The sequence below is a fragment of the Coffea arabica genome, chromosome 5c (genome assembly GCF_036785885.1).
Source record: "Coffea arabica cultivar ET-39 chromosome 5c, Coffea Arabica ET-39 HiFi, whole genome shotgun sequence".
NCBI classification, from domain to species: domain Eukaryota; kingdom Viridiplantae; phylum Streptophyta; class Magnoliopsida; order Gentianales; family Rubiaceae; genus Coffea; species Coffea arabica.
In genome coordinates this window covers 5,861,871-5,933,959 of record NC_092319.1, presented here as the reverse complement: position 1 = coordinate 5,933,959, position 72,089 = coordinate 5,861,871, and the positions used below count along the sequence as shown (strand labels likewise).

The following is a 72,089-nucleotide window of genomic DNA, read 5'->3' as shown; positions in this document are numbered from 1 at the left end:
GAAGAAAACAACGAAAAGGTAAAAATTAAACGCACCTATGCCCCTTACGGGTTATATCAAGTTTAAAAAGAGAAATAAAATTAATTGCAACTTGACTTGGCAAATGAGAAAGCTAATTAATCTAAAAGCTTACTAAAATAGTGCTAAGGACCTAATTGAAAACACAAAAATAAAGTTCCAGGGTCAAATTATAAAGTCCTAATAATCTGGGGAATTAATTACAAGACAACTGAAAATAGAGGGGCTGAAGCTGAAGCTGTAAATTCCTGGGAATTGATCATCTTCTCCACGACACTAGTCCAGGCTGCTGCTGCGTTGCTTCCCTTCAACGGGAATTCGCCAGAAAATGGAAACCATCACCTCCGGCTTGGACTAGCTGGAGTTTCCATTCTCTCTGTTCCACGTACAAACACGCCATACACACCTAAACGCTCACAAAAATGCAGAAAATAGCAGAAATGAAAAAGGAAAAAAATCGCTCAGGCTTCAATTCCCTCGGTCCTCTTGGTTTTCCGGCGTCACTCACAGGCTACGATCAGCGTTGGACTGATAGCAAATCCTCTCCACGTGCACAGATTCAGGAGATTCATGCCTTTAGTTTAAATTTTCATTTGGGGTTCATTTGAGCATTTTGTCAAATATGTGATAGACATGAAAAAAACCACAGATTTCATTTTCAATCAGGATTATAGTCATCCAAATTTCTCAGAAACACAAGGGATTTCAGTCCAATTAACACACAAAGCATGTACATTCACAAAATCGTGCATAATTAACTGAAAAATTTTAAAGGACAAATTCAAGAGAAATGTGCTTTAAGAGTTTCAAGAATCTGAGCTTAAAGAAAAACTGAAATTAAAGGAAAGGAGAGCTTACAGTGCTCTCTCGGTGAAGATTTGCAGGTGGTGGTGGAAAGTTCCGGTGGTGGCGGCGGCAACAGCAACTCCCTGCTGATTCCTTTGTTTCCTTCTGCTCTTTTCTGCCTTTCGTTTTTTCTTTCTTCTTTCTTCTTTTCTGTGTTTCTAATGGGGCTTGGAATCCTAATTAAGGCATTGGAAAGATTCTGACGATAATTTTAGGAGCTCAAAGGCAATAATGATTTGAAGATGATCATTGAGAGGCGGTAGGCTGTGTCTTTTTTGATTCTTGGCTTTTTAGGAGAAGAACGATGATTGTGATTTTAGAAGATTGTAACTTTGGATTAGCTCTTTTTTTTTTAAAAAATATTTTATTGTAATATTCTATATGAAAAATTTTCTAGTTTCTAGTGTAGATGTTTTTCTAGATATTTTTGGAGTTGTTTATTAGATATATTTTGAAATATTTTTTGTAATATTTTTTAAAAATTATCACCATCACTTTCTCCGTCCACCTCTCCTATCTTTTCTAGTCCTCTGCCCTTCTGTCCCTCCTTCTTCCTCCTCCCTCTCTTTCTTTCCCTTTTTTTCCGTCTCCTCTATCTTTTTCCTCTTCCCTTTCTTTCCTCCCCTTCTCCCTTCTCCTTCTCCTCCCTTTGATCGTCGCATCTCACCACTTTCCTTCCCTCCCTCCCTCGATTTGGCCGAGGCTAGATTGAGGTCTCTGGTTATGATATCGTGGCTAGATCATAACCTCTAGTCAAGGCCATATTTGGGAAAGTGGGAGGGGGGGGGGGAAGAGGAGGAAGGGGGAGGGGTGGAGTGTGGCGGGAAAGAGGAAGGAAAGGGAAGGGAAGAGGGAGAGGAAAGAGGAAAAAGGAGGGGATGGTGGTGGTAGTGGGTGGTGGCGATAGATGAAAGAAATAAATGGTGTAGATTTTATTTTTTATTTTTTGCGTATATTTAGAGTTGTTTTTCATATGTTGAATGGAGTTGTTTTTATTTTTTTATTTTTTGATAGATTGAAAAAATAAATTTTATAAATTTTATTTTTTGTATATTTGAAGTTATTTTTGATATATTGTATAAATATAATGTTTTTGGAGTTGTTTTCATTTATATGTTACTGTAGCATTATATTATATATAAAAAATTTGTCTAACAGTCAATGTGGTTAAGGAACTTTGGGACTCACTTTCGTCGTTCTCTTTTGGTTGTTATTTGCACGTGAGTTGTTTGCTTTCGGTTGGGGAAAGAAGGCATCTGGAACGGGCTGGGCTTGGCTACGATGGAAGGTGAACAGTATTGCTCACTGTGGGTAAAACTAATATGAGAAGGCCAATAGTGTTGTGCTATGAACAGGAAAGGCCAGTTGCTTGTGGGAGCAAACAATAAGAAGGCAATTCATGTACTGGGTAAAAAAAAAAAAAAAAAAACTTCTGATATTATGGGGAAGCCCTTTTACATATTTGGTCATCATAAAATGGCCCAATAATTGGAGATATTTTGGAAACTCTCCAGATATATGGACTGTGACGCCCCCACTTCTCCCTAAGACGAATCAAAGGGTATCTGCGGGACGTCTGCCCAACTTTCGCCAGGACTCAAGCAATTTACGTTCAAACTTATAGCGATACTATACGTTACAACCAGTTAATATAAATGCAATTAGTGCGGAAGCGTTCAACCTTAACATCATCCATTTTGCAACCCACACATCGGGTGTCCATAGTACATCTTAAATCCCAAAATATACATCACATATCCAAATATTACATTAAAATTCCAAAAGTACAACCAAAAGGGGTCAAGCCAAAATTTGAAACCCTAATACAAGATACATCCAAAGGAGATTTTTCCAAGTTTACTCCGTATCCAATCCTGTTAAGGAAAACAAATTTACGGGGTGAGCAAAACGCTCGTGAGCCCAAGAACACACATGCAAGCACATAATCCAAGTAACAAACCCAAATAACAGGTCAAATGATAAAGTGCGAGTAGTTAACAATTTCAATGAAATGTAACTAGAAACAATTCAAGAATATGGTAGCTCTTAGGAGCTAAGTTCCACTTACTTTGTCAATGTCATTCGTATATCTTCCCGCGATGACTCTCCATCAACCGGGTCGGTATTTCTAATCCGTAGATCTCTATTTACTTCTCAGGTCCGTCCACTGTACATACCACACCAGGCCCGCACGACATTTATAAGGTGATACTCAACGAGTATGCCAAGCAAAATCTCTCCAATAGATCAAGTTTATCATGTGATTCTCATGGCTCACCGAGATTCCCGACCAAGCCCTTGCCGGGTCGAGTCCCAAGGTTGGCCTATGAGTTTGGGCATCCCCCATGTACATTTGAGTGTCGAGGAGGTTTACTCCAACGACGTATGCAGTCATAGAATACTTATTTCATGTAATTCAAGTATTTGATACATTCAAACATTTGAACTTTTGAGCATTTGGCATATTAAAATATTTCAAGTATGAGTAATTCAATTCAAATTAGAACGAGTGCTATAAGTACACACTCGATTTCATTTTTCCAAAATCTCAAGTCCTCAATAGTAAACAAGCATGTACAAAATTCATAGGAGTTCAAGTAGTCACACACTTGACACTCACCAAGTAAACAAAAGAAGAAGTTTCACTGGAAGTTCAGGTGTCCACTGCGGGGTCCTCTTGAAGGTTCTCGTGCGAGACTGAGTAATTAATAATGAACAATCACTTATAAACCCCAATTATTAAGAAAGATTGCACACTTGTGCGATTTCAGAAAATTTCACGAAAATGACCCTTAATTATTCGTAAATCAAGGCCCAAAAGTTGGGTTTTAAAACATAAGCGAAATCTGATTTCCCTCTTTGAAATCGAGGGTGAAACGATCAAGTGATATCAAAGGAAACGAGAAAATTCGAAGGAAATCCATTTCCTTAAGATTCGGAAATTTCAGTTTTGATATAAGATCTTTGAAAAATCGTATCTCACTCTTTACAAGTCCAAAATTGGAAAACTTGGTACCGTTGGAAACATCTTTCAAAGTACTAAAAGTTTTTAGAAGACATTTTTCTATGATTCTAAATGGAAGGTATTCAAAATTTGGCCCAAAGTCACTGTTTTGGACTATCGAGGCAGTTTCGAGGTTGGTTTTTCGCCAACTTTGGAAATTCGGCAAAATTCACAGAATTGGAGCTAGCCTCTCAAATTTGAAACTCAATTACAGTTACAATCAAAGTTTAAAACACAATAAGCGGAATAAGAATCGGAGTTTTGAGCACTAAGCTATAGTAGCTCAAAGTTGCTGGACATTTGAGGCAGTTATGAAATTTCCAGGTTTAAAGCACCAATTTTGGAATTTTGTTCGAGTATCGAAATGGACTCGGAATGGCACCAAATTTGGTATGAATATACTATCATATAAGAGCCACTCCTTTGCCAAATTTTATAGAAAAATATGTACGGAAATCGGTTAACGAGACCGTTGAAATCACAAGAAATTCTAAGGCTAAGCTGCCTTTGAACTTCCATTTTGCCGTTTCCAAACATTTGGTCAAGGAACATATCAAACATGTTCCATTCCAGTAGGTAGTCTAAGATATGTCCAAGGTACATTCGATAGGTGATTTACACTAAGAAGCTTAGGATAACAAGTCCCAAATCATTGTTAGTTTCAAATCTGTCCAAATACATGGTATTCCTTCACAAGATCAGATTTGAATTTTGATCATAAATCACACAATTCAACTTGGAATTGAGCATGGTTGGTGGCGTTGGAAAATAGACTCATAAGGCTACATTTTCTCAGAAGAAACCGTTTTCCAAATATGTCCATAACTAGCTTGTTCGTGAGCATCAAGTTACAGCTCATGTGCTGCCTTCCAGGAAGCAATGAAACAGGACAGCTAATTTCAAACGAATGGTTTGGCTTGCTCGAGTGGAACCAGGACAAGAATTTTATACCAACGGAAAGATGGGAATGTCTAGTTTCCAGTGCCACAAACGGCACTTAATTATGACATCGGAGCGATGAGTTATAGCCAAAACAAGATGACTGCCTGGGCAGTGACGGGAACCAATTCCAGATTTCTAAGCTTCCGAAATTCCAACATTTGGGTGACCAAATCAAGTTATTTTTCAATGAAACTTTTTACACACTCAATATAACATGTAAACAACATAAAAAAGTCATTAGAATTTCAAATTTTCGCACCAAAGTGCTAGAACAAAGCAGGGGCAAAATGGTCACTTTTGGTTGTTGCACCATCCTTGAGTTTCCATCAACAACCCAACATTAATCCACTAGTTTAGGCACTAAATAAATATTATTACCATCAAAACACCACAAACCAGTTCATATATCCAAGGTGGGAGTTCATAGAGCCCACACAACTATTTTTTCACCATAAACAAGTTACCCATGAACATGCATGAGTATATAAGGGCACTAGAACTTCCATAAACCAAGTTTTGAAGGTTAGATCGTCACCTACTTCACTTGGTGTGCAAGAACCGAATTTTCGGTCCTCTCCTTGGCCAAGAAAACCGTAAAAAGCTTCCCTTTTTTGTAGTTTAATATGATCTTCAAGCAATAAACTAAGTGTAGTTAAATTTTGGTGCAAAATGGTGCAAGTTTGGTGAGGGAAATGGAGAAGAAAATTGAAGGAGCAAGCTTGGTTCTTTTCCTTGGAGTTGCACACTGAAAATGGAGCTAGGAGAGAGGGAATTCTGATCTAAAATGAAGCTTCCAAAGGAAGCTTTAGTGTGTGGTCCAAAGTTGCCCAAAAGTCAACCCTCCTTCGCGCTCGCATGATCGCGTTTTGTGCTCGATTTCTTTCGAGTTTATTTGACTAGTGCACTAGACCTCCAATACACTTATATTCATATAAATATTATTCACTTTTAATTGTCCCAAAATAAGGGTCTAGAGTTTCTCAATTAAATCGCGCGTATGAAAACACGTATTCCAATTTAAGCGCGATAAAGTGAAACCTTCAAGAAATTCTTATAACGTTAGTACTAATAACTATCACTTGAGTATTTAAGCACAAAAATACCTATTTCAAGACCATTGTGCAAGCCTCTAATTTTCCAAGCTTTTTGTATTCTCGAATCGATTATTGACTCTAATCGTGTATTCGTTATTTTCACTTAACGAGCTTCCAAAAATTAAATTTTGAAACAAGTCACTTTAAAAATATAACGAAATTATAAATCCATGTAATTAGGTCTAAAGAAGTTAGAAAATAATATTCGGAATAAATGGGCAATTAAATGGTTAAATAAGCTCAAAATGGAATTTAAAATAATAAACTTTTGTGAGTCCTCACATCGACCCCAACAAAAATGAAAAAAAAATGAATGGCATCAAAGAAACATGAAAGAAAAAGAGGATCGGGAATAAAGCAAATGGTGAACTTTTCCAATATAGTGCTACAAGTACTTGAAACGAAAAAAATGATTCATACGTATTGTAGAAAGATAAGTTAATTAAGTGGAATGTAAAGATAAATGGAAGAATTAGAAATTTAGATGTGATTACATTATATGGTAATTAAAGAGAGTAGTAAATTTTATTATGAACAAAAATGTTATTAGAAATTGGATGAAAATTAAAATTTTGGATATGCACATGTAGGAGTTGAGTCCCCCCATATTGTTTAAACATGAGTAATAATGTTTCATTGTACTAAAAATTAAAACATATTACATTAGTAAATAAATTTTTATCTGAATAAAAAGAAAAAGAAAAGAACCAAAGAAAATTTGTACCGTGATTCAAATGATGATTGTGACAAGTTTCAATTAATGAAATATTGATTATTGTGACAAGTTTCAATTAATGAAATATTACTAGATTTTAAAAAGATTTAGGTACTAACATGAGAATCAGTTAGGCAACCATTCATTGACTTTTCTTTTTCTTTACTTACAATTGATCATGGTTTGGGGATTGCATCACATATTTCATGAATTTTCACAAAATAACTTTATCTACACAAATTGTGCAATTTGTTTCATGTACTTAGAAGGCATTTGGTAAGTTGGTTCCTCAAGGAATGAGTTTCAAATTATTCATAGTGATACTTATCATTTGATTAAGGTTAATACTTAATTGGAATGAGTTGATGGATATCATTGGCTCATTTTGTGATGATCATTATTTTAATAGGGAATCAATATTTACTCACCAATGTAATTGATATTTTTAATTAAAAATAAAAATTTTAAAAATACTAGAAGAAATTAAAAGAGTGAAAAAAATTGAGAGAAAAGAGTAATAAAAAAATATAAACCTATATCTATATTTTTAGTTATAAAACACTCTATAGGTTTCAACAAAAAAAAAATCCATTACTATTAACAGATAAATATTAATGGTAGTGATAATGATCACAAAAGGTTAATTTATGTTGTATGGTTCGACAATTGATGATGATTAATTTATCAATTGAATCTAATTTATATCTACAATTATTGTTGTCCTTTAGAAAGTCACATATTTTTTATTTTTCTACTACATAATTCACTTACTACAGCCAATTGCCTTAACTTAGTTGGACCCGCAAGGCTTGGACAAGGATCCCACATTGAGTTGTTGTGATTGTAGTGGCTCTACCCACGGTGGGAAGTTCATCTCACCTTCCAGTTTCCACCATAGAAGCACCCTATGAGAGTTTATGTCATTCTGCTTTGCAAGGAATTTTTTTATTTATTTATTGGTGATCATGATAAAGCACGTTTTACCTCCGATTTTTATTACCTGCTCCAAAGACAAAGAAAGACAAAGAAATACGTCATATTCTATTTGTTTTCATCACCTCCAATTTTCATAGTATATTTGTTATTTGCATACTTTATTTTATAATATGAACATAGGTTTACACTTAATATATTAGTTAAATTTATTATTTTTATTATTAGTTATTTGCACTTAATATATGTCATGACCTTTGGATTTATATCTAATTCGTCCTTTGGTTTATAAAGGTCCAAATAAATGCTTTTGAGCCTTTTGAAATTACTTTTTTATTGTTTTTTTTCACACTTACATTTTATATTTTAATACTAACTAGCTGTTGAATAGATCTAGATAAATAAACAGAATTACTGTTGTAATAAACACACTACTTACATCTAGATAAACACACTTACATCTTCTTTGTAATATGCACTTTGCACTTACATCGTCCTACGGTTTACAGCCTTTCACACTTATATGTTTCTTTGTGAGAAATACACTTATATAACTAGAAATGGGCACTATTTACAGCCTCCTAGTTTTTTAAAAAAATGAGGAATCCAAACGTAGCCCTCCAGGACTACCAGTCCAAAACGAAGAAAAGAAAAAAAAAACAAACATGATGTCGGTCCTTCTGAAAATTTGGTATGAAAAAATAAAGTGAAAAATCTAATTCTATTAATAAAAATATTAACTTATCCTCAATCTTTTCTCTTTCCCTAGCTTACAAGAAATGGGCTTGGGTTTTGAGCTTTACTTTATCAGCTTATGTCTATTTTTAACTTGGGCTTAATTATTCCTTTGATTTTCTTATTTCTTACTTTTTCCTAAATTTTTATTCTCCTTTTCTTGTTTTTGAAAAGCCTAAAAGAAATAAGAAAAAGAATGTATAAAAATAAACCACTAATAAATAAGTAAAAAGCTCAAGGAAATTTTGGAAATTAGCAAAGATTTGGTGTCTACAAAGGGAAGGGAAGGGAATGGAAGAGAAGATTAGGATTGCAAACAAATCAAATTGCTTAATCTTGACTCGAGCTTGGTCAATATTAAACACGAGTTAAGTATAGAGAAACTTAGTTAATTAGTTTGTGAGATTGCTGGAATATACATACATACATATATACATACATACGCATATACATATACACACAGACACACACACACACACACACATATATATTTAGACACATAAATTTGCATATATATGCGTATTATTTTTATTTTAGTAGTGAAATTATATATATATCTCTAATATTTTTATGATTTATTAATGACTTTTATTCATTTTTTAAAATAAAATAATAATTTAAAAATTTTTTAAGCTCGAGTAGGCTCGAGTTTGAGTTTGATTAGGTGCAAAATTGAGGTCAAACTTGAACTCGAGTTTTACATTAAAAGTTCGTTGAGTTCAAGATTGAGACCGAGTTTGGAAAAATTAAATCAAGGCTCAACTCAGTTAAATCAAAATTCAACTCAACTCGATTTATTTGCAACCCTACCATTTTAAAGGATTTTTCTGCTAGCACATTATGAACTTCTTTTTTCGCATGAAAGAAATGCAGTTATAATGCCCAATGTTTGGCTTATGTGCCAACACACATCCATAATGTTTTGATCAAAATAAATTTAGTCTTCATTTGCAAATTTTGGACATTGATGTAAAATCACAAGAACTTATTGCCAAAATCAAATTAGTATTAGTTAAAAAAATTTTACTTTGCATTTTTTGGTCCATAAAATTTAGAGTTTCAATCAATATGTTGCTTAAGTTATGAGGATTCTAATTAGGAAAAATCAATTATCATAGAGAGCATATTGATCCAATTCAACTTCAATGAGCAAATTGTGGAATTGATATTTTTGAGACCCGGGGAGAGGGGATCGGCTTGGAATCAACCCTTTGCAATATCATAACTTACTTGATTATTTCTTTATAGGAAAAGGAGGGTGATTGTAATGACTAGCTAGCTCAGCCATTAGAAAATGAAATGCAATCCATGCAATCCATTGAGCTAGATATAGGGAATATTCTTGTAGTTAGTCAGTTATTGCTGAGTCAGCATGCAGCCAAGGCATTATTTGCATGCAACTAGATATTATTTGAGTTGTATATAAGCATGAGGATCCAGAGGAGAAGGAGACTTTTGGCATTTGGAATAAAATCTCAATTTCTTCTTTCTCAAGTCTTCTTCTCTCTCTCTCTTTTTCCTTTCCAGCTCTTATTACAGTGGCATCAAAGCTTCCGATCCTTGGAATCATGAGCTTGATTCACAGCCATGGCCGAAGGTACACGCCTCAAAACAATTGAGGAACAGGTCTGAAAGCAGGAAGCTAAGTTATAGACATTCATGGAGTCGACTAGCGAGACTCTGAAATCCATGGAGGAGAAGATGCTGGCCAACTCCACGGAGTTAAGGGCTCTCATAGCCAGCATTGCTACGCAAATTGGAAGGAGTAGCAGGAATCCACAGCAAGAGAGGGGACTCCTAGCCACCCCTACAAGTTCCCTGCAAGGCAACTCCAAGCAAGGGCAGGTGCATCAGGAAAGAGGAGAACGAAATGCCTTCATCCCAAGGGTACCCAAGCTAGAGTTCCTCAGGTTCGCAGGTGTTGACCTTGGTCCATAACTTTTGATATTTACAAAACAATGGATAATACTAATATCTCTTCAAGAAATATTTTCAGTTGTAAAGCAAATCAGATTCAAAGATCAAGTGCAATTGAAAGGGACAAAGGTTGCTGAAAGCTGTCAGACGCTTGGATCGGGCGTCCGATAATCATTGCGTAACTTCGAACGCATGAAGAACTCCACCACCGGACGTCCGAAGGAAATAAGACTTTCCCCCTAGATCACTGACCTCGATCGGACGCTAGCATCAGACGTCCAATAGGATCCTTCAAAATCGACCAAACCATTGGACGCTTAATATGTCTCCACCGGACGTCCGATAGAAACAAGATGATTTCTCAAATCTCTTTGTTTGCTGTCGGACGCACAAAGAGCTTGCACCGGACGTCCGAAAGAATTGAAGAAAATCTCTTAAATTCACTGCCTGCCGTCGGAAGCAAAAAACAGGACTATCGGACGTCCGACACTCAAACGGCTAGTTAACTCTTCATCTACTTTCTATCCGTTGAAAATATTAATGAGACACTTTCTTGATCCTATATATATAGTGGTTGGTCAGTTATTTTAAACAACTTTTGCACACTGAAAATACAAAAGATCTAGAGTGATTTTAGTGAGAAAATACTCTTCAAAGAAGATTTGTAGTTTTAGTGGTGTGAGGTTCAATATAAGTTTTTCATTTGTGAGTGAATATTTCATGAGTGTAACTCTGTGAGGGTTGTCCTGAGGGATAGTAAAACTTCCTGACTTGACCGAGTGGTGTTCGGGGTAAGGAGGAGGTGAACCTTCCTTTGTACGCAAGAGTGATTATAATTCATCAATTTGAAGAAACTTATTTGAATTAATCTGTAAGCTCAAGAGGAGTTGGGTAGTTAATTGGTTTGTAATTTTTTTTATTTATTTATTGTTACGTTTGTGATTTTTACACTGCTTATCTCTTTCACTTGGTTGTCTTTGATCCTTACAATTGGTATCAGAGCTTGGTCTCCCTGAGATTAAGCTCAATCGGGTTAGGAGTAAAAATGACAACCAATAATGCCATATATTTTGAAGGACATTCTGTCATTAGACCACCTATGCTTAATGGTTCAAATTATGTGAGTTGGAAAGAAAGAATGATTATTTTTTTGCAATCAATTGATATTGAATTGTGGTTTATTATTAGTGAATGTCCATATGATGTCTCTCTTATAGATAAAAATACTCATAGATCTAAACCAAAAACTAGAAATGAACTGACTGCTGTGAATAGAACCTATCCACCTTAAATGCAAAAGCCATGAATGCGTTATATTGTGTTTTAGATTCAAATGAATCCATTAGGGTCAAAGGGTGTAAGTCTGCTAAAGAAATTTGGGACAAATTTAGAGAAATTCATGAAGAAAGTGAGAATGTAAGAGAACAAAAGAAATCTATTCTGATTACCAAGTATGAATCGTTCAAGATGGAACCTCATGAAAATATTGATGAGATGTACTGTAGATTCAACAACCTCATTAAGGATTTAGAGGTGTTGGAAAAGGAATACTCTCTAGGTGAGAAAAATAGAAAAATTTTGAATGTCTTATCGAAGGATTGTGAGAGTAAAGTGACTGTCATTGAGGAAGCCAAAGATTTAAATACATTATCTATCGAATCTCTTATTAATTCACTGATTTCTTATGAGTTAAAACTCAAGTCCAAGGTATAGGAAGAAGAAAACACAAAGATGAGAAAGAGTATTACTCTGAAAGCCTCACAAGATGAAGATGATGCAGCCTCCCTGGATGGAGATGACATGGAAGGTGATGACAGTGATATTGTATTCATCACACGAGATTTCAAAAGAATACTCAATAAGAGAAGATTCAGAAAAGGTGGACCTACCAACTCCTTTTCAAATCAGTTCAACAACTTAAGAAACAAAGGAAAGTCAGAGTTCAATATAAAACAAATTGATAAGTGCTTTGAATGCGTCCAATCTGGACACTATGCAAGTGAGTGTCCAATGAAGAAGAGAAAATGTGAAAGAAAATCAAGATTCAACAATTTTCAGTTCACATGGAATGAATGCAACTCCGATGGTGAAATTGAAGAGGAAGAAAAATCTGCTCAATTGGTTTTCATGGCCATTGGAGATGATGAGATAACATCTTCTAACTCTCAATTTGAAAGTGATGATGAAACTGATGATGATTTTGAATCTTTCGTTATAAAATTGCATGATAGTTTGAAAGAATCTTATGCTAGAAACAAGGAATTAAAACATAAAATTAGTTTTCTTTTTCAAGACAACACAAATCTTTTTCAACAAAATAAAAAGTTGAAAGCTGAAAATGATTACTTCAAAAAGAGTGAGACTGCTTTACACTTGGAGCTTGATAGAAAAACAAAGATTTGTGAATTGTTCAAAAAGGAACAAGGTGATTTGAAAAAAAGAATGAATGGTTTAAATGAGTTGCTTAAACACAAGAAACAAGTTTGTTTTCAAAAGAATAGATTGAATTCTAATTCCAACGAATTTTCTATTTATAAGAGAAGATAAGTAAGATTTATTAAACCTGTTCATATAAATAACTCTTTGATTATATGTAATTTCTGTTGTCAAAAAGATCACATGAAAAGTGATTGCTATGTGAGAAAGAATATGAAAAAAGGCATGAAATGCATGTGGATAGTTAGACATGATACTAATTCTAACAAGTAGCAGATATTGGTAAGATTGATGAGATTCTTGTTCATAATATTTTTTTTGTAATTCTCTTTTGATGTTTTGATGCTTTGATATGAGTTTTTCTTGATTTTTGACTGAATTTGTATGTTAACAAAAAGGGAGAAAAAAAGAATAATGCTGATCTCATGATGATTTGCTGTGGTATGTTGGTAATTGCTATTATTTCTTTATTTTTATTTGGAATATTGGATTCTCTGTTATTGTTGCTGGATTTTGATGGATGATTTTTACTCTCATCTTATGATGACAAAAAGGGGGAGAAATGGATGGTATGTGTTAGGAGAAGTTATTCTGAAATTATAAATTTGGATGCAATGAGTGAGGGGGAGCTTATGCTCATATGCTCAATCTTTTTCCTTCTTCCATCTATTATTTTGTCATCATCACAAAGGGGAGAATGTTGACCTTGGTCCCTAACTTTTGATATTTACAAAACAATGGATAATACTAATATCTCTTCAAAAAATATTTTCAGTTGTAAAGCAAATCAGATTCAAAGATCAAGTGCAATTGAAAGGGACAAAGGTTGCTGAAAGCTGTTGAACGCTTGGATCGGACGTCCGATAATCATTGCGTAATTTCGGACGCATGAAGAACTCCACCCCGAAGGAAATAAGACTTTTCCCCTGGATCACTGACCTCGATCGGACGCTAGTATCGGACGTCCGATAGGATCCTTCAAAATCGACGAAACCATCGGACGCTGAATATGTCTCCACTGGACGTCCGATAGAAACAATATGATTTCTCAAATCTCTTTGTTTGCTGTCGGACGCACAAAGAGCTTGCACCGGACGTCCGAAAGAATTGAAGAAAATCTCTTAAATTCACTGCCTGCCGTCGGAAGCAAAAAACAGGACTATCGGACGTCCGACACTCAAACGGCTAGTTGACTCTTCATCTACTTTCTATCCGTTGAAAATATTAATGAGACACTTTCTTGATCCTATATATATAGTAGTTGGTCAGTTATTTTAAACAACTTTTGCACACTGAAAATACAAAAGATCTAGAGTGATTTTAGTGAGAAAATACTCTTCAAAGAAGATTTGTAGTTTTAGTGGTGTGAGGTTCAATATAAGTTTTTCATTTGTGAGTGAATATTTCATGAGTGTAACTCTGTGAGGGTTGTCCTGAGGGATAGTAAAACTTCCTGACTTGACCGAGTGGTGTTCGGGGTAAGGAGGAGGTGAACCTTCCTTTGTACGCAAGAGTGATTGTAATTCATCAATTTGAAGAAACTTATTTGAATTAATCTGTAAGCTCAAGAGGAGTTGGGTAGTTAATTGGTTTGTAATTTTTTTATTTATTTATTGTTACGTTTGTGATTTTTACACTGCTTATCTCTTTCACTTGGTTGTCTTTGATCCTTACAATTGGTATCAGAGCTTGGTCTCCCTGAGATTAAGCTCAATCGGGTTAGGAGTAAAAATGACAACCAACAATGCCATGTTTTTTGAAGAACATTCTGTCATTAGACCACCTATGTTTAATGGTTCAAATTATGTGAGTTGGAAGGAAAGAATGATTATTTTTTTGCAATCAATTGATATTGAATTGTGGTTTATTATTAGTGAATGTCCATATGATATCTCTCTTATAGATGAAAATACTCATAGATCTAAACCAAAAACTAGAAATGAACTGACTGCTGTGAATAGAATCCATCCACCTTAAATGCAAAAGCCATGAATGCGTTATATTGTGTTTTAGATTCAAATGAATCCATTAGGGTCAAAGGGTGTAAGTCTGCTAAAGAAATTTGGGACAAATTTAGAGAAATCCATGAAAAAAGTGAGAATGTAAGAGAATAAAAGAAATCTATTATGATTACCAAGTATGAATCGTTCAAGATGGAACCTCATGAAAATATTGATGAGATGTACTGTAAATTCAACGACCTCATTAAGGATTTAGAGGTGTTGGAAAAGGAATACTCTCTAGGTGAGAAAAATAGAAAAATTTTGAATGCCTTATCGAAGGATTGTGAGAGTAAAGTGACTGTCATTGAGGAAGCCAAAAATCTAAATACATTATCCATCGAATCTCTTATTAATTGACTGATTTCTTATGAGCTAAAATTCAAGTCCAAGGTACGGGAAGAAGAAGACACAAAGATGAGAAAGAGTATTACTCTGAAGGCCTCACAAGATGAAGATGATGCAGCCTCCCTGGATGGAGATGACATGGAAGGTGATGACAGTGATATTGTATTCATCACACGAGATTTTAAAAGAATACTCAATAAGAGAAGATTCAGAAAAGGTGGACCTACCAACTCCTTTTCAAATCAGTTCAACAACTTAAGAAACAAAGAAAAGTCAGAGTTCAATATAAAGCAAATTGATAAGTGCTTTGAATGCGCCCAATCTGGATACTATGCAAGTGAGTGTCCAATGAAAAAGAGAAAAGGTGAAAGAAAATCACGATTCAACAATTTTCAGTTCACATGGAATGAATGCAACTCCGATGGTGAAATTGAAGTGGAAGAAGAATCTGCTCAATTGGTTTTCATGGCCATTGGAGATGATGAGATAACATCTTCTAACTCTCAATTTGAAAGTGATGATGAAACTGATGATGATTTTGAATCTTTCATTATAAAATTGCATGATAGTTTGAAAGAATATTATGCTAGAAACAAGGAATTAAAACATAAAATTAGTTTTCTTTTTCAAGACAACACAAATCTTTTTCAACAAAATAAAAAGTTGAAAGCTGAAAATGATTACTTCAAAAAGAGTGAGACTGCTTTACACATGGAACTTGATAGAAAAACAAAGATTTGTGAATTGTTCAAAAAGGAACAAGGTGATTTGAAAAGAAAAATGAATGGTTTAAATGAGTTGCTTAAACACAAGAAACAAGTTTGTTTTCAAAAGAATAGATTGAATTCTAATTCCAACGAATTTTCTATTTATAAGAGAAGATAAGTAAGATTTATTAAACCTATTCATATAAATAACTCTTTGATTATATGTAATTTCTGTTGTCAAAAAGGTCACATGAAAAGTGATTGCTATGTGAGAAAAAATATGAAAAAAGGCATGAAATGCATGTGGATAGTTAGACATGATACTAATTCTAACAAGTAGCAGATATTGGTAAGATTGATGAGATTCTTGTTCATAATATTTTTTTTGTAATTCTCTTTTGATGTTTTGATGCTTTGATATGAGTTTTTCTTGATTTTTGACTGAATTTGTATGTTAACAAAAAGGGAGAAAAAAAGAATAATGCTGATCTCATGATGATTTGCTATGGTATGTTGGTAATTGCTATTATTTCTTTGTTTTTATTTGGAATATTGGATTCTCTGTTATTGTTGCTGAATTTTGATAGATGATTTTTACTCTCATCTTATGATGACAAAAAGGGGGAGAAATGGATGCTATGTGTTAGGAGAAGTTATTCTGAAATTATAAATTTGGATGCAATGAGTAAGGGGGAGCTTATACTCATATGCTCAATCTTTTTTCTTCTTCCATCTATTATTTTGTCATTATCAAAAAGGGGGAGAATGTTGACCTTGGTCCCTAACTTTTGATATTTACAAAACAATGGATAATACTAATATCTCTTCAAAAAATATTTTCAGTTGTAAAGTAAATCAGATTCAAAGATCAAGTGCAATTGAAAGGGACAAAGATTGCTGAAAGCTGTCGAATGCTTGGATCGAACGTCCGATAATCATTGCGTAATTTCGGACGCATGAAGAACTCCACCCCGAAGGAAATAAGACTTTTCCCCTGGATCACTGACCTCGATCGGACGCTAGTATCGGACGTCCGATAGGATCCTTCAAAATCGACGAAACCATCGGACGCTGAATATGTCTCCACTGGACGTCCGATAGAAACAAGATGATTTCTCAAATCTCTTTGTTTGCTGTTTGACGCACAAAGAGCTTGCATTGGACATTCGAAAGAATTGAAGAAAATCTCTTAAACTCACTGCCTACTGTCGGACGCAAAAAACAGGACTATCGGACGTCCGACACTCCAACGGCTAGTTAACTCTTCATCTACTTTCTATCCGTTGAAAACATTAATGAGGCACTTTCTTGATCCTATATATATAGTGGGTGGTCAGATATTTTAAACAACTTTTGCACACTGAAAATACAAAAGATCTAGAGTGATTTTAGTGAGAAAATACTCTTCAAAGAAGATTTGTAGTCTTAGTGGTGTGAGATTCATTGTAAATTTTTAATTTGGGAGTGAATATTTCATGAGTGTAGCTCTGTGAGGGTTGTATTGAGGGATAGTAAAACTTCCTGATTTGACCGAGTGGTGTTCGGGGCAAGGAGGAAGTGAACCTTCCTTTGTACGCATGAGTGATTGTAATTCATCAATTTGAAGAAACTTATTTGAATTAATCTACAAGCTCAAGAGGAGTTGGATAGTTAATTGGTTTGCAATTCTTTTCTTTTTATTTATTTATTGTTACGTTTGTGATATTTACACTGCTTATCTCTTTCACTTGGTTGTCTTTGATCCTTACAGCAGGAGAGCAAGTGAGGCGTTAGATTCAGAAATGCAAGACTTTCTTCCATCTGTATGGCATATTGGATTCGCAGAAGATGCTGATTGCAGAAATGCACTTGGAAGGGAGGGCAAATGTCTGGTTCCAAAGTTTCAAACAAGATAAGAAGACATTTGGATGGGAAGAGTTCAAGGGGGGAGTGAGTCGCAGATTTGGGGACCTAAGGGATAAGGATGGAGTCGAGGAATTCAACAAACTACAGCAATCTTCCACAGTAATGGCGTATCAGGAGAAGTTTGAGGAGTTGAGAGCCATAGTACTGCTCAAGAATCCGGGGTTGAGTGTGAGTTATTTTGTTTCCAGCTATTTGAGTGGATTGCAGGAGGAGCTCAAGGCACTAGTCAAAATGCACAAACCTCAGACCCTACAAGAAGCCTTTGAGGTTGCAAGATGGCAGGAAAAGGCACTGGAGATGATTTTCAAGAAGAGCAAGACATCTAGCAGGCTCTTCCCTCCTACACAAATGAGTTCCAGTGGAGGAATGTCTACACACAGACCACCTATGGTCAAGGCAGCAACAGTCAGTGAGGGAGATTCTGGGAAGCAAGGTAATAGGACTCAACCATACAAGAGAATCACCCCTGCTGAGTTTCAATATAGGAAGGACAACAATTTGTACTTTAAATGTGGAGCAAAGTTTGGGTCAGGTCATATGTGTAAGGACAGGGAGGTACACATGATTATTGCTACTGATCTAAAGGACAGGGTAGATGAGGAAGAGGTGATAGAATACATAGGCAGTGGGAACAAACATGAGGTAGAATTATCCTTACACTCACTCACAGGGAATCTGCTCTCTAGCACCATTAAGTTGTTAGGGAAGGTTAGAGACTCTGAAATTTCTATCCTATTAGATGGAGGCAGTTCTAATTGTTTCCTTAAGAAGTCAGTTGCACAGAGGTGGCAGGAGCTTATTAGGCAACACAAACTTTCAAAGTCAGAATTGCTGATGGTCAGGAACTTTGTTGCAGTCAGTGGATACCCAATTTCCAATGGAGCATGCAAGGACAGAAATTTTGCCACGGTGTGTACCTATTGGATTTAGAGCCCTGATTTGATCATAGGGGTGGACTGGATGAAAGCCTATAGCCCTCTAACATTTGATTTTAAGGAACTGCAGGTCTCTTTTAGTAAGGATGATGACAGGGTAACACTGCGAGGGGATAAAGGTACTGCTAACACCAGGATGACTAAAGGAGAGGTGGCCAAAAGATACACGAGGAAGAAACTCAAGCAAGCTGTGCAGGCCTGCACGATCAGTACAGCTCAGTGACAGGTAAACACCACTCCAAATATTCTAGAACCTTTGTTGATTGAGTTCCAGGATGTGTTCAGTGAGCCTAAACAATTACCCCTAACGAGATCATTTGACCATCAAATTCCCTTGAAAGTTGATGCAAAACCATTCAAATTAGCCCCTTATAAATATTCCCATGTCCAGAAAACTGAGATAGAAAAACAAGTCAAGGAGATGCTGCACAGTGGCATCATCCAACCTAGTCACAGTTCCTTTGCTTCACCTGTCCTACTGGTTAAAAAGAAAGATGGTAGCTGGAGATTTTGCATAGACTACAGGTAACTTAACTCCCTAACCATTAAAGATAAATTTTCAATTCCCATTATAGATGATGTTCTAGATGAACTTCATGGAGCTAAACTCTTTTCCAAACTTGATCTGAGATCTGGTTACCACCAGATTTGCATGAACCCTTTGGACATTCCTACGACAGCTTTCATAACTCATTGTGAGCTCTATGAATTTTTATTCATGCCTTTTGGGCTTACCAATGCTCCAACTACATTTCAGGCTCTCATGAACTCAGTATTTGAACCTTTCCTCAAAAAATTTGTCTTAGTCTTCTTTGACGATATTCTGGTATATAGTCTGGATATGGACTCTCATATCCTCCACCTTAGACAGGTTTTGAAGACCTTAAGATCCCATACCCTTTTTGCTAAGCTCACTAAATGTTCTTTTGGACAAAATCAGATAGAATATTTGGGGCATGTGGTTACTAATGAAAGAGTGAGTGCTGATCCTTCCAAAGTAGAGTGTATGGTGAATTGGCCAGAACCGACTGACGTCAAGGCCTTAAGGGGGTTCTTGGGCTTGATTGGATATTACAAAAGGTTTGTCAAGAACTATGGATCCATAGTCAAGCCCCTCACTAATCTTTTAAAGAAGGATGGTTTTGTTTGAAATAAGGATGCTAGTGCTACATTTCGTGAACTCAAACAGGCTATGAGTAACACACCTGTACTAGCATTGCCAGACTTCTCAAAACCTTTTGTGTTGGAGACAGATGCCAGCAATCAAGCTATTGGGGCTGTCATTATGTAGCAAGGATAGCCCTTGCTTATATGAGTTAGGCATTAGGTGCAAAAAATCAGGCTTTATCTATCTATGAAAAGGAGTTACTAGCCTTGACTGCTGCTGTTAACAAATGGAGGCATTACTTATTGGGGTCTCATTTCATCATTAGGACTGATCATCACAGCCCAAAATACTTACTGGAGTAGAAGATTTGGACTCCACTGCAGCAGAAATGGTTGACTAAACTGATGGGATATGATTATGAAATTCAGTTTAAGAGGGGAAGAGAGAATATAGTGGCAGATGCACTCTTTCGGAGGGGGAAGGACACTCACGAGCTCAGTGCCATTTTCATGGTAAAGCCAACATGGATCACTGACTTAGCTGAAAGCTATGAGCAGGATCCTCAAGCTAAGGAGTTGCTCACTGCGTTAGCCATCAATGGCACAGAAATGCCTGAATATTCCTACAATGGTGGGGTCATCAGGTACAAGGAGAGGGTGTATGTAGGAGCCTCTACTTCACTTAGGCAACAACTCATTGCTTGCATGCACATGTCAGCAGTTAGAGGACACTTAGGAAATCTGGGTACCTACAAGAGAGTTAAGGCATATTTCTTTTTGGCCGGGCATGAAAAAGGAGGTAGAAGACTTTGTACAGAGCTGTGACATATGTAAGAGGAATAAGGGAGAGAATTGTAAGTCCCCTGGGCTGTTGCAGCCCCTACCCGTACCAGAACAAGCTTGGCAGAACATATCTATGGACTTCATTGAAGGGCTCCCTAAATCTGAGGGGTATGATACATTGTTTGTAGTGGTTGACAGGTTCACAGAATTTGCACATTTCATTCCTATAACAAGCCATTATACTGCTACGAGTGTAGCACAAGTGTTCTTTGATCAGATATTCAGACTGCATGGCTTACCCTCTAGCATTGTGTTAGATAGAGATAGGACATTTACTAGCATATTTTGGCAGGAGCTATTCTCAAGGTTAGGGACTCAGTTGAATTTCTCTATTGGTGAATAGGTGTGTAGAGACATATCTAAGGTACATGTTCTCTGAACAACCTCGCAAATGGAAAAGATTACTAGCAGCAGTAGAGTGGTGGTATAACACCAATTTCCACACTGCATTGCAGATGTCTCCATTTCAAGCTCTTTATGGCTATAGCCCTACACAACTCAACATCATCCCATGCGCATCGTTGGTAGCAGTAGTGGATGATTGGATGTCAGAAAGAGTGAACTGGAATTTGATGCTTAGGGATAATCTGCTGAAGGCACAAAATAGGATGAAACAGAATGCTGATAGGCTCAGGTCTGATAGAAGCTTTGAGGTGGGAGACTTAGTCTATCTCAAGTTACAACCATATAGGCAGACTACTGTGGCCCTGAGGAGGAAACTAAAGCTGTCTGCTAAGTATTATGGACCTTTCAAGGTGTTGCAGAAGATAGGACCAGTGGCCTACAAACTAGAGCTGCCATCAAGTTCAGCCATCCACCCTGTGTTCCACGTCTCTGGCTGAAGCCCTCTACTAAGGGGGAACCAATCCAGTATTCTTTACCCACACTAAATGAACAAGGAGAGGTTCGAGTAGCACCCCAAGCTGTGCTGGAGAGGAGGACTAAAAGGAGGAGAGGTCAGGCTGCGGAGCAGGTGTTGATCTTGTGGGAAAACCTGAGCCAGGATGATGCAACTTGGGAAGATGCAGCGGTCATCAGGTCTCAGTTCCCAAATTTTCCCCTTCAATGCTATAGACTAGGATTTGGTTAAGCGGGGAGAAATGTAATGACTAGCTAGCTCAGCCATTAGAAAATGAAATGCAATCCATGCAGTTCGTTGAGTTAGTTATAGAGAATATTCTTGTAGTTGGTTTGTTAGTCTGTTATTGCTGAGTCAGCATGCAGCCAAGGCATCATTTGCATGCAGCTAGATATTATCTGAGTTGTATATAAGCATGAGGATCCGGAGGAGAAGGGGACCTTTGGCATTTGGAATAAAATCTCAGTTTCTTCTTCTCTCTCTCTTTTCCTTTCCAACTCTCATTACAGTGATTTGCCCAAACTCGACTCCACAATTGAAAAATTACTTTGTATCTCCTAGTTCTAGATTTGGATTAATCACTCTCCCTTTTTCTTTGGAAAATGAATATAGTTGCAATTGAAGAAGTGAATAAAAAATGACTTACTAGCTCCCTTAATGTGTATCCTTCAGCAAATGAGGCTCAATGAAATGGAGACACAATTCAATCTGCTATACATCAAATATTCCCCCTGTTACTTTCCCTATACTAGGTTCAGAACATCTATTTGCTGGCATTCATCAAGTTTGTACCAGAAATACTTTAGACAAGAATATAGATTAATCTGCTTAAAACTCCATAATTCTTGCAAAAAACATAAATTTCATACCCTAATACCCTTATGAGAAAGAAAACCCATAATACATGTGTAACAAAGCTGGTTCCTTTTTGATAGACTTTTCAGCAATTCTTTGAATTTGTCAGCATTATATGACACTCTCAGCAATCCTTGCTGATTATGCCCAAAATCTCACACATAATCATCAAGTAAAAAAACAAGACAAGGGTGTTTGATGAGCTTTACAGGTATGCAAAGCTTCTCCATATCTTCATTGTCAACTCCCACTAGCACAGGTACATAACCTTTGCGAGGAAAGCCCCTTGCCTCTCCATCATTGTAGCTGGCTAACCTTGCATAAGATGGAGAAGAGCTCATATTCTTTTCTGTCATGCTTCCTACTTAAATGCTTAAGCTAGCATTAGTCTTCCTTTTTATAGCAAAACTTCTACAAATGGTTCTGCTAATGCTATAGCTCAAATTTTGTTCCATAGTTATTCTTGTATTAAATGCTCAAATTTGCTCTTAAGCCAAAATGCAAGTTGGACTTGACTAGGTACTTCTTGTCATTTTAATCAAAATTACTGTGGATATAAAATTTGGACTCTGGCAACATCATTTGCCAAGTAAAAGTTGTAATATTCATGACTTGTATAGCTTAAAGTGTGTATATTTCATAGACCTTGGTCGTAGAATTGAAAAATTAGCAAGTGTCACTTCACAAGAGCAATCATATCCAATATGGTTTATATGTGAATCATTATGGGTTGCAAACTGTCAAATAAGGTGAAATCTAATTAAAGTGATTAAATATGGTTTGAACTTAATGTATCTAATACGATGTGGGTTTTTAATGTATGAGATTTAAAGGCTCCTATTTCAATGATGGGCTAAAATAGGGTTCCAAAAGATAACAGGAATGTTACCTATAAATAAGATTATGGTTCCCAAGTCACACGTATCATTCTATTTGTCGTATTTTTTAGTACCACAAAATATAACTCTTTCTTGATATCCCATCGTCAGGAAAGATACCAGAGAGATACTAAAGGGTTCTCTCAAGAATCGGCGAATACGTGTTGATCTGGAAGACCACCCCAATACCCTTGGAGATTCATATATCAGTTTGTCGATATGAATTCAGGTAAAATTTCATAATTTTATCGTTAATTTATTTCTTAATAATCGTCATAAGATCTTGAGTTACATAGGTGATGGTTTTCACCAAAGGGTTAAATATAAATAACCGCCCTAACAAGTGGTATCAGAGCCCATATGGTTAATTATTAGAAAATAATTTGGATTTAGTAATTTTTGTGTTTAAGAATAATTATGTATGATATTTGTGAAGAATTGGCCAACGAGATACTTGTTGAAATTATAATTGTTGACTTTTTCGTTCACAATTTATTGCTTTGTGTTTCGGCTTTTGGGTTTTCGGCATCCTGATTGTTTGCATATGTTATAATCAAGTTTTCATAACAGTAGGTAATTCATGAATTGCACGATTCATTGTTTGGTTAACATTAAATTAGATGGTCCCACTTTGATTCTATTGATTCAACATGAATCCTGGACCATGAAAACAAAAGACTATTGACAAAGGACTATTGTTATGACCTTCAAGTGGGCTCCACAGTGGCAAACTTTAGCGATAACTTCCGATGGCGTGCATTCTTGTTTCAATGTTATCCTTATACCTTTGGTCAACTCGCATTATTGAATTCAGTGGATCCCACGATAACCAAATAGTTATCTTGTGTGGTTCCTTATGGTTGTGCTTTCGGTCAGTCCCATAATAGTCAAACCATGGTTGTTTGCTTTGATGTTTTTCTTTACTTGGCCGATTCACTGTTATGCAAATTGTTTTTTAATATATTTGTGTTAGGCAAAATATGGTTTCTTTAATTTGAATAAGTCCTAATAAAGTTAAATAAAACATTCAAGTCCTATAAAGTCTATATGTTTGGCCTACTAAATATATAGTTTTATAAGACATTATAGATTTCAAGAAATTTTTAGACTTGCATGATAAATTTGGATCAAATTATAGATATGGACCTTTGGTCCAATAAGTCTTGATTCAATGACTGGTTTAACCAGATTTGACTGGATTGACTAGGTTTGACCAGAGTTGACCAAAGTTGACTTTGATCAAAATTTTTGTTTAATTTGTATAATTTTAAAATTGAATAATGGTATGATTATATGTATTTTGGAATAAATTAATTGAAATAATATACCACCAAAGTGATCTCTATTGTGAAAATTAATTTATTTTAAAATATATCTAGTTGAGTACTTGTGATTTTATGAATATTGATCGGCCCAAAGGAAGATCAATATTTAATAAAGTTACATGTGCACTTGTGGCAATAAACATGTAATTATTCGATTTTTACATATAAATTATAAATTGGCCCAAAGAAAAATTTATTTTTTGACATATTATTATTATCAGTATTTATTACTGCACCAAGATATCATTTAGAAGTTAATATTTTTGTCCAAAGACAAAATATTAATAGAGTATCGGTATCTTGAGATGGGACTACCATTATTTGAATTTCTTATTATTTTGGTTTATGTGAGTTTGTTTTAATTATATTATGTTTTCTGTTCAGTTACAAATGATCTTACGAATATTACTACTAACATCAATAATATTCCTATGTTGAATGGTACAAACTTTAAGTTCTAGAAAGAAAATCTTTTAATAGTATTTGGAATAATAGATCTCAACCTTGCGTTAAGGGATGATCCTCCCCCACCTCTTACAGATCAGAGTACCTCTGATGAAAAGAGGGATAAGAAAAGGTGAAAAAGATCAAATCATTTGTGTCTGATGATCATTAAGAAGGCCGTTCCAAAAGTATTCAGAGGAACAATGTCAGAAACAAAAGTAACCGCTAAAGATTTCCTTTAGGACATTGAAAAAAGGTTTGTTAAGAACAAAAAGATTGAAATCAGTACGTTCTTGACACGCCTAATTTCAATGAAATATAGTAGTAAAGGCAATATCAGAGAGTACATTATGAAAATGTCTCATCTTGTTTCAAAATTAAATGCACTTAAATTGACACTCTCTGAAGAGTTACTAGTGCATTTGATTTTAATATCTCTTCCTACACAGTTTAGCCAGTTTAAGGTGAGTTACAACTGTTAAAAGGAGACTTGGTTTATAAATGAATTTATCTCATACTGTGTAGAGGAAGAGAAAAGGTTGAAACAAGATCAGACAGAAAGTGCTCATCTGATATCAACCACTAATAATAAAAGTAAGGGACTTAAGAGAAAGAAAGAAAAAGGATCTGCACGTACAGCACCACAAAAGAAACAACAAAAAAAATCAGATGATCAGAAAAAGAATAGTTGGTTTTTTTCTGTGGAGCTGAAGGGCATAAAATGAAGCATTGTACCAACTATCATGCTTGGCATGCTAAGAAAAGTATGCTTCTTAATTTGGTTTGTTCTGAGGTTAATTTAACTTCGGTACCTAGACACACATAGTAGTTAGATTCTGGTGCAACAACTCATATCGGTGTGTCTATGCAGGATTGCCTGAATTGCCGAAAATCTAATAATAATGAACGACATATCTACATAGGCGATAGCAAAATAGTTCAAGTGGAGACAATTGAAGTTTTTAGATTATTATTAAAGATCAGATTTTATTTAGATCTTAATGAAACATTTGTTGTATCGTCTTTTCAACGGAATTTAATTTCTGTTTCTGTTTTTGGACAAATTTGATTATTTTTGTTCATTTGAAAATGAAAAATTTGAATTGTTTCATGATTCAAAATTTGTTGGTTCTGGTTCTTTAATGCACTACGATAATCTATATTTAATTGATAGAATTGTCTCATTTAATGAATCTCTGCATTTGAGTACTAGAGGAGTAAAGAGAAAATTAATCAATGAGAATTTAGCTGCATTATGATACAAGAGATTGGGACATATTTCCAAACGGAAATAGAAAGGCTTGTGTCAAATGAAATTCTCGACCCCTTAAATTTTATAGATCTTGATAATTGTATCAATTGTATAAAGGGAAAACAAACCAATAAAAAGAAATTTGAAACCAATAGATCCTTAGACGTCTTAGAACTTATACATATAGATATTTGTGGATCATTTTCAACATCTGTTTGGAATTGTCAATAATATTTTATAACGTTCATAAATGATTTTCAAGATATGGCTACATATATCCCATTTCAGAAAAGTCACAGTCACTAGACATGTTCAAAAATTTTAAGGCTGAAGTTGAGAATCAACTCAACAAAAAATTCAAAACGTTAGATCTGACCGTAGTGGTGAGTACTATAGTAGATATGACGGTTCCGGTGAACAACGTCCAGGACCATTTGCTAAATACCTGGAGGAATGCGGTATCGTCCTACAATACACTATGCCGGGTTCACCTACTATAAATGGTGTGACTGAAAGACGAAATAGAATGCTTAAAAATATGGTAAGGAGTATGATATGTCATTCTACCTTACTAGAATTACTCTGGGGAGAAACACTTAAGACTGTAGTATATATCTTTAATAGAGTTTTAACTCAAGCAACTATCAAAACCCCTTATGAGTTTTGGATAACGAAAAAATCCAGTTTAAAGCATTTACATATTTAGGGATGTCCAATTGAGGCAAGACCTTATAGGCCAAATGAAAAGAAATTGGACTCAAGAACGAATAGTTGTTATTTTATTGGATATTCTGAAAGATTTAGAGGCTACAAGTTTTATAATTTCACAACTAAATCAATTTTTGAGATAGGAAATGCCAAATTCTTTGAGGATGTCGAGTTTGGGAGAGAAAATACAGTAAAGGGCATTGTTTTTAAAAAGAAATATATTAATATTCCCACAGGTATCATTGATCTTGTTCAGGATCCTATTCTCGAATTTGATCATGACATGACAAATCAAAACAATGTCGAAAAATAAAATGTTATAAAAGAACAAACTCTTCCTCTCCAAGAACCAGTGTCATTAAGAAGATTCACTAGAGAAAGGAGAAGTGTAGTGCCAGATGATTATATTAATTTTCTCCAAGAACATGAGGATGACTTTGGATTAATGGAAAATTATCCAATCAACTTCCGTCAAACCATGGAAAGTTCAAATTCTCAAAAGTGAATCAATGCCATGAATGAGGAGATTAAATCCATGAAAGACAATGATGTTTGGGATCTTGTCCCATTGCCAGAAGGAACGAAACCCATTAGTTGTAAATGGATATTTAAGATCAAAAGGGATTCGAAAGGCAATGTGAAAAGATACAAAGTTCGTCTTGTCGTTAAGGGACTTACACAAAAAGAAGGTATCGACTATAAAGAAACTTTCTCTCTGGTCTCTTCAAAGGACTCTTTTAAATTTATCATGGCATTAGTGGCGCATTTCGATTTTAAGTTACATCAGATGAATGTAAAGACAGCGTTTTTTAATGGTAATATTGATGAGACAATTTATATGTTGCAACCAAAAAATATTGTATCATGAGATCCAAAAAATATGATTTACAAATTTAAAAAATTCATCTATGGATTCAAACAAGCGTCTCGACAATGGTATTTCAAATTTCATTAAATGATCATCTCATTTGATTTTTAGATGAATTTGGTAGATGATTGATATACCATAAGTTCTGTGAGAGCAAATATATTTTTCTGGTGTTTTACGTTGATGACATTTTGTTTGCCAGCAACGATATTGGTCTATTACATGAAATCAAGAAATTTCTGACTAAGAATTTTGAAATGAAAGATCTTAGTGATGCATCTTTTGTGTTAGGCATACAAACACACCGGGGTCGATCTCGGGATATTTTAGATCTATCACAAAAAGGCTATATTGAAAAGATTTTTAAAAGGTATGGCATGCAAAATTGTAAATCAGGTGACATTCCCGTGGTTGAAGGAGACAAATTTAATCTTGAGCAATGTCCTAAGAATACTTTTGAGAAAAAAGACATGCAAAAGATTCCTTATACGTCAACAGTAGGGAGTCTAATATATGCTCAAATATGTACGCGTCCAGATATTGCTATGTGACAGCCCCACCTCCCCCTAAGGGGAACCAAAGGATTCGGCGGACCGCCTGCCCAACTCTTGCAGGAACTACAGATCCGGAACGAGCGTAAATCCTATCAACCGCTCAAAAGAATTTCGAGAAGATAATATTCACTATCCGAAACCCAAACAAGCACAACAACTTTAGATAACCTTAGAAAAGAACATTTCCAAATCCAATAAACTTAGGAACATGGTTAAACACTTTTATATACACATGGTTGCAAATTTACAATTCAAAAGGGAATTGTTTAGTTAAAATACATTTAAGATATTCCAACCACTGAGGAGTTATACAAAAAAATACTAAAACTAACTCAACTCATGCTTCAAAATATCAGAGTCTCCAAAAGGTAGTTTCCTGTAAGGAAAACAAGAATAACGGAACGGGGTGAGCTAAAATGTCAATGAGGTACCAACAGTATAAACAGTAGAATCAGTAGAATTTATGAGAAAGCACTTTGGAGGCACATATTCACATAAAATACGAGAAATGAATTAACATCACAATGTAAAGGATACAGGTGGCTCTCAGGAGCCAAATCCCCGTTGCTATACTTGATCCAGTCTCGTTGACCCTCCGTCAACGTTCAATAAAGAAACCAATCTAGTAGAACACCACTTTAACGCCAAAACCCCGTTCACCAAACATACCCCTTACTGGACCCAAACGCCAAACAGGAACATGAATGGTAATACTCGAGTATATCGGAATCAAGAGTCTCAATACTCAAAGATTCCAAAAAAACAGGCACCCACAGATTGTCAATTTCCTCGACCAAGCCCTTGCATGGCTTGATTTAATTAACTCCCCATGAGGTTGAACTCAGGTTTAACAAGGAGGTCGTTGGACACACTTCCAAACGACATTATAACAAGTGTAAATAACAGGCTCAAGTTCATAACAAGTACAAGTAATAGATTTCAGTTGGTACAACACAGGCAAGAGAACGAGTGTGATAAAGTACACCCTCATCTCAATCAACTAAACAGGATTCATAGTCATTCATGTCATAGATTTTAAGTACAGATAACTTAAAGAGCAACAATGCAAGGGAGTGGTATACTCACCAGTTCAAATAAGGATCATTTCAAAAGTTTCCTTCCTAAGTGTGGCTTTAATCGTTGGCACCTCCTAGAACAATCAAGGCAAACACTTAAGATTCGACTCCAAGACCTAGTATGAAATTCGCAAGTGAGATTCGATTACGAGCCATATGCCTAGTCAAAAGAGCCATTAATACAAAGCAAAGAGGTGACCTCGGAGTGAAAAAATAACAATTAGCCTTAAAGGCATGAACAACCTCAAAGCTGACTGACCAACTCCAAATTTGAAGTAGAAAATGAAAGTAAAGTCGATACTAGGAAAACAGGATTTTCCAATTTCGCGCAATCCTATATGAAAAATCATATCTCAAGTTTTGTAAGTCCAAAATTAATAAAAGTATACTATTGGAAAATACATTCAAAGGGCTATAACTTTTCAGAAAACATCCTCATAAGATTCAAAACGCAAGTCAGTCAAATTCAAGTTTCAAATTGCAGCTTTATCCAGTGAAAGACAGAACATGTACAATATTTCAGTCAACTTTGAAAAATCACCATAAATGGTACAGACATAAACATGGTCCAAAATTTACACGGTTTATAGCCCTATGAATTTAGTTTAAAACGCAATAAACGGAACTCAATTCCGACATTCGTACATCAAGATATAGCAAATTTCCCGAGACTGTGCAGAAGCTCCGCGAAAATTTTGACAGCATTTTCCTTGTCTTTCTTTACTTTCCAACCAAACCTCAATACCCAATCACAATTTATCAAACACTTTTAATTAGAACCACAATATCCTTCAAAACAACCAAATGATAGCTCAACAAAGAAACCCTAGAAAAGTCCCAATTATAAACCCTAGAACCAAAAGACAGTTTTGACGTCATTTAGCGGAACGGACACAACTGGAGCTACACTTACCGGATTGGGGTGCAATTTATACCGTTTCAAAGCTAAGACAGAGAGCTATAACTTTCATGAGACCACTCAGTCCAGTTTTCACCATAACTAGGTCAAATTTACCCAAACAACTCCAGATTTTCCAATTCAAAGTTTACTGTAGCAGTCCTGATTCATTCAGTCATATCTCAGCATATACAACTCCAATTCAAGTGATTCCAAAGCCATTTGAAAGCTAAGATACAAGGCTTTAAGTCTTAAGAAGACATCAATAACCAAATCAGTAGTATTCCGGGTCACAACAACCAATTACAGAAGCTAATTAGCATGTTCGGATAGAAACAGGGCAGCAGGGGTATTTCGGTCTTTTCATAGGCTATGTTACTTCGATTGAGCTGAGATTTGTAGAAAACTATAAAACATCATCCTCTACAACTTTTATGTTTTGTGCTAAGGCCAATTCGGCCTCTAACTAGGGGTAACAGTACCGGGCAAAACAGGCCTAATAGAAACCCTAATTCTGGAAATTTTTGCTTCAAACCAGAAATTTTCCACTAATCATTACAATTATCATACCAAAGCTTCATTCTAATCCATACTAGACCATCATCCATGCCACACAATATTAATCATATGAAAACAGAAAATCATGAATAAATATGAAAATTCACCAATTTCCACCACAAGGCATGAAACAACACCTAAAACCATCTATTTAACTCTCATAAGCCATCAATTGAACATTAACAAGATTAAAGGAAAGGTTCCTTGGTCATTTACCTTGCAAACCCAAGAAAAGAAGCAACTTGGTACCTTAGCCTTCCAAACCACTTCACTACTAACCTTAATACCACTAAACTAAGGGGTTTTATGGAGGAAACTCAAGTTTAAACGGTTAGATTGGATGATTGAGCAAGATTTAAGATGAAGAAAGTTGAAAATTTTTTTCCTTTTCTCCCTAGAGTAATTCGGCCAAGAGGGGAAAGAATGAAGATGATTTTTGGCTAATTTTGATTAAATGGTAAAGTTATGAATAGTGGTCAAAACTTAAGATTCCATCATAAGGTGACACTTGTCACCCTTATTAATGCATACTTATCTTTTTGTCTCTCTCACACCAATCCATTTGAGAACCTTTACTTATCTCTTAACACCTGATAAAATAAATCCGATATACTAAACTTAACCCAGTTGACAGAATTTACCGCACTAGCGGGTCCCACGCCCGGTATACGCTTCAAAAATCTCATGAACTCAATTATACTAGAAAAATATTTTAAAAACCCTATTTACTCATAAAACGAGTTAGAAAATTTTCTAATAAAGAAATTACAGAAAAACGTGCGATTAAATAAAATAAAACCCTAGAAAATACGAAAATTTACGGGTTCTTACACTCTCTTCCCCTTAAAAGAATTTCGTCCTCGAAATTCCTTATCATCATTTTCTTCGGGATACAAAAATTTTACTACATCTATCTCACAGTCAAATTGAGTAGCATCCTTAACTAACCAATCTGTACCCCTTCACTAACCTGATTCATTGAATTCTTTGGTATAGTTTCTTCTTCCTTGCCAAATTGCAATTCTTATACACCATTCTAGCGGGCAAACGGTGAGATACTAGAATCTTACCTTCCACGTCCTCAAATGGGTTAGAAACTTGATGTTATTCTAAGGAATACACCCCAACTGACACTTTTGATCCATTCTTTTCCCCCTTCGACTGGTCAGGATTGGTGGTGGTTGGTTGTTGGATCCTACTCCCTTCTCGAGATCGGTCTGGATAATTTGCGATTTGATGGTCCGCGCTCCCACAACGTAGGCATTTTCTTTCTTTCTTTCAGCAGACGTTCTCCGAGTGATTCGACTTCCCACAGTACCCGCAGGGACCACGAGAAACGGAGATTGAGCCTCTCTGTGAGGTACCACTTGACATTCTCGGTAATTGTACTCCCCCGTTTTCCCTTCCAATTTTAGGAGGCGTACCCTCATCCTCTTGCTCTGAGGTACTTCCAGAAAATTTCCTTTTCTTAGCTTGAAAGTTTCTGACTTGAAATCTTGCGCTTTCAACTCGTTGAGTTTTCTTTACCGCATCACTAAAGGTATTAAGTTGGGCTACAGCCAGGTCTTTCTGGATTTCAACGTTTAATCCTTGGACAAAACGCCTTATCCTCCTTTGCTCAGTCACGATTAGTTCGGGAGCGAACTTGGACAATCTGGTGAACTGACTCTCATATTCGGCGACGGTTTGAGTTCCCTGACGGAGTCTAATAAACTCATCTTCTTTCTTTTCCTGGATCAGGGGTGGAAAATATTTCGTGTTGAACTCTCTTATGAAATTCACCCACGTCCTTGGGGTTTGTTCTCTTTCCCATTTCAGTCTTATGATATTCCACCAAGAACAGGCTGCTCCCTCTAGTTGGAAGACAACAAATGTGACCTGTAGCTCCTCAGTATAATGTAACGTGACAAATATATCAATTATCTTCTCTAACCACCTCTCGGCCACGTCAGGGTCTGGTTCTCCCAGGAATTTCGGTGGCGAGAACTTCTGAAATCGTTCAAGAATTTTATCCTCACTCTCGATATGATTACCAGGATTTTCCGGCTGATGAATAGGATTTTGACCTTGATATTCTACTACGTATGCCAAAAGGTCAGTCATTCGTTGAATGGCTGCGGCCACTTGTACGTTCGGATCAATTCTGGATTCAGGGTTTGGTTCAGACGTGGTTCCCCTTGTATCACCTTCAGTTGTGGGTTGCCTAATTTCACGACCACGACCATGTCTACTACGGGTGCCTTTCATATGGCTTAACCAGTCTAGAGTTGGACCACAAATACGGTATTAAAACCAAAGTATGCAGATGCAAGTGATAAAAGTTGGCAATATACATATAACACATCTAACACAGACAGATCACACAATAGCAATCAATTAGATACAAGCAAAAGGAACCATCATGAATATTACACACTAGACCAATGGTACAAGACCAACCAACTAAAAGTTATCCCTTTCTAGGGTTCCAGGCACGATCTACGAGAATAATACAATTTATATCTTAGACAAGGTTAATCATCCGTAATGAAACCCTAACACATCACATGACGTTCCATAAAATCAAATTTCTAGTCCGCCCAAGTCATTTCTAACCTAGGCTCTTGTCTATTTAGTAGTCGGGTACAAGAATCCCAAAATAAGATAATTTACAACTCGGGCTGGCCAGTCCCAAAAGTAATTCATCTACAATTGAGATTCTTACCTGACCTACAGATCTATTGTCTCCAAGTACCATGATAAAGGTTTAAAACCTATAACATTTCACGATCCAAAACTTATGCTCAAAAGAGCACTTAAACATTCGTACACATTTACGGAATCGGGACCATAACACCACTTGGCCCAACCTCACTCCGCGCAGAGACCACGCGAACCTAACTCTGATACCAACTGTGACAGCCCCACCTCCCCCTAAGGCGAACCAAAGAGTTCGGCGGACCGCCTGCTCAGCTCTCGCCGGGATTACGGATCCGGAACGAGCGTAAACCCTATCAACCGCTCAAAAGAACTTCGAGAAGATAACATTCACTATCCGAAACCCAAACAAGCACAACAACTTTAGATAACCTTAGAAAAGAACATTTCCAAACCCAATCAATTTAGGAACATGGTTAAACACTTTTATATACACATGGTTGCAAATTTACAATTCAAAAGGGAATTGTTTAGTTAAAATACATTTAAGGTTTTCCAACCATCGAAGAGCTATACAAAAGAATACTAAAACTAGCTCAACTCATGCTTCAAAATATCAGAGTCTCCAAAAGGTGGTTTCCTGTAAGGAAAACAAGGATAACGGAACGGGTTGAGCTAAAATCTCAATGAGGTACCAACAGTATAAACAGTAGAATCAGTAGAATTCATGAGAAAGCACTTTGGAGGCACATATTCACATCAAATACGAGAAATGAACGAACATCACAATGTAAAGGATACAGGTGGCTCTCAGGAGCCAAATTCCCGTTGCTATACTTGATCCAGTCTCGTTGACCCTCCGTCAACGTTCAATAAAGAAACCAGTCCAGTAGAACACCACTTTAACGAAAAAACCTCGTTCACCAAATATACCCCTTACCGGACCCGAACGCCAAACAGGAATAGGAATGATAATACTCGAGTATATCGGAATCAAGAGTCTCAATACTCAAAGATTCCATAAAAACAGGCATCCACGGATTGTCAATTTTCTCAACCAAGCCCTTGCATGGCTCGATTAAATTAACTCCCCATGAGGTTGAGCTCAGGTTTAACAAGGAGGTCGTTGGACACACTTCCAAACGACATTATAACAAGTGCAAGTAACAGGCTCAAGTTCATAACAAGTACAAGTAATAGATTTCAGTTGGTACAACACAGGCAAGAGAACGAGTGTGATAAAGTACACCCTCGTCTCAATCAACTAAACAGGATTCATAGTCATTCATGTCATAGATTTCAAGTACAGATAACTCAAATAGCAACAATGCAAGGGAATGGTACACTCACCAGTTCAAATAAGGATAACTTCAAAAGTTTCCTTCCCAAGTGTAGCTTTAATCATCGGCACCTCCTAGAACAATTAAGGCAAACAATTAAGGCAAACACTTAAGACTCGACTCCAAGACCTAGTATGAAATTCGCAAGTGAGATTCGGTTACGAGCCATATGCCTAGTCAAAAGAGCCATTAATGCAAAGCAAAGAGGTGACCTCGGAGTGAAAAGGTAACAATTAGTCTTAAAGGCATGAACAACCTCGAAGCTGACTGACCAACTCCAAATTTGAAGTAGAAAATGAAAGTAAAGTCGATACTAGAAAAATAGGATTTTTCAGTTTCGCGCAACCCTATATAAAAAATCATATCTCAAGTTTTGTAAGTCCAAAATTAATAAAAGTTAAACCGTTAGAAAATACATTCAAAGGGCTATAACTTTCCAGAAAACATCCTCATAAGATTCAGAGCGCAAGTCAGTCAAATTCAAGATTCAAATTGCTGCTTTATCCAGTGAAAGACAGAACAGGTATAATATTTCAGTCAACTTTGAAAAATCACCATAAATGGTACAGACATAAACAAGGTCCAAAATTTACACGGTTTATAGCCCTATGAATTTAGTTTAAAACGCAATAAACGGAACTCAATTCCGACATTCGTACATCAAGATATAGCAAATTTTCCGAGACTGTGCAGAAGCTCCACGAAAATTTTGACAGCATTTCCCTTGTCTTTCTTTATTTTCCAACCAAACCTCAATACCCAATCACAATTTATCAAACACCTTTAATTAGAGTCACAATACCCTTCAAAACAACCAAATGGTAGCTCAACAAAGAAACCCTAAAAAAGTCCCAATTATAAACCCTAGAACCAAAAGACAGTTTTGACGTCATTTAGCGGAACGGACACAACTGAAGCTACACTTATAGGATTGGGGTGCAATTTACACAATTTCGAAGCTAAGACAGAGAGCTATAACTTTCATGAGACCCTTTAGTCCAGTTTTCACCATAACTAGGTCAAATTTACCAAAACAACTCCAGATTTTCCAATTCGAAGTTTACTGTGGCAGTCCTGATTCATTCAGTCATATCTCAGCATATACAACTCCAATTCAAGTGATTCCAAAGCCATTTGAAAGCTAAGATACAAGGCTTTAAGTATTAAGAAGACATTAACAACCAAATCAGTAGTATTCTTGGTCACAACAACCAATTACAGAAGCTAATTAGCATGTTCGGATAGAAACAGGGTAGCAGGGGTATTTCGGTCTTTTCAAGGCTATGTTGCTCCGATTGAGCTAAAATTTTGTAGAAAACTATAAAATATCATCCTCTACAACTTTCATGTTTTGTGCTAAGGACAATTCGGCCTCTAACTAGGGTTAACAGTACCGGGCAGAACAGGCCTAATAGAAACCCTAATTCTGGAAATTTTTGCTTCAAACCAGAAATTTTCCACTAATCGTTACAATTATCATACCAAAGCTTCATTCTAACCCATACTAGACCATCATCCATGCCCACACAATATTAATCATATGAAAATAGAAAATCATGAATAAATATGAAAATTCACCAATTTCCATCACAAGGCATGAAACAACACCTAAAACCATCTATTTAACTCTCATAAGCCATCAATTGAACATTAACAAGATTAAAGGAAAGGTTCCTTGGTCACTTACCTTGCAAACCCAAGAAAAGAAGCAACTTGGTACCTTAGCCTTCCAAACCACTTCACTACCAACCTTAATACCACTAAACTAAGGGGTTTTATGGAGGAAACTCAAGTTTAAACGGTTAGATTGGATGATTGAGCAAGATTTGAGATGAAGAAAGTTGAAGATTTTTTTCCTTTTCTCCCTAGAGTAATTCGGCCAAGAGGGGAAAGAATGAAGATGATTTTTGGCCAATTTTGATTAAATGGTAAAGTTATGAATAGTGGTCAAAACTTAAGATTCCATCACAAGGTGACACTTGTCACCCTTATTAATGCATACTTATCCTTTTGTCTCTCTCACACCAATCCATTTGGAAACCTCTACTTATCTCTTAGCACCTGATAAAATAAACCCGGTATACTAAACTTAACCTAGTTGGCCGAATTTTCCGCACTAGCGGGTCCCACGCCCGGTATACGCTCCAAAAATCTCATGAACTCAATTATATTAGAAAAATATTTTAAAAACCCTATTTACTCATAAAACGAGTTAGAAAATTTTTGAATAAAGAAATTACAGAAAAACGTGGGATTAAATAAAATAAAACCCTAGAAAATACGAAAATTTACGGATTTTCACAGTATATATTACTGAATATTGGGTAAATATTTAAGCAATTCTAGATTAGATCATTAGAAAGTAACCAGACTGGTCTTATGGTATTTACAGAAAATAAAAGATTACATACTCACATATTCGAAGTCAAATGAGTTAGAGATCATTGGGTATACTGATTTCGATTATGTTGGACGCCAAGATACTATGAAATCAACATCAAGCTATATCTACTTGTTGGTTGGAGGTGGCATATCCTGAAAGAGTGTTAAACAGTCCCTCATAGCATCTTCTACTATGGCTGCAGAGTTTATAGTTTGTTATGAGGCATCCAATCAAGGAATTTGGCTGTGAAATTTCGTCACAGAATTATGTGTAGTGGATAGTATTGAAAGACCATTCAAATTATTTTGTGACAATAAATCAGCAGTCCTATATTTCAATAATAATAGGAGCTTGACGAAATCTAAACATATAGATATCAAGTTTCTGGCTGTTAAAGAAAGAGTACAGAGTTGACAGTTATTGATAGAGCATATCGGAACAAACTCCATGGTTGCGGATCCGCTTACTAAGAGATTGCCATCCAAAATGTTTCATAAGCATACTGCTTATATGAGTGTCATGTTGTTAAATGATGTACAGTTTTAGTGGGAGTTTGATATTTTAAATGCTCTTATGATACTTTTCGATTATTAATGATTTAAGGATATTATATGCATAAATAAAGTTTGGATTTATTTACACTCTGACTTTGGTATGGTTTGATTTCATAAAATTTAAGGTAGATCAGTTGGAAATAGGTTTGTTTTGATCACATTACATGAAATTTTCATGCTACACATCCACATCATGATTCATGTCATTCAATTGTATCGATATATGTGACCATTGATCGATCAAGTTACGAAATTGTAACAAAGGCTGCTTTGATCCTATATTGGTGTGATTGATGAACCGAATTGGTTACAGATACATTTTAGCAATGACAGTAAAGTTGAGCTTATTTGGTTAATTGCGAACATAATTATAAGGTTACAATATAGTCAATGTGGGAGATTGTTGGATCCTTAATCCAACTTTGGACTTATATGTGAATAATTATGGATTGCAAACTGTCAAATAAGGTTAAGTCCAATTAAAGTGATCAAATATGGTTTGAATTTAATGTATCTAATAGAATGTGTGCCTTTAATGTGTAGAGATTTAAGAGTTCCTATTTCTATAATGAGTTAAAATAGAGTTTCAAAAGGTAACAGGAATGTTACCTATAAATAGGGTTATGGTCCCCAAATCACACGTATCATTCTATTTATCGTATTTTCTAGTACTACAAAATATAGTTCTTTCCTGATATCCCATCGTCAGGAGAGATACCAGAAAGATACTAAAATGCTCTCTCAAGAATCGGCGAATCCGTGTTGACCTAGAAGGTCACCCGAATACCCTTGGAGATTCATATACCAGTTTGTCGATATGAATCCAGGTACGCTTCCATAATTTTATCGTTAATTTATTTCTTAATAATCACCATAAGATCTTGGGTTACATAGGTGATGGTTTTCATCAAAGGATTAAATATAAATAACCGCCCTAACAGGACTTGACTAGGTACTTCTTGTCATTTTAATCAAAATTACTGTGGATATAAAATTTGGACCGTGGCAACATCATTTGCCAAGTAAAAGTTGTAATATTCATGACTTCCATAGCTTAAAGTATGTATATTTCATAGACCATGGCGGTAGAATTGCATAATTAACAAGTGTCACTTCACAAGAGCAACCATATCCAACTATCTACAATCCGGATTCAGCCATCAGTACAAATTTTGTGAAAATGTATGGCCTAAATTATGATACATAACTGACGTGACTCTCATACAATCTCACGTGAGCAATAGCAGATTATAATACGACTGTTATAAAGTTGTACAAATGATTTGTGATGAATATAATCTGTTCGAAAAAGTATTACGTCATTCATAGACAACTGTTTATACCACTCTCTCCATTTTTAAAATCAAATCAACTATTCTCTGTTGATTGTTTTTTAAAACTTTCCTTTTTTTTGTGATTTGGTCGAATAAACGTATTTCTTTACTTCGATTATGCATGAACAACCTTAATATAAGGTATATCATTATTTGGTAGTTGAATATATCTAAAATGTGGCATTTAAATAATTAGAAATTCACATAGCATTTAAAATTCACACAGGACAATTGAGGACAAAGTGCTCGATCATGAAGTCATGCTTCAAGTTATTAGTGTTGACTCTTTCACATTTTAATCAGTGTTTGACCTTTCTTTCTTCTTGTGATTTTTAGCCTTTTAAAACATGTAGAGCTAAATATGACATCGTAATAATCAGTCCATTACGAAGTCCAACACCTTGTAAAAATTTCTTAACTGATTTGGAATACATTTTCTTCAATTTTCTTGTAGATATACATTCCCCTGCCTATTTATTAAGAACAAAAAAGTAAGTGCAACAGGAGAAATAGTGGAGGATAACAAAATTTTGATGCCTACTAGAGAAACCTATCTTACTTAACAAATATTGTTTGAACAAATGAAAACAATGGCAAATAAATCCATTTATTGGAATGTTTTATACTTTAGATACTAAAATGTCCCATTTTTAAAAAATTAAGGATCAAAGTAAAAATTTGTATATAGTTCAAGGGTGGTAAGTGAAATTTTGCACAGTACTAACTGCTATGTGATTCTTGGAAATACTAATAAGTTGTTGTTTGTACATTTTGACCCGAGTCCAAGTCTTTAATCATAAAGTCATGCATCAACTGGCGTATCAGAATGCATCTTCATTTGAGTTGAACTGACTCTTTTAGTTGAAATTGATATTGTACTAATCAAGTAAAAATAAAAAAAATTCTTATTTCTTGACTAACTTGGATTTCATTTTCTTCATTTTCTCTATTCAACTTTGAATTGTTATTGCCTACAACTAAGAACCTATATGTTCAAAAGCCGAACAAATTCTAGTCAAAAAAATGCAACAAGTCTAGAAATGATTTAGGATCTCAATAACGATTATATCTTTGTAAATGAACTCTTTGTGTTAGAGATATTTACTTAATTTTAGTTGACCATGTCAATAGGAATCTATTTTAGTTTGATTTGATTTTACCTAGTTTAGTGGAGTCTGCTCCATGTGTGAGCACTTTATCAATAGTTAGTGGCTACACTTCCTAGATTCAAGCTTTTTTTTTTTTGTTTGTTTTAGCTCTATAAATGGTGAAGCTTAAATGGTGTAGCTTCATGTTATGAGTGTTGTATCAGATTTGAAGAAGTAATAAAGTTCAGTTCTTTGTTCCTCTTATTTTATCTTTTCTTCCTCAATACTTGTATCAGTGGCAACAGAGCTAGGTTGATGAGTGAAACCAAACAGTGAGTTGTGATAATTTTAACAAAGCAATGGTAAATCACAATGGCCACTGACAACTTTGTGCACCTAGCAATTCCCACTTTGATGGTCATTATAATCATTGGAGCATTTTAATGGAGAACTTCTTAAGGTCCAAGGAGTATTGGTCGGTTGTTGAATCTGGATTAGCGGAGCCAAAAATTGGAGTGGTTGATGTGGCTTAGGCTTTGTTGGGTGTCAAACAAGCAAAAATAAAATTCTATTCTAAAAATATGAATGCGAGTGTAGTGGTGAATAGGGTTGTATCCTTAGGAACTCGGTGATTTATTTTTCTTATAAAAATGACAATAAATAAAATGGGGGATTATAGAGAATTTATCTCAATAACTCACTTGAATAAAAATAAAAACAATAGCACAAAATTAAATAAAACTAAACTAAGAAAAGACAACTCTCTAGTGAAAGGTCTAATATCCACTTTGGTTCATTCAACTAATCATCGATACAAAGGAAAAATCAATTATTTATAAATAAACTGGTTATGATTGTCAACGTGCTCTGATAACATGTCTCTCTTTACTCTTTCGATAACTGCAACAAGTTCTGTGATTATTTCCCTTGTCAACTAAGCAATTCTAAATAAGCTCTTAGGATTTAACCTACTGAAGCATTGATAATTAAAGAAGCTACTAATTCTAACCAACAAACACACAAGCTTGGTTTATTTAAGCTAGATTATATATTCTCGTAACATAAAATTCGAAAGTTTTTACTACAATCAGATTACATTACTCGCCACAAATACTAAAACCACCAAACAATTACGGATTTGATATTTTAGATGGCAATAGATTATTCCGACAATTAAATAGTGGCCAGTTATTTAATTGTATAAAATAATCATAATCATGAATGAATAGGAAATATATAAATACTTATAAATAAATGAAACAAATAAATCAAATTAGATCTCACAATATTGTTGAACCAAAGCTTCAATTATCCTTCAACTAGAGAAAAGGTTCAGTTACTCCTCATGGTCGATTTGTGGCCACAAGAAATACTAGGATTTATCAGACAGAAAGAGAGGAAGAGGAATAATGGAAAAAGCTCATGAATCGTTTCTTGCGTTCCTAATCTTGATCCCCTAGAGTCCCAAAACTAATTGGAGTTCTTATTACCTACGTTTTTTCCAACATCCAATAAGGAAAGGATTAAGATTCCTATTCAACTAATACTACTAGATAGAAACAATAAATTATATGTTTCTAAAGACACCAACGGCCTTCCAATGCACCAGCAAAGCTTCAAACGGTGGCCCACTTCAATCCCGTAAGCATGGATTTCACAAGAAGTTAAGACGTGGTTATGCCTTCTAATGTATTATCTTTTGAAAATTCGACCTTTAATGTATTTTTTATCCTCTTTTCACAACAAATTCCTAGAGACAACACCAAAAATTAAATATGAGTAGAATCTAGCAATCAACACCATATTTTAGCCAAATCAAGGGAAAAAAATTCATAAATTAAGCGCACAATTAACCACCTAACACGTTTCCAAGTTATAAATTCTCAATTACCAATTTAGTTAAGCTCAATTACCTCGATTTTCTACAAGTATATGAGTCAAACGAGTATAGTGATAATTAGTATCAATTTCACAAGAAATTGGTTAATTACTACGGCATTTTAAACTTGCTTTATTAGTGTGTTTTAGGGTTTTTAAGGATGAAGTTTGCTCCTATTAGCTACTATTTCCACAAGTCCTATTTTTATAACAAAAACTTGAATTTTAGTAGTCTAATATGCAAACTTGTTGCATTTGTAGGATTTTGGTGATTTATGGTCAATTTAGATTAAGTAGAATTCAAGCAAAACATTTGACGGATTCGAAGATGGCTTGGAAATGACAAGTAATGAACAAGTGCAATTTTCTGGGGAGAAAACACGACCTAATACATGAGAATCACCCGGATTTTCACCCTTATTCTCTCTTGAGCAACAAGAGATTCGTAACCCTGGGATATTCATCTCCTAAATTCTCCATTGTCAGTTTACTTGCTTAAATTAGTATAATTCGTAGTGTATTGCTTTTACTTAATTCTTGAGTATTTACTTAAATTAGTATAAATAATATACATAGCAAATTCCCCTACATTTAAATCATTACTTGTTCTCAAACAATAGGAAATACCAATCAACGATGATTTAAGTATTGAAATAAATCATGTGGAACTTTAAAATTCAACCCTTCGTAACTTAGCAAGTCATCATTATGAAATCATTCAATTTGCCTTGTATACTCATAATATCAAGTAAAAGAGAGACAATTATACCCTAATTTTAATAAGTTAAATTTAATCTCTCACCTTAATTGAATTTCACAAACAAACAACTCATATAGTCAATTCATAGGTTTTTCCGATTCCTACAATAATCTTTTTCTCAAATTCCAATACTAAGAGGGAATTATTCATATTTATTTTAATCAAATAGTGGAAAAGTCTTTTGATGCGAAGAACAACATTTGTAGATATGACCCATGGTTATTTAACACTTTACTTATTTGAGTTGTTTTGCATACTTTTAATTCAAGCATCTTTTTACACGAAAATTAAATTCAAGAAAATTAAAGAAACTAATCAATTTAAAATAACTCGGTTCAAAGGTTAAACATTCACTCCATAGACTTTTTTTATTATTGAAGTGCGAAATTCATCCTTTCAATTCAAGCAAAAAATTAGATTATCCTTAAAGTTAACAAAAACCAAGACATTCAATAGTAAAATTAACTAGAAAAATCTTCCAATCAAATCTTTATTATCAAGTGAATTCAATATAAAAAGCAATTCTCTTTCACTCAATAATAGCATTAAAATAGAGAATATGAATTTAATCCAAGCAACCATTCAAAAGATTAAATAATTTAACTTCTCTTGTTTTCTCCATAGTAAATTAATTTGAAAGGGTGGACAATCAAATTAATTTACTTTGATTCTTGTTCTAATTCCTAACAACAATTACAGATTGAAAGAAACTAGAAAGCATGTAAGCAATCTCAAACTATTTCAACAAGTGAGAAACAGTAATCAATTGCAAAAGAATTTAACAAAGAAGAAATAAGTACTTGAACATAAAAGAATTACAAATAACGAACATTGCTTTTCAAAATCGAGGATAGAGACAAAAGTTGTTCCCCTAAGTCTTCATAGCTATAGTAGGAGCAGGCGTCCTTGGCCTACCCTACACATTCAAGAGAACAGGGTGGGCGATGGGCGTCCTTCTGCTCTCCTCGGTAGCCTTGCTCACCGACCATTTGTCATGGAGTGAGAAGAAAAAAAAAATAGGAGGCGTGTTCCAGATTTCAAGGAAGGTGTGATCCAGCTTGAAGAAGGAAGAAGGCGTGTTCCAGATTGCATTGAAGGCGCGATCGATCAACTTGAGGAAAGAGAAGGCGTGACTTGAAAAACCACGCCTTCTACCTGGCACAACAGAATTATGCTTCTGTTATGAGCAAGTGGAGCTGATGGTTCTAGAATTCCACGTGACCTCACCTTATTGGCTTGTTTGGAAGTTAGTTAGTCCTGAAATGGCCATAAAAGGCTGAAAGAGTCCTAGAGGTAGCTAAGCTTTTGTCATATTTTTCCAATTGGTTGTAAAGGGAATTTGGCTCTGCCAACTCCCTCCTCTCTTTTCCCTTTATTTCCTTCAATCTTTCCTCTTCATTCTAAATCCGTTGATTCAGATTTTGTAATTGACATTTACCAATTATTAATGAGAAGTTGAAAGTTCAAATATTCATCTCCATTTCCTGTTCCATTCAATTTGTTAAGAGATAGTTCACTTCTGCTGCAAGTAATCTGTCACTTTTGCTGCAATTTTCAATTCAATACCATAACAGTGGTACCAGAGCTTAGCTACGAGCCATTGGGATGACAAAATCTCAAGAGGAGGTGTTAAAGAAGGATCTCTCTGAGCTAGGCAGTGTGGTCAAAGTTCTGGGGCATAGACAAGAAAGTACAGAGAGAACTCTTAAAAATCTCGACCAAAAATATGAAAGTATGATGGCTATGATGGCTCAGATGATGGCAAGATTCAATGACAAGGACAAGGAGGCAGAGAGTAGTAGCTCCATTGAAGGACCCAAGAAGGAAGAAACACAGGAGGAAGGCTATGGCAGATCAGATTGGAAAGAAACTAGATCCTACACCAGAATGCCTAAAGTGGAGTTGCCTAACTTCACAGGAGATAATCCAAGGGAATGGATCCGCAAGGCTAACAAGTTCTTCAAGATCAATGGAGTGGAGGAGAACATGAAATCTGAGATTGCTGAACTGTACCTGAGGGATAGAGCAGATACCTGGTTCCATGGGGTATTCAGTGGCAGGGGAATCATTCCATGGACTGAATTGGCTACTGCTTTGTGTAAAAGATTTGGGGAGGGCACTCCAGAGGAAGCTATTGAAGAATTCAACAGGCTTAGGCAAGAGGGATCCATAGCAGACTACCTGGAGAAGTTCGAGCTGCTCAAAGCACTGGTAATGCCTTCCCTTCCTCATTTGGCTGATTCCTACTACAAAGCATGCTTCCTAAGTGGCTTAAATGAGGAAATAGTCAATATGGTTAAAATGGCCAAGCCTCTAACTCTAGCGGATACAGTAGAAGCAGCCAAGCTACAAGAAAAGAACCTGAAAGCTATGCAAAAGTTTCACAAACCCCTACCTAGCAGTTCCCAGACACACAAAACCCCTTTCCACCCCCAGAGCCATAACAAATGGAACCCCACCACATCCAGAACCTCAGATAAACCTCCCACAGACAACTACAGGACCCCAAACAGCAACACAAACCAGTTCAAAAAGATCACCCCTAGTGAGTTCAATCTCAGGAGGGAGAAAGGCCTATGTTATAAATGTGCTGAGCCATACACACTTGGGCCACATATGTAGGCAATCCCATATCCATCTTCTGCTAGTACATGATGACAGTGAGGACCCTGTAGCTATTGAGAGTGAGAAAAAGGCTGAATCTGAAGTTTTCTGCGATTGCATTGAGGGCAGAATTGGGGATGAACATATAGAAGTTTCCATCAATGCTTTAGCAGGGGGCAGTGAGCACAAAACTATTAGACTAAAGGGGTTAGTAAAAGGGAGAACTATCACTGCACTGATTGACAGTGGCAGCACTCACTGTTTCCTGGATGAATAGCTGGCTAGAGACCTGAAACTGGATAGTAGTGGACCATCCCTAGTTGTTAAGGTAGCTAATGGGGAAAAAGTACAGTCCAACAGCTTAACTAAGCCTGTAGTATGGAAGATGCAAGGCTATGAATTCCAGCACCAGTTTAACACACTAAAGTTAGGGGGGTGTGATATGGTGCTGGGAGTAGATTGGCTTGCTAGATTCAGTCCCATGGAATTTGATTTCAAGGGACTAAGTGTGAAGTTCAGGAAAGGGAAACAGCAGGTGGAACTGAAGGGGGAGAGGGATCAGGTGTAGCTAAGGTTGATCAAAGGAAGCAGACTGCACAAATGGGCTAGGAAACAAGCCTATGGAATCATGGCACAACTAAGAGCAGTCAAAGAGAAGGTACAAGATAGTGTTAACATACCCCCAGAGATAGAGAAGGTATTACAGGATTTTGAGGAAGTATTCATGGAACCCCAGGGGCTGCCCCCTGAGAGAAGCCATGATCACTCCATTACCCTTAAGGAGGGGGCCAAACCTTTCCGGATCAGGTTGTACAGATGTCCCTATATTCAGAAGACTAAAGTTGAGAGACTGGTGCAGGAAATGCTAGGAACTGGTATCATTCAGCTCAGTAACAGTCCCTATGCATCCCCTGTACTGCTGGTAAAAAAGAAGGATGACACTTGGAGATTTTGTGTTGATTATACGCAATTGAACAAGTTGACAGTCAAGAACAGATACCCAATACCCCTTATTGATGAACTTTTGGATGAATTGACTGGGTCCAAATACTTTACCAAGATAGATTTAAGGTCAGGATACTTCCAGATCAGAGTAAAGGCAGAAGATATTCACAAAACTGCATTTAGAACTCATCAAGGGCTCTATGAGTTCAAGGTGATGCAATTTGGGCTCACCAATGCCCCTGCTACCTTCCAGGGGTTGATGAACCATGTATTCCAGAAGCAACTAAGGAAGTTTGTGCTGGTATTCTTCGATGACATCCTGATATACAGCTCAAGCTTACAGGAGCATCTGGAGCATGTCACAGAGGTTCTGAGTATCCTCAGAGAACACCAATTGTATGCCAAAAGGAGCAAATGTGCCTTTGCTCAGACACAGGTGGAGTACCTGGGACACATCATATCAGCTGAAGGAGTGAAAGCTGATCCTAAGAAGATTGAGGGTATGATGAAGTGGCCTAGACCAGAAAATGTAAAACAGTTGAGGGGATTCCTAGGCTTAACTGGGTATTACAGGAGATTTGTTAAGGGCTATGGCAGTATAGCTAGGCCATTGATTGCACTACTGAAGAAGGACATCTTCCAATAGGGAACAGAAGCTGAGGAGGCGTTTCAGAAGCTAAAAGGAGCCATGTGTGACACACCTGTGCTGGCCCTACCTGACTTCAATCTACCCTTTGTGATTGAAACTGATGCTTGTTACAATGGAATAGGGGCAGTACTAATGCAGAACAGGAGACCATTAGCCTACATCAGTCAGGGCTTGGGGCCTAAGAACATGGGGCTATCTATCTATGAGAAGGAGCTATTGGCACTTGTTACAGCAGTCTCCAAATGGAGGCACTACCTAGAGGGCCAGCACTTCATCATCAACACTGATCATCAGAGCTTAAAGTACCTTTTGGAACAAAGGATCACCACCCCCTGCAGCAGAAATGGTTGACCAAGCTCATGGGGATGAGTTATGAGATCCACTACAAGAAAGGCAAGGAGAACGTAGTGGCAGACGGACTCTCCAGGAGAGGGAATCCAGCCTTGGAATGCACTGCAATAACTACCATAGTTTCAGAATGGATCAAAGAGGTGATTAGTAGCTACCAAGGAGATGACTGGGCACAGAATAGCATTAGAGAAATTTTACTGAAACCAGACTTGATTTCCAACCTTAGCTATCAGAATGGTATACTGAAATTTAAGGGGAGGGTAGCCGTGGGATCTGGGGGAGAGATAAGGAAAAAGCTGATCAGCACCATACATGACTCCTAATTGGGAGGGCATTCAGGTATCCAGGCAAGTTTCATGAGAGCCAAACAGTTGTTTTACTGGCCAGGCATGCACAGAGACATTAAGGCAGCAATCTTGGAATGTGATGTCTGTAGGAAGTGCAAGGATGAACATGTGTCCTATCCAGGGCTCCTACAACCCCTGCCAATTCCACAGTCCCCCTGGAGCCATATCACCATGGACTTCATTGAGGGATTGCCTAACTCTGAAGGGAGAGACACCATCATGGTAGTGGTGGATAGGTACACAAAGTATGCCCATTTTCTGAGCACCTCACACCCTTATGATGCCCCAAAGATTGCCAGGATTTTCCTAGATGGAGTGGTCAAGCTACATGGAATACCCCAGAGCATGCTGTCAGACAGGGACAGGGTCTTCACCAGTCAATTCTGGGGTGAAATGTTTACACTGCTGGGAGCTACACTGGACCACAGTACAGCCTACCATCTACAATCTGATGGCCAAACTGAGAGGGTCAATCAGGTACTGGAAATGTACCTCAGATGCTTTTCACATTTAGAACCAAAGAAATGGAATCATTGGTTGACCATGGCAGAATGGTGGTACAACACCAGCTACCACACAGCCATCCAAATGACCCCCTTTGAAGCTCTATATGGACAGGCACCTCCCCAATTGGGTATGGGGCCATATACTAAGGCTAAGGTAGCTGTTGTTGGGGACTACTTGAAGGAGAGGCACAAAGCTGACATCATACTGAAACAGAACCTGAAGCAGGCTCAGGAGAGGATGAAAAAATATGCTGACAAAAGAAGGAGTGAAAGAAGGTTTGATATTGGGAACTGGGTATACCTGAGATTACAACCTTACAGGCAAGGTTCAGTAGCTTGGAGAAGCAACACTAAGTTATCAGCACGTTACTATGGCCCTTATGAAGTGATAGGGAAGGTTGGGGAGGTTGCATATAGGCTGAAATTGCCCACAGATTCCAAGATACACCCTGAATTCCATGTCTCTCTACTGAAGAAGAAGGTTGGGGACCAGACCACACCTGTCTTGCAGTTACCAGAAGTGGATGGGAGGGGGCACTTAAGGGTCGAACCAGTTGCAGTGCTGGACCGAAGAACAGTCAAGAGAAAGAATGCAGCTGCAGTGCAATGGCTGATACATTGGTGGGGAACGGATCCAGCAGAAGCAACATGGGAATTTGCAGAAGAAATTAGGAAGCAGTTCCCTCAATTCCAGTCTTGAGGACAAGATTTTTAAAGGGGGAAGCTTTGTCATGGAGTGAGAAGAAAAAAAAACGGGAGGCGTGTTCCAGATTTCAAGGAAGGCGTGATCCAGCTTGAAGAAGGAAGAAGGCGTGTTCCAAATTGCATTGAAGGCGCGATCGATCAACTTGAGGAAAGAGAAGGCGTGACTTGAAAAACCACGCCTTCTACCTGGCAAAACAGAATTATGCTTCTGTTATGAGCAAGTGGAGCTGATGGTTCTAGAATTCCACGTGACCTCACCTTATTGGCTTGTTTAGAAGTTAGTTAGTCCGGAAATGGCCATAAAAGGCTGAAAGAATCCTAGAGATAGCTAAGCTTTTGTCATATTTTTCCAATTGGTTGTAAAGGGAATTTGGCTCTGCCAACTCCCTCCTCTCTTTTCCCTTTATTTCCTTCAATCTTTCCCCTTCATTCTAAATCCGTTGATTCAGATTCTGTAATTGACATTTACCAATTATTAATGAGAAGTTGAAAGTTCAAATATTCATCTCCATTTCCTGTTCCATTCAATTTGTTAAGAGATAGTTCACTTCTGCTGCAAGTAATCTGTCACTTTTGCTGCAATTTTCGATTCAATGCCATAACACCATTGTATGATGCTCTTAGTCCACACGCAGAGAAGACTTGAATCCAGTCTTAAGTCTCCAAAGATCATCTTTTGGTGATCTTGGATTTGTTGTGTGTGGTCTTGTCGGCAGGTTTGCCATCGATGCTATGATTGTTCTTTCTCAAGCTGGTTTTTGCACAAGTTACTTGATATTTATAGCCAATGCTTTAGCTTATATATTCAATTACGCTCCCGCTAACCCTAACCCTAAGATCTTGGGAATTTTTGTGCCCAAGTCTGTGTACATATGGAGTTGTTTTCCGTTCCAACTGGGGTTGAACTCAAATCCCACGCTAACCCATTTGGCCCTCTTGAGCATATTTGCTGACTTAGTTGATATCGATGCCATGGGGTGGTGATGGTCGAAGATGTTATGATTTTTCTTAGAAACAGGCCTGCCGTGGAAGCTTTCGGCAGATTCACTGTGTTTTTTTATGGGCTTAGGTGGCGGTTTATACTTTTGAAGGGATCGAAATGGTATTGCCGTTAGAGTCAATGACGAAGGAGAAACAACAATTTGGGATAATCCTAGGCTGGGCAATGGCTTTCATCTCCTTAATTTATGGAGGATTTGGAATTTTGGGGTATTTTGTTTTCGACGAAGAGACCAAAGATATATAATCACGACCAATTTTGGGCAGGGACTATCGAGCAGCCTTGTTCAGTTGGGTTTGTGCACTAACCTATTCTTTACTTTCCCAGTAATGATGAACCCTGTTTATGAGGTGGCGGAGAGGAGATTCTGTGAAGCCAAATTGAACAAAGGGGCCAAATTTGTTATTAGTAGCATAAAGGCATTTCGCCACAGATATGTAATAGAGAAAAAAAACCTAGTGGACATGTAATACCAAAATAGATTGGTTGTTGAAACACGGGTCTAGGACCTGTCTTTTGGTGATGCAAATTGGAAACAAAAAGTTTATGATGTGTGTTTGTTAATAATAATATAAGCAAGCAAATGTTCATTTGTGCCATATAATAATAGTCCTACAAAAGCTGCATTACATTGGTTGGTATTACACAAGCAACGTCAAATTAAATCTCCCACAACGCAATGCAACGCACACTTGGAAACTAATAATTGCACTTGACATTTCAAGACTCGAGCATCCCAAAGAAAAAATAAATAATTAAAAACATTCCATCAAAGAGCATGAAAAATTTTATAGTAGTAAAATCTAACATTCCACTCCATCCACCGTAACCAAATTGCCGCGGAAATGGTACTATTGGCAGTACTGTACTTAATTTCAGCCAATAGTACTCTCTCAGCCACCAAATTCTTAAATGCACCGAAAAAAAATAGTCACAGTAGTTGAAGAAACACAAGGAAAGAGGGAGAGAAAGCGGAAGAAAAAAAAAAGGTAACAATGAAGCAGCAACAGAACGGCACAAAACTAAGACAGCAGCAGCAAAAAAGAACCAAAAATAAAAAGAAAAAAAATCTAATCAAACTCCTTCTGGACTTTAATCCCCATGGAATTAGCAGTTCCAATGATAGACTTACAAATGGACTCCAGAGGCATATACTGACAATAGGGGTCCTGCTGCTTCACCTTGGCAATTTCGTACACGTGCTTCAAGGTCAAGGAGGAAGCCGTCACATGACCGGGGCGCCCGCTCCCCTTCTCCAACCCCGCCGCCTTCTTTAGGTACCACGTAACCGAAGGCGACCTAACAGTGAACTCGAAGGTGTTGTCCTTGAAGGCAGTGATGACGACGGCCATGGGGGTGTCAGGCTTGTACTTTTGCGTCCTGGCATTGAAATCCTTGCAGAAGGCCATCAGATTGAGCCTGTATTGACCCAGCGCAGGCCCCACTGGAGGTGCCGGCCTAGCTCCCCCGGCTGGAACTGTTAAGCGGATCGTCGCTGCCACTGGCCGACGGGTCAGGATTTCCTTCAACGTTGACATTTTTTATGGGGAATTTCCAGATGCACCAGTACCAGTCTTTGGAAACAAGAATTTATAAAGTAAATTAGGTCCCTGGTTTCATAAAATACATACAGCTTTTCACATTCTACAAGATCAACATATAGCTATATTCCAAGAAGACATACTATCTGACAAGTTTGTCTATTTATCAACTATTCACATAAATATGGAAGTACAACTACTGTAATCCAAGACAACAAGACCAAAATCTAACTTGATTGAGGAGTTATAGATTTCTTCCCATCCCAAGATACAAATGACTCCACAATGTTACGACACATCACACAAATAAGTTCCAATATACCATATTGATAATAAAGTATAAAAGCGTATATGTCACACTTTAGCTCAAAACTGTAGCAAAGAAAAAATTTAATGTAACATTTGGAGATGAATAATCATGGACCATAAAGTCAGATTAGACCAAGCATTGAGGCACTTCATAACCAGTTTATATGCAATTCAAAGAGACAGACAAGTTATATATGAAACATGCTAGGATGTAACCAGATAGAAAAGCCAAAAGAAAAATTGTAATATCCAGAATCTTGTGCAGCCCACTTTCTCCTTGCAGGTGATTCCGCCAATTTTCTCCCAAAATTCTAAAATGAAATTGAGTAATAAAAAAGGATAAAAAAAATAGGTCACTCACAAATTCTGCCAGCCAATGAATTCTTACAATTACTGCTTGAGACAATGGCAACACTATCAAAATTATAATACATCAGTACTTTGGCCCATACCAGGTGATGCAGAGGATAGGGAAGGTAGCCTACAGACTAAAATTGGCAGAAGGATCCAAGGTACTCCCTGTGTTCCATGTATCCTTGCTGAAGAGGAAAGTAGGACAGCAGATAGTCCCAGTGCTGCAACTGCCAAACACAGATGAGAAAGGGCACTTCCGAGTAGAGCCAGTAGCTGTCTTAGATCAAAGGATTGTTAAGGAAAGAATGCTACAGCTGTTCAATGGCTCATTCAATGCTAGGGAACTTCTCCAGCTGAAGCTACATGGGAGGATGCAGAAGGAATTGAAAGGGAGTTTCCTGTTTTTCAATCTTGAGGACGAGATTGATTGAAGGGGGAGCAACTGTCATGGAGCAGGGACTTAAGCCGAAGAAATGAGCTGAAGGTGTGGTTTCCAATAAAGTAGCTGTGAAAGGAAAAGAAGAAGTCACGGTAGAAGGCGTGGGAGCAGGATCACGCCTTCTCTGGAAATCAGCACAACCAATGTGAAGAAGGAGGCTATTGTCGTTTTCCTAAGAGATGGCCATGTGTCTTCATGTCATTGCCTAGTGATTATATAGGAGATTTGCTTTGTAATAGGACAACAAAAGAATATTTTGTATCTGGAAGATTTGGGATCATTACTCCCAATTCTCTTTCCCCTTTCCCAAGTTTCTTTCCTTCTTTTTCACCTTCTTCCTATTTCCATCAACCTCTGAATCTCCATTATCACATATATCAATATAAACCTTATCGAGCTTGGTTCCTGATATCAAATTACCGTTCCATTCATTTTGCCATTTTAGTTTAGGTTTAAGCTTCCTGTTCGCTTAGCTCAGCTGGATACCATCACAGTTCCACGTACAAACATGCCATACACACCCTAAACCCTCACAAAAATTGCAGAAAATAGCAGAAATGAAAAAGAAAAAATCCAGAAAAAAAATCGCTTAAGTTCAATTCCCTCGGTCCTCTTGGTTTTCTGGGGTCACTCACAGGCTACGATTAGCGTTGGACTAATAGGAACTCCTTGCCATGTGCGCAGATTCAGGAGATTCATGCCCTTAGTTTAAATTTTCATTTGGGCTTCGTTTGAGCATTTTGTCAAATATGTGATAGATACCACAGATTTCATTATCCATCTGCATTATAGTTATCTAAATTTCTCAGAAACACAAGGGATTTCAGTCCAATTAACACACAAAGCATGCATATTCACAAAATCGCGGATAATCAACAGAAAAATTGCAAAGGACAAATTCAAGAAAAATGTGTTTAAGAGCTTCAAGAATCTGAGCTTAAAGAAAAACTGAAATTAAAGGAAAATTTGAGCTTACAGTGCTCTTTCGGTGATGATTTGCAGGTGGTGGTGGAAAGTTCCGGTGGCGGCGGCGGCGGCAACAGCAACTCCCTGCTGATTCCTTTCTTTCCTTCTGCTCTTTTCTGCCTTTCGTTTTTTCTTTTTCCTTTCTTGTTTTCTGTGTTTTTAATGGGGCTTGGATTCCTAATTAAGGTATTGGAAAGATTCTGACGATAATTTTAGGAGCTCAAAGGCAATAATGATTTGAAGGTGATCACTGAGAGGCGGCTTGCTCGATAGCTAACGAACCTAGTATTTTTGATCTCAAATTCGACTTTAAAATAAAAAATACTCGACTTGAACTCGACTTGAGTTCGACTTTGTTAACTCGAATTCGACTTGAGCTCAATATTGACTGAATTTGAGTCGTACTCAGACTTGAGCCGCTTGCTATCAGTTAGCGAGCGGTTCGATTAGGTTGTTTCCCTAGGTCCGACCATGAATATTGGCAGATGTAGCACGAGTTAGTATGGGAGTGCGTATTAAGAGATAATGGATAAGTGTAAGGAAACTATTTGAAACGTCTTTGGAAAAAATAAAGTGAAAATTATAATTCTATTAATAAAAGGGCAAAAAATCTCAACGACCATTAAATTATTGGTCTGATTATGTTTTGGCCATCAAACTATATTTCGTCAGTAATTGCCCATTAAACAACTTAGTCAGTAAATCTGTGACCGTTTAGTTGATAATTGCTCTTAATTTGTGAAATTAGCTATACATGTGGCAAAGCACGGGGCAATTTTATCCAACAACTATACGACCCTATTTCACAGATTAACTGCTAATTTTACAGATTAAGAGCAATTATTGATTAAATGGTCACGAGTTTACTGATTAAGTTGTTTAGTGGCCAATTACTGACGAAAAATAGTTTGATAGCCAAAATATGATCTGACCAATAGTTTAGTGGCCACTGAGATTTTTTACCCTTAATAAAAATGCTAACTTACCCATCACATTTTCTATTAATAAAAATATTAACTTACCCTCAATCTTTTCTCTTACCCTAGCTTGCAAGAAATGGGCTTGGGTGTTGAGCTTTACTTTATCAGCATATGTCTATTTTTAAATTGGGCTTAATTATTCCTTTGATTTTCTTATTTCTTGCTTTTTCCTAAATTTTTTGTTCTCTTTTTCTGTTTTTTGAAAAGCCTAAAAATATAAGAAAAAGAATGTATAAAAATAAATGACTAATAAATAAATAGAAACCTCAAGGAAATTTTGAAAATTAACAAAGATTTGGTGTCTATGAAGTGAAGGGAAGATTGGAGCTGCAAATGATTCAAATTGTTTAATCTTAACTCGAGCTCAGTCAATATCTAACTCTATTTGAGCATAGAGAAACTTAGCTAGTTAGCTTGCAAGGTTGCTCGAATATACATACATACATATACATATATACACACACACACACATAAATTTACATATATATATATATATATATATATATGTCTATTATTTTTATTTTAATAGTTAAATTACATATATATCTCTAATACTTTTATTATTTATTAAGAAAAATTACTATTTTATTTATTTTCTTAAAAATAAAATAATAATTTAAAAATTTTTAAATCTCACATAGGCTCGAGTTTGAGTTCACTTAGGTTCAAATTTAAGGTCAAACTTGAACTTGAATTTTACGTTGAAAACTCGTTGAGTTTGAGATTGAGATCGAGTTTGGTAGAATTAAATTGAGACTCAACTCATTTCCAACCCTACAATTTTAAAGGATTTCTCTGCTAGCATGTTATGAACTTCTCTTTTCACATGAAAGAAATGTAGTTATAGTGCCCAATGTTTGGCTCATGTGCCAAACACGTCCAAAATGTTTTGATCAAAATAAATTTAGTCTCCAAAAATTATAGTTTTGCAAATTTAGGACATTGATGTAACATCACAAGAACTAATTGTCAAAATCAAAATAGCATTAGTCAAAAAAAATTTCCTTTGCATTTTTTGGTCCATTAAATTTAGAGTTTCAATCAATATGTTCCTTAAGTTATGAGGATTCTAATTAGGAAAAATCAATTATCAGAGAGAGCAGACTGATCCAATTCAACCTTCAATGAGCAAATTGTGGAATTGATATTTTTGAGACCCCCGGGGGGGGGGGGGTGATCGACTTGGAATCAACCCTTTGCAATATCATGACTTGATTATTTGTTTATAGGAAAAGGAGGGTGATTTGCCCAAACTCGACTCCACAATTGAAAAATTACTCTGTATCTCCTAGTTCCAGATTTGGATTAATCATTGTCGCTTTTTCTTTGGAAAATGAATATAGTTGCAATTGAAGAAGTGAAATAAAAATGACTTACTAGCTCCCTTAATGTGTATCCTTCAGCAACTGCGGCTCAATGAAATGGAGACACAATTCAATCTGCTATACATCAAATATCCCCCGTTACTTCCCTGTACTAGCTTCAGAGCATCTATTTGCTGGCATTCATCAAGTTCCTACCAGAAATACTTTAAACAAGATTATAGATTAATCTGCTCAAATCTCCATAATTCTTGCTTAAAAACACAAATTTCATACACTAATACCCTTGTGAGAAAGAAAACCCATAATACACGTGTAACAGAACTGCTTCCTTTTTGATAGACTCTTCAGCAATTCTTTGAATTTGTCAGCATTATACGACACTCTCAGCAATCCTTGCTGATTATGCCGAAAATCTCGCACATAATCATCAAGTAAAGAAACAAGACAAGGGTGATTAATGAGCTTTACAGGTATGCAAAGCCTCTCCATGTCTTCATTGTCAGTTCCCACTAGCACAGGAACATAACCTTTGCGAGGAGAGCCTCTCGCCTCTCCATCATTGTAGCTGGCTCTCCATCTCATCTTCTTTTCTGTCATGCTTCTTACTTAAATGCTTAAGCTAGCATTAGTCTTCCTTTTTATAGCAAAACCTCTGCAAATGGTTCTGCTAATGCTATAGCTCAAATTTTGTTTCGTAGTTGTTCTTGTATTAAATGTTCAAATTTGCTCTTAAGCCAAAATGCAAGTTGGACTTGACTAGGTACTTCTTGTCATTTTAATCAAAATTACTGTGGATATAAAATTTGGACTCTGGCAACATCATTTGCCAAGTAAAAGTTGTAATATTCATGACTTGTATAGCTTAAAGTATGTATATTTCATAGACCTTGGTCGTAGAATTGAAAAATTAGCAAGTGTCACTTCACAAGAGCAATCATATCCAACTATCTACCATCCGGATTTAGCCATCAGTATAAATTTTGAAAACGTATGGCCTAGATTATGATAAATAATTGACGTGACTGACATGTACAATTTTATGTGAACGATAGTTGATTATAACACGACTATTATAAAATTGTACAAATGATTTGTGATGAAATGTAATCTGTTCGAAAAAGTATTAAATCATTCATAGACAACTACTTAGACCCCTCCATTTTTAAAATCAAACCAACTATTTCTCTGTTGACTGTTTTTTTAAAACTTTCCTTTTTTTTTTTATTTGGTCGAATACACGAATTTCTTTACTTCGGTTATGCATGAACAACCTTAATATAAGGTATATCACTATTTGGTAGTTTTTTTTTCAACAAGTCGAAATTACACCAGAACAATTAGATTAGAAACGCTTAGAGGTAACTGAAAGCGTTGGTGCAAAGCACAATTTAAGGTGCAGCTCACAAACCAACGCCATCCAACCAATTGGTATATCACTTTTTGGTAGTTAAATATATCTAAAACGTGGCATTTAAATAATTAGGAATTTCACACAGCATTTAAACTCACAGAGGACATCTGAGGACAAAGTCCTCGACCATGAAGTCATGCCTCACGAGATTTGTGTTGACTCTTTCAATATTAATTAATCAGTGCTTGACCTTTCTTTCTTGTGATTTTCAGCCTTTAAATATGACATCGTAATAATCAATCAATTACGAAGTCCAACACCCTGTATAATTACTCGACTGATTTGGAATACATTTTCTTCATTTTTCTTGTAGATATACATTCCACTGCCTATTTATTAAGAACAAAAAGTAAGTGCAACAGGAGAAATAGTGTCTTTTCATCGTGTGAAGGATAACAAAATTTTGACGCCTACAAGAGTAACCTATTTTACTTAACAAATATTGTTTGAACTAGAGGTGGCAATACGGATAAATGGTTTATAATTGGTTTTGACTTAATGGATGGTAGATGAAATTTATCTAATCCATTTAGATTTCTTTAATAAATGGATCTAAATGGATGGATCTAAATGAATTCAATAAAAATCAATTATCCATTTAAATATTATTTACTCATTGGAGCAATCAGTATCTCTGACTGTGAAACGATATATATATACATGGTAAAACACAAAACAGCCTTCTAAACATGGAGGAAAATAGAAACAAATAAAAATAGGTAAAGAGCTAATTTAGGTTGTTCCGATGCTTAGGTAACCTTCTTTATAGTAAAGAATAAGAAAACAAAAATCAACATATCTGTGCATTTTTAGGTCCTTTTGTTATCTCGGGACCAGAAAGCTCCATGGCATAAGCATCGTAGTCTTCATCCATTGTTATCATCTCAAACATGGCTGACTGGTCATAGACATTGTCATCATGTCCAGGGACCGTGTCATGGTGCAACCTGATTCCGGAACCATGAATGAGGGGGGGAAGGTTTGTGCCTTGATTTGTATAATTATGGGAGGCTGCCCATTTTTCTGCTAGGCCTTCTCCTTCAAGCATTCGAATCACATCCGACATCTTAGGCCGGTGGGGCAAAGTAGAGCAACATGGAGCATCTCACCTACCTCAATCCGGTCACAGTTGATACCCAATTCTCTATCCACCAAAACTTCAATTTTATTTGGTTTTTAAGTAAAAGGATATATATGATTTTTGTGGATAATTCATATAAATCCATTTAATTTAATGATTTTACTTTGGTCAATCATTTAAAATCAATACTATAAATGGATAATTCAAATCCATTTAATTATGGATTATAAGGATGGATAAATGGATCTCAATCCAAATTGCCACCTCTAGTTGAACATATGAGTACAATGGCAAATAATCCATATATTCATTACTCAACCAAATTTAAATAGTGCAGTCAAATAGTGGATATGATTTTAGTACAAATAATAATAAGATTTACATAGCAATAGTGATAAATTATATTTGATAACACAATATTCTCAATGCCTTCTCAAGTTAAATTTGCTTTTTACATGGAGAACTTAATGAGGTAGTAAAATATTGATTTTAAGAGGCAGAATCTGGTGTTCCTCTGTGGGTGATTTAAACGTACAAATCTTGATTCCACTTAACATATTACTTGTTCCGATTATTTTCTGGAAGATTGAAGTTCGGATAAAGGATCCGATTAAGGATTCGGTCAATTAGTAATGCACTCTTTCCTAAGATTAATGCCTATATTCAATGTACTAGTTTCCCTAGTTTACTGATTAAATACAAAAGTGAAAAAGGCAAAGGAGAAATTTAAAGTGCTACAAGACAACTAATGGGATCACTTTCCCTCCTATAATTAGGGGAAACGAAGAGAAACATGTAGACAAGATAGTAGTTATTACCAATTCTAACTATCTGGAAAAACATGTTTGATTTACAACATCATTTTTTGCTAACCTAATAATGGCTTGACAGGTTCAAGATTTAAACTTATTAGGAATAAAGGCACAATCGAGCAGTCATACGTGAAAAGAACACAAATCGTCTTGGACTTTTCATAGTAAAAACCGTAAATTTGAATGACTCGAGTTATTGAATGGTAGCACAATTCAGACTACTAAAGATAATTCTCTTTCTTGATTTTGTTTGCTTTATAGCTCGCAAGTTTTACATATGAAATTATTATTGCACTAACATGTTTCTCTCACTAAAACAAAAGGGTGATCGATTGTATTTAGGCATAATGTTAGAAACCTCCCCTGAGATTTTTATTAATTTCACTTGACTCTCTTAAGGTTTCAAAAGTTACACTTACCTCCCTTACCCAGTTAAAATGAAAATACTAACCTTAATATTTTAATAAAACTCTCTTGTTGCCATGTTTGTACAAAAGGATGGATTTTATAATTTTTTTTTCTTTCTCCTTCTTAATCATTTCTCTTATATTTTACTAGAAGTATAGACGAACTATCAATGTTGTCACTAATATCTATTCATATCAAACGTTAAACTCGTTATATTTTTTTTTTGATGAATTTGAATATCGTCCAACTTTTTTGTAACTCATTTTTTGTATCAAAATCAAGAATAAATTAACAATAAGTAAAAAAAATGGCTTAGAATCACTACCAAACTATGATAGTTTCATCACTAAACTAGTCCCTAAACTTTTATTCAAAAAATAGACCATAACTTAAAAAAAAAAAAAAGGCAAGATAACACTTCCTTCTCTATCTTAGAAAGAATCTATATTTCCAATAAAGTACCATAAAAAATAGCCTATTGTAGCACAAGATTTATTGTTATAGTCGATTATTAAATAACAAATATTGGTATGAAAAACTTCAAACTCCTTTCTTTTATAATTGTGTCAAATTAAATTAAATTTTATAAGATAAGGGCAGTTTAGAGTATTCATTAAAATTTTGACCTAATTTTAAGGTTTGGTTACCAAAATGTCAAATCAAAAGAACATAAGTGCAATTTTTAAAAACTTCAAGAGAACTAACTGAAATAGTCAGAAACCTTAGGGGTGACTTGTGAAATTATCCCTTGTATTTACTAGCAACGAGAATTTCATTTCTTGTCAAAATTGATATATTTTGTTTAACCTTGTTACCCACACCATTCACCGGATGACTTTTGCTCACATGATTTTGAAATGATCCAATTTTAACCGCATAATTGACTCTTTAGGTTATATTTAGAAAAGGCAAGAAACCACGTATCTAGAACATATAATGTGAAGACTTTTGCTTTTGAGTCTCCAATCTCAAGTTATCAACCTAGTAATCAACAGTGACTTTTGCCTGAGCCGAATGTCTAAGTTTGCCTTTCATTCACTTCAACCTTAGTTTTTTAATGGAAAAAAAGATTTGCATTTTTAATGGAAAAAGATGAGATTAAAAACCTTTAAACCTGACCGTTTAACTGTTGACTTGATACCAAACAATTTCGCTTGAAACCCTTTAACTACTGATGCACTTCGACTTTAGTTCTTAAACTTTATTTTTGGATACTTCACTATGAATTAATCCATCCTACTTTAATCCCTGAATTTTGAGCATTACTTGCCAATCTTAAATTTGGAGCATCACTTGTCTACTATATTAGTGTCGACAATTCTGTAGGATGAATTTCATGCTTGAGGAGGCAAAGTGTCCAAAAATAAAAGTTAAATACTAAATTGGATGAATTCTATTTTAATGGGTGAAGTGTCCAAAAAAATAACCTATTTCACTTGACAAATATTGTGTGAACGAGTTCGAACAATTAAAAATATTCCATATACTCATTACTTGACCAAAGTAAATTATTGCGGTCAAATAGTAGATGCGATATTGGAATTGCTGAATTATCTCAAATAATATTTTACTTGGATCATAAACACATTTTTCAATCCACCTTTTTATATTTTTAATTACTTTTTTTATCTCATATAAATTACATCATAAAAAGTGTTACGGTAATTATTCCAAATAATACTCTATCCAAACATGACACTTGCATAACAATAATGATCATAACCCAATATTCTCAATGCCTTCTTAACTTGAATTTGTACTAGTTCCCCTAGTTTACTGATATAAATACAAAAGTGACAAAGGTAAATGAGAAATCCTAAAGTGCCACAATACAACTAGTGGGATGACTTTCGATCATGTAATTAGTTGAAACATAAAGAAACATGTAGACAAGATAGTCGTTGTGACCAATTCTATCTATCTGGAAAAAATGTTTGATTTACAAAATTGTTTTCTGTTAACCTATGAATGGCTTGACAGGTTCAAGATTTGAATAATTTGGAATAAGGGCATAATCATGCAGTTATATGTCAAAAGAACACAAATCTTCTTAGACTTTTCAAAGTAAAAACCTTAAAATTAAATGACTCTTGGTAACTGCATGATAGCACAATTCAGAATACTGAATATAATGCTCTTTCTTGCTTTGGGAAAAATGCACTTTTCATCCCCAATGTTTAAGGTGTTAACTAATTTCATCTCTAAAGTTTCATTCCAAACATATTTCATCCTCATAGTTTTATAATTTTGACCAATTTTGTCCCTAAAGTTTATGTAGAACACATTTCATCCTCATAGTTTCACAATTTCTACCAATTGAGGACAATTAAATGATTGTTAACCAATTTGGCCATAATATCATCACATGTCCCATTAGTTATTGTATTATTAATACTCAATTCAGTTATTGATTAAATTACAGAAATAACAAGTGTTTTTGGATATGAGACTATCTCTTTGGTTTTTAAAATTATGATATGATGTATTTGAGATAAAACATATAGATTGAAAAATAGATAGATGATTGAAAAACGTGTACAGGATGCAACTATTGGTACAAAATACATAGCAACAGAACAAAATTTTGCAAAAAAATGACAATCCAAACCATTCTTTCTTTCACATTAATATTTTTCTCCAATTAGTTGTAATGGAGTTGTTGGACATTTTTTTTTTTCCAATTGGCTATAGTGGGGTTGTTTGTTTTCCGCGACTTCATTTTCTTTGGATATATCTTTTTGTTCAATTGTGATTAAGAAGAGAGTAATGGTGGCTAAAAATTTCTTAGGTTTTTTTGGTACTAAAATGAAAAAGTGAATTAAGAAAAGATTTTTAAGAGTTTTGTTGATTCAATGTTTTTTTTTAATAATGGGCATGCTGTGATCAAGTGACAATATTCTATTTAAAATCATTGACAATCCATCAATTGTCCTCAATTGCCAAATCTATTAAACTATGAGGATGAAATGTGCTCGTGTGAAACTTTGAGGATGGAATTAGTTAAAATTATAAAATCACAAGGATGAAATATGTTTTGCATGAAACTTTAGGGATGAAATTGTTTAACACCTTAAACATTAGGGATGAAAAGTGCATTTTTCCCTTCCTACTCTTATTTTGGGGGGGCGGGGAGCTTACTGTAGGGGGTAGCCCAACTGAGTCGGGGAAACTTGATGGGAACTGAACTATCATCAGACCAGATGGGTGCACCACGTACCCGTATGGATTTAGAATAAACCTTATAAAGAGACATATTGATGGGAGACAAAGTTTGAACCCTTGACCTTCTATCCTACAATTAATGTGGTGGCAAACTCTTCTAGAGGAAGTTTGGTTCCTTTAGAATAGATTAGAGTAGGAGTAAATGGTGACGATTTAGAATATGTTAGAATAGGAGTAGATGGTGACGATTAACCGAAAAAAAAGGAGAATTGTATTACTTCTCAAATTTATATCTTTTTTCAACGTTTTACCTACATTATTTATGGGATGTCACATGGTTTTGAAACGATCGAACATAAACTGCATAATTGAATCACTAGGTTATTTAGAAAGGGCAAGAAACCACGTGAAGAAACCATGTATCTAGAGCACCACGTGAAGACTTTTGCTTTTGAGTCTCCTATCTCAACCGATTCTATCAGTTGACCGAGGTGTCATTAGCCAGTCCATTATATGAACACTAAGATCCATCTTTTAGCATGTGAATATGACTAGAGTCAAATAACCTGAACTCTTTTCTACCCAAAAGAGTAGGCAAGAACCGTCTTCCTTACAAACCATAATTTGGTCAGTAAGGGCCAATAGACTCCACACTAAATTTTCTCTTTTTTAATACAACAACATTGTTACAATTGATCTTATTAGCGAAAGGAGAAGGGATGAACTTATCTAATCTATTGAGAGATTCGAGAGGAGTTAAATAACCTTCAACCATACTTAAAAAAATTCTAGAGAAGTTAGTCCCTCCCTTGGTGGCCAACTGATCTAGCTCAGCTGGTTCATCCTAAATTTTCTATGAATTTGTAACAAGTGTCTTTAAGTACATAGAACAAGTGGACCTGCAAAGGATTATTCAGAATGAATAAAGGGAATTGTAATACAAGGTGTGGTAACAATAAAGATGTATTAGAAAATTCTAAATGTCTTAAAATAGTCAAATTCCCTCAATTTTAATTCATACAGAACATAATTTCTTAATACACAGATCAAGTGTGCGTGCATGTTCTATTTCTGCAGTTCAGTTGGCATAATGTGGTAAATTACTTGACAGATTCAAGATGTTGGGTTATTTGCTTTAATACATTAGTTTTTGTAGAATCCAAATTTTAGGGTTCTAATAAATGGAGAATTGTAATTTTGGTCCCTAATCTATAGACCATGTGCAGAACTAGTCCCCAATCAATTGCGCAAATCAATTTTGGTCCCCAATCTATTCAATTTTGCGTAAAAGTGGACAATTGATGAAATTTCTTCAATTTTAGTTAGAACCAAGTCATGTGAGATCATGTGTCGGCACTTAAAACCCCTTTTTTAATTTTTGAAACCCATTTAAAACCCTTTTTTGAAACACATTTTTTAAATATTTTCAGCTTTTTCTTGTCTTTTTTTTTATTAAACAAAGACATAAAGGCTAAAATTTGCTAATCAAGCAGTTAGTAATGATTAGTGGAAAAAATCACAAAATAAATAGGGGTATCGATGTCCTCCCTTTCTTTCTTTCCTCATGTTCTCTCTTCCAACTCAAGAACATACCCTAGGAGCCTCAATCACTTTCTAATCAGAGAACAAAAATTGCTGATTTTGGCAGAAAGTTGCAAGAATTAGGCAGAACTTTGCATCGAGCTTCTATTCTCAATTTACGTCCTCATGGAACCAATGAAAAATTGTGACTGCAAGCAGCGAGCAACAATGGTTACATGCTAGATAGACAACAATACCGGGAGAAGAAATTTCACTTGTACCATCAAGAAGGATTGGTTTATTGAACATTATCGTGTGTATATGTCTATCTTTGTACCTTTAGTTATTCTCGGTAGTTGTTATCCTTAGAAATATTTAGGAGCAGTTGAGGTATGTTAGAACTCTGGGCCTGTTTGGAAGGTCAAGTTTTTTACAAGTTTGTATGCTACTAGTTTTTTAACAACTTTTGCTACAGGAACCCAAAAAACTTCTCAAAAATTTTTTTTATTTACACACTTCAAAATACCCAAAACACACAAAAAAAATTCTATTCCCTTTTTTTCTTCTTCCTCCCCCCATCCCAACCGACCACCACCTCTGCCGCCGTTTCCTTTTTTTTTGCCTTTTTCCCTTTCCCCGCCATCTTCCCCTACCATCCTCTCATTTTACCCAGTTTGTATAACCCCTTTTTTTAAAAAAAAAATTCCTTTCCCCCACTCCTCCCCCATCACCCTGCCCCTTCCCCTCTGGCCGATCTGGTAGTGAGGCTAGATCGCACCGGGGAGGGGGATTTCACACAAGATTCTAGCTTTCCGGTTCCATTGCCACGGACCGGAAACTGATTCAGTAGCGGCGCAGTTAATTCATCTGCGCCATCTCCATGTTGCATCGGAGACGCCGCTGAGTCTTCGCCACCGCGCATCGCTACATGACAAGACGGAGATGATGCAGCAACCGAGTCGGCTGCGCCGCGCAAGGGAGAGTCAAGCGACTGCCTCTGCGGTGGAGAATCATGACTGAAAGGCGGCGATCGGTGAGGCGAGCCGGAGGCAGATAGCCTGGCGCCGGAAGATGAAGCCTAGTGAGGACGTTGGTGATTGCCTTTCCATTTCAGGTGCGACAATGAGAAATTGTGAAGCGGCTAAGATTTCGCCGGCACCGTCGACGCCATTGATCGAAACGGTAAATCTCCAGCAAGTGAGAGAGTAGGAGGAGGGGCTGGTGGTGGTGCCGTAGGTGGAGCAGGTGGAGGCGTGGGATGAGGGGCTGGAGGAGGCCTTGGCGGAGGTGCTGGAGGTGGGGCCAGTGGCGGAGTAGGGGATGGAGCAGGCGGAAGTCCTGGAGGTGCTGGAGGTAACGGGGAAGGGGGAGGGGGAAGGAAGAAGAGGAAGAGAGGAAAGAAAAGAAAAAAGCAAGAAAGAAAAAGAAAAAGAAAGAGAAAGAGAAAAGGAAAGAAAAAAAAAGAAAAGGAAAAAAAAGTTTTTCACCTTATAAAAATTTCTAAAAAATTTTTTTAAAAACTTCTACAATGCACTACAGTAAAGTTTTAGACAAACTCCTAAAAAACTCGGTTCCAAACAGGCCCTCTATCATTGAGGTGTGATAGAATTCTGTTTTCAGTTGGTATGTGATAGAACTTTGTCCTCGGTGCTTGTATATATGGAAGGCATGGAAGCAATAGAAAGACAGACTTCCCATAGAATTTTTTACATGGTATCAGAGCCATGGATGACGAAGGGAAAAGCAAGAATGTTGGGAAGAAATTTGTTTCACCATACATCTTGACTTCGAATGACAATCCTGGGACTCTTATTACTCATGTACAATTGAAAGGAGACAACTATGATGAATGGGCTCGAGCGTTGCGCACTGCGTTGAGAGCCAAGAAGAAGATGAGATTTATCGATGGAACGGTGACGCAGCTAGATGATGATTCTGTCGATCTAGAGGACTAGTGAACTGTAAATTCGATGGTAGTGTCGTGGATTCTCAACACGATAGAGCCAGCTTTCCGGTCCACCATAACTCATATGGAAATTGCAAAGAACCCATGGGAAGACATCCAAGAAAGGTTCTCTGTCGCTAACGGGTCTCAGGTACAACAGATCAAAGGAGAGATTACAGAATGGAAACAACGGGGACTTCCAATTGTGACCTACTATAGGAAATTGGAGCAATTGTGGGAGGAGCTTGCAAACTATGAACAAATGCCGACATGCCAATGTGGAAGATGCGTGTGCAATCTTTCAGTCCAACTTGACAAGAAACGTGAGGGAGAGAAACTTCATCAGTTCTTGTTGGGTTTGGATGACATGGCATATGGAACAGTTCGTTCCAACATTCTTGGCACAGAACCACTACCTAGTGTGGGTAAGGCATACTTGTTGATATGCCAAGAGGAGCGCGCTTGAAGCATGTCTAGAGGAAAGGAGGGATGTTGAGATCCCGTGAGTTTTACTGTTCAGGCCAACGTAGGAGGTAGGAGACTTGGGACTGAAATAAAGGACAGGTCTGCTCTGTGTTCCTATTGCAATCGTAGCAGACAAGATGCTGTAAATTGTTTTCAGCTTATTGGATATCCTAATGGTGGGGTGATCCGCCCAAAGGAAATGGACGCGGTTCAGGACATGGACGCGGAACCAGAATTTTGGACGTGGACGTGGGGGTGTGCCTAGGGCTAACTCTGTTCAGACGATTGGTCAGTCCTCCTCGTCAGCAGTAGCCGCAGAAAGGGAGCATACGGCACAAGGATTGTTGAATGGTGAACAGTGGGCAGCTTTCTTGAGTCTGTTGAATTCTTGCAAACCTAGTACCAACGAAAAGCTATCTGGTAACCATTATTTGAGCTGGATAATTGACTCGGGTGCGTCTCACTATATGACTGGGAGTTTAGAATGTTTGTCTGAATTGAAGGATTTGATGGGGTATGCAGTAGGATTGTCTGATGGCAACCAAACAATGACATTAAAAGAAGGGTCAGCTCGTTTGAGGAAATATGTGAAGTCGAAGAAAGTGCTCTATGTCCCCAATTTGAACTGCAATTAAATTTCAGTATCACAGTTGCTTGACGAATTGAATTGCAATGTTTTATTTACTAAAAAATTATATGTTATATAGGACTGCACTTCGAGGATGGTGATTGGAGCGGGTGAACGATGCAAAGGACTTTACTACCTCAAGTTCATGGGAGAAATCAAGGCATGCAATACAAAATATCTGGATACCAGTGGGCTATGACACAGAAGAATGGGACACCCATCTGCAAAAATAGTAGGATTACTTCCTGATGTGAGTTCTAGCAGTAATAAGTATGATAAGGGAAAACCTTGTGAAATTTGTTTAAGAGCCAAGCAGACTAGAGAAGTATTTTTTCCTAGTGATAATAAAGCCAATGCAATTTTTGAGATGATACATTGTGATATATGGGGACCGTATCGAACTACTGCTTCTTGTGGCGCCTCATATTTTTTAACTATTAGAGATGATTTTTCAAGAGCTGTGTGGATATATATGTTCGTTATTAAATCCGAAGTAGAACGTGTACTTCGTAATTTCTTTGCAATAGTCAAACGGCAATATAACAAGGATGTGAAAATTGTTAGAAGTGACAATGGCATGGAATTCACTTGCTTAGATAGTTATTTTGTTGAAAATGGAATGATACGTCATACATCATGCATAAGAATACCCCAGCAGAATGGGCGGTTGAAAGGAAACATCACCATATTCTGAATATGGCTAGGGCATTGCGTTTTCAAGCAGATCTTCCTATTGAATTTTGGGGAGAATGTGTGCTGACTGCCGAATATTTGATTAATCGGACTCCATCCAAACTTTTGGGGAATAAGATGCCGTATGAATGTTTGTTTGGAGGGCCACCCAGTTACAAACATATTCGTGTATTCGGATGTTTGTGCTATGCTAGAGATGTGAATCAAGAAAGAGATAAGTTTGCTAATAGTAGTCGGCGTTATTTATTTGTAGGATATCCCTTTGGTAAGAAAGGATGGTGGTTGTATGACCTTGAAAATGGTGACTATTTTGTATCACGAGATGTGGCGTTTTCAGAAGATGAGATTTCGTATGCAAAGGAAAGTGCAACTAATATGACTAAAGATGTCCTAGGGACAAGTTCACTTGAGCCGCTTGACCTTGCTGAAGGCGAAGTGGTTGATGCAAGGGAAGATGATCTGTTACAGAAATTGCGAGTATAATACTGGAGATCACAAATCGGGATCACAATGATGAGAATAACGAAGACAGGGGGGCACCATAGGCGAAGAAGTTGGATTGGTTGATGAGCAACTTGGGCGTGGTCAACGAATAAAGCGCCCATCTAGTCGAATAAACGATTATGTAACGTACACAGCTCAATGCATAAGCCCTTCAATGTGTTCACCCAATCCAATCTTATCCTTAGGTACTCCTTATCCTATAGCACATTAACATGTGATAATTTTTTTGTGCATCATCGGTCTTTCTTGGCAGCTGTGACAACCGGTAAGGAGCCAAAATTTTATAGTGAGGCAGTGAAGGACTCTCGGTAGCGACAGGCCATGAAGAATAAAATCGATGCACTTGAGAATAATGGGACATGGACGGTGGAAGACCTACCACCGGAAAGAAAGCCATAGGTAGCAAATGGATATACAAAATGAAGTATAACTCAGATGAAATTGTCAAACAGTATAAGGCACGTCTGGTGATTCTTGGCAATAATCAGGTTGAGGGAATTGACTATCATGAAACATTCTCTCCTGTTGCAAAAATGGTGACGTGTCGCACGTAATTGTTAGTGGCAGCAGCAAAGAAATGGGAACTTCACCAGATGGATATTCACAATGCATTCTTGCATGGTGATTTGGCAGAGGAAGTGTACATGAAGATGCCTCCGGGTTTTACAACTCCACAATCTAGAAAGGTGTATAGGCTACAAAAGTCTCTTTATGGGTTGCGACAACCTCCACGTTGTTGGTTTGCTAAACTCACAAATGCCTTGCAGCAGTACGGTTTTTCTCAATCTCATTCTTATTATTTGTTGTTTACTCTGAGTCAGAATACCATACAAATGAGTATCCTTGTATATGTTGATGACCTTGTGATTGGGGGCAATAACAGTGCTGCAATTCAGCACTTCAAGGAATATTTGTGTCAATGTTTTCATATAAAAGACTTAGGAGTATTAAAATACTTCTTAGGATTGGAAGTTGCTAGAAATAAGGATGGCATTTTTCTCTGTCAACAAAAGTATGCACTGGATATTATTGCTGATGCCGGGTTATTGGATGCTCGGCCAACAGGAATTCCGATGGAGCAACATCATCGATTGGCAATGGTAGACAGCATGCCTTTGATAGAGCCAGAAAAGTATAGGCGGTTTGTAGGCTAGTTAATTTATTTGACACTAACGTGCCCTGAGTTGTCTAATGGTGTCCATGTTCTCGCTCAGTTTATGCAGACACCCAAAGAGGAACATTGGGAAGCAGCCTTGCGGATGGTTCGCTATTTGAAAGGCAGCCCTGGTCAAGGCATATTCCTTCGATCAGACTGTAATTTGCACTTGTAAGCATATTGTGATTCGGACTGGGCAAGTTGTTCTCTGACACATCGGTCTCTCACTGGATACTTTGTTTTCTTGGGCAACTCTCCTATATCTTGGAAAACTAAGAAGCAACATACAGTGTCAAGGTCATCTGCTGAAGCAGAGTATCGATCTATGGCCGTGACCATCTGTGAGCTGCGATGGTTGAAGGGCCTGCTAGCTTCCCTTGGGGTGTTACATTCTGGTCCTATGCAACTTTACTGTGATAGTCAAGCAGCCATGCATATAGCGGCTAATCCTGTGTTTCATGAGCGAACCAAACATATCGAGGTGGATTGTCAATTTGTGCGTGATGAAGTTCGGAGGGGAAATGTCACTACTACTTACGTGCGTAGTTCAGAGCAGTTAGCCGATATTTTTATCAAATCGCTTGGGAGACAACAATTCGAGTACCTTCTTCACAAGTTGGGTATTTGCAATCTGCACGTACCAACTTGAGGGAGGGGTATTGAAGATTATCTTGTGTATATGTCTTTGTACCTTTAGTTATTCTCGATAGTCGTTATCCTTAGAAATATTTAAGAGCAATTGAGGTATGTTAGAACTCTGTCATTGAGGTGTGATAGAATTCTGTTTTCAGTTGGTATGTGATAGAACTCTGTCCTCGATGCTTGTATATATGGAAGGCATGGAAGCAATAGAAAGACAGACTTCCCACAGAATTTTTACATGGTTGTCTCTGTTTTTTATTTTGGTTGATGAATTTGACCTTTGTGCTAAAGCTTTATGATGTTGGTTGTGAAGGGTGATAGAGGAAAAGGTTGCAATTATTTTGAATGGTATGGTCCGAAAATGTGTAGAAGATCTACTGCTTTAATTCCTAAATTGTTGCAAACCATGAACTCTAAGAATGCTATAATTGAGAGACTAAGAGCGAGGGAAAGAAAATTATTGTTGGCAATTTTCTTTTGGTACTTCTGCTAATTTCTTTATTATGTGATTTTTTCCACTAATCATTATTAACTGGTTGATTAGTAAATTTTAGCCTTTCTATGTCTTTGTTTAATAAAACAAAAGTCAAGAGAAAGTTGAAAATATTAAAAAAATGCATTTTAGAAATTAAAAAATTGAAAAAAGGGGTTTTAAGTACTAGCACATGATCTCACATGACTTGGTTTCAACTGAAATTGAACAAATTTTATCAATTGTCCACTTTCGCACAAATTGAATAGATTGAGGACCAAAAGTGATTTTTGAAATAGATTGGAGACTAATTCTGCGCATGGACTATAGATTGGGGACAAAAATTATAATTCTCCCATAAAATTAATACCTACAAGGTTATATGTTGAAGGAATAAAAGAATCACTCAAAAATATTTGTATAGGAGAGAAGGAAATAATAAATGCACAATATTATTATATCACAAAACAATGGAAGAAAGCCACACTATAATAAAACTTTATAAATTCTTCTAAACTCTTCTAAGAAAATAATAAATAATGTCCTATTTTTAACTTAAGAGACTTATTGGGTAAGACACTACTTACATTAAGGGGAAAGTGTATAACATTTACCAAATAAAATATATTCCTAAATAACATAACTACTTAAAGTTTGATTCCAATAAAACTAGTAAAAAAATAAATCAATACGTATAAGTTTGATTAATTTACCAACATTGCTTCCCTTAAACTAAACTTTTCATTGAAACCGGTCTAACTCCATCTCGAACATGCAACATTATTGAAAACTTTGTAGTTTTAGAGATGATTTGCAATACCCACCATTTTGTATTTTGCAAACAATTTCTCAATAATTTCATCTTAATCAAAGTACTCAATTATTCAAACACATTCATTACCAAAGTCACCCACGTAAGTGCCCAACAATACAAAATCATAGATTATTTTCTTGCCAAAATTATCATCACCAAATAAATAAGAATAGTCACTACAACAATCATTCAAAATTTTCATACCATGAATTAAGTTTCTTCAGACAAAATTTTTTTTAATTCCAATGAAATCTATATCAATCAAATCAAATATTTTTCCAACACCTTGAAAAGAGTTCAAGTCAATAAAATTTTCAACAACAATCATTTTTTCTTCACAAACCAAATCAGAATTTCTTCTTGTATTATCAAATCAACAAACTTTTTTTCTTCCACAAATTTATCACCTCTAATTTCTTCAAACAAGGTATGCAAATCAAAATTTTCAATTTCATGAAAAATTTTAGAAATATCTCTCCATTGTTAACAAACAAATTTTCTTCCAAATTAACTTCCCACGTCAAACCAAATTTTGATTTATGATCAGACTCCTAATCAAGCTCTATCAAAATATAGAAGAGATCTGACTAAAAACAATGAGGTGATTGAGAGTCAGTAAA

At 36.2% G+C, this 72,089-nt stretch overlaps 3 protein-coding genes and 1 pseudogene across 4 annotated transcripts in view; 2 read left to right on the top strand and 2 right to left on the bottom strand.

Moving 5' to 3' along the window:
• Window positions 1-1,044, bottom strand: part of LOC113689724 (increased DNA methylation 3) — a 4,356-nt gene extending 3,312 nt beyond the window's left edge. The window contains exon 1 of the mRNA XM_027207477.2: window positions 877-1,044. The gene's annotated coding sequence lies outside the window, so the exon portion shown is untranslated. The remainder of the gene's footprint in view (window positions 1-876) is intronic.
• Window positions 1,045-27,320: 26,276 nt separating this feature from the next.
• Window positions 27,321-50,311, top strand: LOC113689103 (amino acid transporter AVT3C-like; annotated as a pseudogene).
• A 294-nt stretch (window positions 50,312-50,605) lies between these two features.
• On the bottom strand, window positions 50,606-53,956 carry LOC113689969 (large ribosomal subunit protein uL11m-like). Of its 2 annotated transcripts, none has more exons than XM_072050503.1 (2): window positions 53,461-53,956; window positions 50,606-51,451 (listed from the first exon to the last, which is right to left on the bottom strand). In XM_072050503.1, the coding sequence occupies exon 2, from the start codon at window positions 51,377-51,379 to the stop codon at window positions 50,912-50,914; it is 468 nt and encodes a 155-aa protein (XP_071906604.1). In that variant the 5' UTR covers window positions 51,380-51,451; window positions 53,461-53,956; the 3' UTR covers window positions 50,606-50,911. The 2 variants fall into 2 exon arrangements, with proteins under 2 accessions (XP_071906604.1, XP_027063593.1); XM_027207792.2 differs by having other exon boundaries at window positions 50,606-51,415; window positions 53,461-53,955.
• Window positions 53,957-66,120: 12,164 nt separating this feature from the next.
• On the top strand, window positions 66,121-67,195 carry LOC140007171 (uncharacterized). The gene is made up of 3 exons (XM_072049859.1): window positions 66,121-66,520; window positions 66,626-66,768; window positions 66,854-67,195. The coding sequence occupies exons 1-3, from the start codon at window positions 66,121-66,123 to the stop codon at window positions 67,193-67,195; spliced, it is 885 nt and encodes a 294-aa protein (XP_071905960.1).
• The last annotated feature ends 4,894 nt before the right edge of the window (window positions 67,196-72,089 follow it).

Coding starts and splice junctions, on each gene's coding strand:
- LOC113689969 (XM_072050503.1), bottom strand. CDS start 51,379: ATGTCAACGTTGAAGGAAATCCTGACCCGTCGGCCAGTGGCAGCGACG.
- LOC140007171 (XM_072049859.1), top strand. CDS start 66,121: ATGGTAGTGTCGTGGATTCTCAACACGATAGAGCCAGCTTTCCGGTCC. Junction 66,521..66,625: donor AGAACCACTACCTAGTGTGG/GTAAGGCATACT, acceptor AGGCCAACGTAG/GAGGTAGGAGACTTGGGACT. Junction 66,769..66,853: donor GCCCAAAGGAAATGGACGCG/GTTCAGGACATG, acceptor ACGATTGGTCAG/TCCTCCTCGTCAGCAGTAGC.